At 43.5% G+C, this 72,089-nt stretch overlaps 2 protein-coding genes and 1 long non-coding RNA gene across 9 annotated transcripts; 1 reads left to right on the plus strand and 2 right to left on the minus strand.

The window, feature by feature from the left end:
* The first annotated feature begins 16,695 nt into the window (after positions 1-16,695).
* fancl (FA complementation group L) lies at positions 16,696-38,024 on the plus strand. Of its 3 annotated transcripts, none has more exons than XM_049008159.1 (15): positions 16,696-16,764; positions 17,217-17,314; positions 17,530-17,588; positions 17,960-18,020; positions 18,521-18,577; positions 19,738-19,835; positions 22,379-22,475; positions 26,630-26,698; positions 32,431-32,581; positions 32,983-33,066; positions 35,771-35,816; positions 36,151-36,232; positions 36,897-37,013; positions 37,395-37,466; positions 37,625-38,024. In XM_049008159.1, the coding sequence occupies exons 2-15, from the start codon at positions 17,222-17,224 to the stop codon at positions 37,658-37,660; spliced, it is 1,122 nt and encodes a 373-aa protein (XP_048864116.1). In that variant the 5' UTR covers positions 16,696-16,764; positions 17,217-17,221; the 3' UTR covers positions 37,661-38,024. The 3 variants fall into 3 exon arrangements, with proteins under 3 accessions (XP_048864116.1, XP_048864117.1, XP_048864118.1); XM_049008160.1 differs by having other exon boundaries at positions 16,745-16,792; XM_049008161.1 differs by having other exon boundaries at positions 16,760-16,792; positions 17,197-17,314.
* On the minus strand, positions 27,759-30,793 carry LOC125738802 (uncharacterized). Its single transcript, XR_007396904.1, has 3 exons — positions 30,552-30,793; positions 29,572-29,630; positions 27,759-27,784 (listed from the first exon to the last, which is right to left on the minus strand). It is a non-coding gene; the product is annotated as an uncharacterized LOC125738802 (long non-coding RNA).
* Positions 37,123-52,816, minus strand: vrk2 (VRK serine/threonine kinase 2). 5 transcript variants are annotated; one of them, XM_049008156.1, is made up of 13 exons: positions 52,722-52,816; positions 51,567-51,703; positions 50,433-50,485; positions 50,101-50,170; positions 49,102-49,189; positions 48,589-48,697; positions 48,318-48,410; positions 47,987-48,119; positions 43,297-43,417; positions 42,863-42,915; positions 42,086-42,231; positions 39,064-39,276; positions 37,123-37,908 (listed from the first exon to the last, which is right to left on the minus strand). In XM_049008156.1, the coding sequence occupies exons 2-13, from the start codon at positions 51,691-51,693 to the stop codon at positions 37,684-37,686; spliced, it is 1,431 nt and encodes a 476-aa protein (XP_048864113.1). In that variant the 5' UTR covers positions 51,694-51,703; positions 52,722-52,816; the 3' UTR covers positions 37,123-37,683. The 5 variants fall into 5 exon arrangements, with proteins under 5 accessions (XP_048864113.1, XP_048864110.1, XP_048864114.1 ...); XM_049008153.1 differs by lacking the exon at positions 52,722-52,816 and adding an exon at positions 52,486-52,715; XM_049008157.1 differs by lacking the exon at positions 52,722-52,816 and adding an exon at positions 52,457-52,715.
* Between the last annotated feature and the right edge of the window lie 19,273 nt (positions 52,817-72,089).

Consider the following 72,089-nt stretch of genomic DNA (forward strand, 5'->3'; position numbering starts at 1 on the left):
TGAACATTTATTCAAATACATATTAATATCTCTCAGCAGACTTATCCTCCATCTGTGGTGTAAATTTGGGCGTCAGGCCGAGTTCCTCGTTCGCAGGTGCCTTGTACCTCTAAGAAGCTTCAGTTTATCACTCTCTGCTGCCATTTCCCCTCGCCACAGACAATCAGTGGCGACAGGTCTGGCAGGAGGACCCTATTAGCGCCTCTACAAATGACACTTTTCCAAAACAGGGGTCAAGCACCTCTGTTGGTGGAATCTGAGGGCACATTATTCAGTTTGCACCATTAAAGGCAGCACGAAGGTCAAGTTCATCGCTAAAGACATTTAAATTTCTCCACAAGCCTCTTTAAGCTCCATGGAAGGAGACCAGTTAGTAAAGAGTTTAGGGAGAGAGTACAGTATGGTCCTGGATTTATAACTCACACTGCAACCAATTTGTTTAGAAGACATTTGTATTCAGCTTTTACTTTAGGCTCTGTGGTAAAGTGATTGGCAGCATCGGGCCCTGTCTCTAAAAACACCCTGCATGTTTAAACCCCACGACCACTCGTGACACCCCTGAGAATCTGCCTTTCCTGCAGCAACTGAAGCTGACCTTTAAGGATGCCCAATATCACTGACACTCAGCGACCGCCAATGCAAATGGCGTTTATTAATATTAACACGTGTTTGGTCAATGGAATGTGCCTTATCAACCAGAGGCATTTTCATAAACATATATGATCTATCCCTTTTATTAAAATGTGTGCTCTATGCTCCAGATTTAAGTTATTCCTTTTCAGTCCCTTTTTTATACCTTCAGCCTCCCACCAGTTTAGCTACATACAACACAGCAGTTCACCTACGTAACTGCTATTATCGCAGCACTATATAGCATTCTTTAAAACTGTGGTACTTTAAAACAATTCATCCATTTACGAGAGATTTACTCAATCACACCCCTCAGTGCCGGCACAATCGTCGGTCTATTAACGGTCCTGAAAATACATTGCTGATTGAAATCCAAACATAAGCATAGTGTTAGCAGAAACTGGTGAAAAGGATGAACAGCACACAAAGAAAGACCCCTTCGTAAATTTCCGACTGCCACATGCATTCTTCTGAAACTCTATAGGAAGGAGGTGGTGACTGATATTTAGCTTTCCAGTCTTTTTAACTTATGACATAATTCCGTGGGTCACCCCCTTTCTTACTATGCATTAGCGTAACCTTTGTCTCTCTGAAACCCCTAAATCTAGGCTGAAAAGGAATCACTCCCCTGCAGTTTGAAAAGCTCATTCATAACTTAGGGCAATCTCAGACTTCAGTGTGGCCACTCAGCAACTGTCCACATATCATGATCACTCTGTCTTCAGGGAACTGCACACAAGACAAGTGTCTTCGTACAGTTATATAGTCTTGGCTTATAGTCATGTCTAGTCATGTGCTCATCAATGAGCACAACTGCATCTACATATTGCCTAACTTCTAGGGAATGTCTCTGAACCTTGAGACAGGAACACATTCCTAGTGTACCATCAAATAAGGACAAGGATATTGTAATATATAAGCAATCACAGTGACATGTTAGCAAAGCCCATATATAGCCAAAACAATATTATATAGGCATGGACTGAAATATATGAACAAGAGAAGTAATATATTATCAAATAAAATAATTTCAAAGACAATGAAAAATTACCAAGTACAATAATGTATAAACCATGAATGATGATATAAGAAGCAAGGATAGTGATTTATTAGCAAAAGCTGTGATATATTTGCAAAGAATATAATATATTGCCAACCACAATGAAATATTATGAAGGACAATGACGTATTGACCATAACAGTGACCTTCCACTAAGTGTCTCAGAAACCTGATGAGTCTTTGACCGCTACACAGAAGAGAAACTGGACAGATACCTTAATCACCTAATGGTCCCTAATAGTAACAGGTGGTCCTGGTGCTTTTCAATGAGACAGTACGTGCTGGTCAGTGAGAGGTCACGCAGCGCTAGCCCCCGCGATGGCTTTCGTGGGCTGGTCTCTGCTCCCTCAGCCCTGCTACAGGAACAGCAGTCTCAGACACACATAATTGTTAGATCACCTCTGACCCATCCCTAAAAGCATGCATGACAACCGCCTCTGCGTAGACTCATACAGACCCTCTGTGTAAAGTACAGACTGGAATAACTTCCATGATCTTCTGACACTGTATTGTTTCTATCAGTTTTGACTATACCTTTTCAATTGACAATGTCGTATTTCTTAATGCATGCCTAATGTGGTTAATCGTTACTATGATGGGGATTCGTTTGCTTGCATAAACTTTACCAAAAAATACTAAAATACTGAACTGAAAATTCTGTCAATTTGACTAGACTGCTGAAAGAAATATGATCAGAACTCACCTTCACAAAAAAGAGGCAATTTGTTCTATTTACATGTCTATGAGCAAAACAATAACCAGGATTTAAACTCCCAGGGCCCTTGTTATTTGGTCAGACATTATAAACTACAATCAGATCAAACAACAATAAAAACAAAAATTTAAGCCCTGCTGGTCTGGAAATGCAAATGTTATTAAAAATATTTTCCTGATTCTGGAACGATAAAAGAAACACAGACAGAGAAAGTAAAGGTACCAAAAACAAAGGACTTTTAAAATCCTGTAATTCTGTCCCTTTTCCAAAAAAGGTATAAAAAAATCTCTCATTTTCTCGCTTAAATTTTTTTCCCCTTGAGTTATAACTGTGCATATTATACTCTGCCTTAAGCGTGTACGGTAAGTTGCTACTAGTTCTTTGCAGAAGAACTTGTTCAAATTCCCCCATGTAACCCTTCCCTACATATTCTTCCTTTTATTTTTAGAATTACAGACAAGAACCAGGACCCAAAGTGCCCCCTTTCCTATATTCTGATGTGTGTTTTGTACCTGCCCAACCTCCACCCTGAGACCTCGGTTTTACAGTTCCTCAGGACATGTAACTAATCACGCATTATTTCAGATTTTTTTTTTTTTTACTCAAAACTTTGTAGGTTCGATTAACTGGTCTCAAAAGAGCGAGAAAAGTAATGATCAGGCCCATTTGTTTCTCGTGAGGTCAGAGGTCGCGCCGATCAATGGCTATTTAGGAAACGCTGCTACTGCCTGCAAGATTTACGCAGAGATTCATAAAAAGATGAAGTTCATTAGAAAACCAAGCTCCCTGCCATCAAGAACTCATACTCTTGGAGCCTCAGGCAACATACTAAACTGGAAAGAAAGAAATCGTGCATTTTTGGGGAGTTGTTTTTTTTTTTTTTTTTTTTTTTTTTTTAAAAAAAAAGACTGCTTTGAAACAGAAGGCGCAGCACTGAACTCGGCCACACTGAATTCCCGCGCCAGGAGATACTGCTCAGGAGCGGTGGGGGGGGGGGGGGGGGGGGAACATGCGCATCACACTCTTGTCTAACCACAGCACAAGTGAGAGCTTAAGTGTGAATTTTACACCAAAGGCCAGCCACACTCCTCCAAGGTAAGGCCTTGATGGAGAAAATTAACTCTTACTTTTAAGTGGTTCTGAAACAGGTTTTGAAAATCTGCAACAGAATAGAATAGGGACTGATGTCAAACACAATATTTTTAGTATTTTGTTTTTAGATTTTAAAAATGTAGTCAATCACCAATATTGTGACCATTTCAGATCATTTTCCAGTATTAAGTCATTAATAGCAAAAACATCAGGTTTTTCTTTAACTGACTCAACTGCATCAATTGATGACTCGTGCTGTATCAAAGCAGTTTGTATTGATAAACAGACACCCCACTGTGCGGGAGAGATTTGTGGGTGAGAAAAAGTGCCTCTGAATAGCCACCTCCCTAACCAGGGCAGAAAATCAAACAAGCAAGGGGAAAAAGGGAGAAAAAGGGATTCCTTATAAATAGCAGGGCTTGCCAGAAGGCATTGGGAAGGAGAGCTGTAAGAATCTGGAGAGCAACTTGAGCTTGACACGGGTCTGAAAAATTGAGAGGGGGTGGAATCAGAGACCCACTTGGAGAATCGTCACAGACCAAAGCAGGGATTAGTGTTCCTGCTACCACAGCCAAGAAGCTTCTAAACATCGAACACTTCAAAGTTATTTTTTTTTGCTCTTTTGGGGAGCAAAGCAGCCTTCCCAGCACAGTGGTTTCGCTAGGCCACAGTCACCATGTCATGTTTCGGGGGGTCTCTCCAATTCAGATTTGTTAGTGTCTGCAGGTAAAATCAGCAGTTACTTAGGTATGTAGAATACTGTGTGTAGTCTCTGTGATGCAGGCATAGAGTGAACTTAAATACTTTATAAAAGACGCTTCCTTGAAATTTAATAAGAAACGCTTCCCTGAAAGTATGACGTATGATATTTTGTTTTTTAAACAGAACCGTCTTAAACCTCACCCGGGTATGCATTTCTGCCACGGACTGACAATCCATCCAAGATTTGTGCTAATTAGCTAAATACTGTAACTAACATTCTGCGGTCACATTTCAAAAAAAAAAAGGAAGAAAAAACATCAGAAGGACTACTTCAGCAGTGCTTCGCAACACAGGCATTCCGCACTGAGCCGGCGAGAGTATGGAGAGAGGGATTAAAGCAGAGACCAATGTGAAAACCCGACTTAATGGCTGAGCCGGGCTATATTTACACCAGCACTGTTTTACCAAACAGAAACAGCTTCCCTGCGTGAGCATGCTCCTCTTCTTACAGACATACATTTTTTTTTACCTTTCAGACGCATTAAAGGTGCTTGTGTTTCACATACTGAATAAACTTGTAATTAACGCCCCATTAATGTCTGATTTATGATTTATGTCATGTCACAGCAAACTAGTATAAAATACCAAAAATAGAATCTGGTGACATTAAATGGCATGACTCAAAATGCATTTTTTTGCTGTGTGTTTTTTGTTAATGCCATACAGTAATCAAAAACCAAAACAGCCTCTTCAAAACATAAGTATAGAAAAGACAGCCAAAGCCCAGCGGCACAACGCAGATGCAGTTTACTCCTGACAATGTTTGGTGTGAAATATTTAGTGATATGTTTTTAAAAATCAAACTGAACCATGCCATAATACCGCACATGCCTCAGAAGTACGCAGATAATTCACAGATAAAGTCAATAAGAAACTAAGCACAAGGAACAAGTTATACTTGCAGTATAACCGAGAAACACACTATACTCCTAACAGTAGCAATAACAATTGTTCATAATTGTTAAAAGTTGTCATATTAATGTTTTCCCACTAGTTGCCTTCTGTCTCATAAGCTACAAACTCCAAGTTAAAAATATTAATGTCATTCCACAGACAATATATCCAGTCAGTAGCAGATACTACTGCCACAAAAATGAAAACCACAAACTTTAAACTGGGAATGGTAAATTCTAAAAAGAAATTTTAGTTTTAAAACACTGAAAAAGAATGCTTTCCTAAATAATACTGAGTAAAAAAGTAAAACTAATTTCACTCTTTGGGCCTGAATATGGTATATAGTGTACAATATAAGCCAAATTTACAGTGGAAAATACCGTATTTTAAAAAATAGTTTTTTTCATATTGTGCATAATTTCTTAAACCAATGCTGAGAATTCTTCTGGTAACTCAATACAGCTTCCACAAAACACTCCTAGTTTATATTGAAAGTGCCCAGAGAAAGTGACCCCTCTGTACCTATCTGCCCCTGTCAAAGAGTCCCTCTGCTGGCAAGACAGTGAACTGCACTTGACCCTGTCGGCATTGCCATTCTGAAGGCCCAGCCAAGGAACAAAGGCCACACACTGTGCCAAATTGTGCCATTGTTTTGGAGAAGCAGGGGCTGGGCATGTGGGGGGGGGGTGCAAGGCCTGGGGGCTTGGCATGATACCAGAGGCTCACAGTTAGAGATGCTCGGCTGCTGTCATCTTCCCAGATCCAACCAATGTGTCTCTGTCCTTGCAACAGATAAACATACATTGTCCGCAAACAGGATTTAGTGTTCTGTAAAAGGGTAAACTTGTTCAAAGCCTCATTGGGACAGATGTCCATCACATACCCATCAGCAGGAAATACAGGGCATTGTAATCACAATGGCCGCCACCCACAGCAATGGCACATGACGACTCTTAGCCGTGATTTTTTTTTCCTGTTTTGATGCTGCTCCCTGACTGCAGCCACTTTAAACCTGGGCTCTCTGATTTATGCAGAGAAGGAAAGCAGTTCTAGCCAAATGAGAAGCTGCCAAAACGGAAGCTTCCTGCACAGGAAAAAAAAAGACTCAGGAGAAAGTGATATGTCATAAATATCCCAAATCCCACTGCTTTTCTTTGAGGGGGGGGGGGGGGGGGGGGGGGTTGCGGGAAGGAAAGCCTCATTTTATCCATAAATAAGTCAGATAATGCAAAATAACTTATTTTACTAAGCAGTTTATTATTGGCCAAAGGTCAACTACAGCAGTGATCATTTTATGCAACTCGTATTACTCCTATTTTCATTCTGGCTAGAACTTTGTGAGCTGACACTTTCACTTGAAGAACTTCATTCCTGTTTCAGATACTGCAGGAATGTGACAACGTGCACCTTTGTTGCTAAAACTGTGGAGCAGCTTTGAACTACAGACTGACAGTGCAGCAGAGCCGTTCTTGAAGTAAATGTAAATTATTGTTATTTACACATTTAACCCGACACCTGCATTTGAACGTATGAGCTGGGCCATTCTGAAATGATTTGTTGCCCTCTTTTGGTAAGAATGTGCTACTGCACTATTCTCATCCTTGCTTTGTTATATTTGTCCTGCTCCACTGCCAAAAAAAAAATGTATACAAATACAATACTCTAATTTAAATAGAAACTAAATTTAAATTAATATCGGGCAATGATATAGTTCCTCAAATAATTACTATAATTAGTAATTTGTTTAGGAGATTCTGCAAAGTTGCACAGCTAATAATTCACAGTTTTTGATTTTATGTTAGAATGCTTATTCAGGTTAATAAAGACCTTTCTGACAATAGGTGGAATTCTTTAACCACTACTCAGCACATTCCCCCCACCCCATGCAATCCAAATAGAAACCCATCTGGCCAATACAGATACAGGTACAGTTGCAAGTCATTTCCAAGTTCTCTTGTCATTTGGGAACTTGCTACTCAACTTACCCTTGACACCTCGCCTCGATCTTAGAGGAGCACATCCGGAATGTGCTCATGTGAAAACCAGTAATTATTCGGTGAAGCTATCACTGTGCCCAGAGCACACCTCCACACACAGGACACAGTGTGCCAGCGCCAGGCACGGCCCAGCCCCGGAGCAAGTGACAGGGCCGTCGCAGCAGCTGAGAAATTAGAAGAGGGTTACCACGGCGATCAAGGCACCCAAGGAGCCCTCATCTCGGCAACCTGGCTTGCTGACGTGTGTCAGTGCAAACGCCGCTGCCGGTCGCAGAATGCGACAGGTCCGATAGGCACTGGCGACTAAAGTGTACAAGATCACCATAGTACCTGCAATGCCCTTGGTCTGCTGTGGTTTGTCCGTACCTTAGATTCCCCCACCCGGCCCACAGACCCCATATCCCACGCTCACCTGCCGATTCGCTCTCTCTTTCTGGGATCCATCGACCGTCTTATTCTTTCCATCTTCTGCAAAGATAAGAAATAAACCCTGATTGTAAAGCCACAGAATATCCTTTCAGGCGCTACCCCTCTCTGTTTCGCTGCCTTTATTTCGCTCTCCCAGCACTGTGAAGTAAAGAGGTGGGCAGTTTATTTTTCATAATCTCAAGAATGGCAGATCTAAATAAAGATGCTCTTCAAATTCCATTATACTTATAATGGTCTTTTGCTGCAAGGGATTAGAGATCGTATTTAAGTACTGTACATCGCGGAGAGGAGCAAACGCAGCGTGCTTGCTGACAGCTTTTATTGTGCAGGACAGGTGGAATTCCAACACCTCAGCATCTCTAAACATCGAAATAGAACTCGCTGAACGCTCTTTACACCATACATAGTCAATATTCAACATCCAGGTACAAATGAAAAGGCTGAGATATCCAATTAGACATTCCCCTTTACACCCCCCCCCTCCTCCCAAATCAATCACAGTATAATCAATTTACTAGTTAAAGTACATCTTTACAATTATGAGCATTTTAGTCAATAGACCTATTAATCTCACCCTAATGTAAAAGTCATTATAATTATTTGGAACTCTTAAAAAAAAAAAGAAATCACAAAGCATCTTTTGTAAAATGTCTATATAAAGATTATAGCCCAGTAACGCAGGCACTGCTATGTGATTTATTTTGCATAAGTATTTCAATGTGCAGCTGGTATATACAAAAACGAAATTAGTAAAATTTGTCCCAGCGATTTCCTACTCAGAAACAACTTCATACTCCTCTTTCCCAAGAAAACAACATAGATTTTTATTTCACTGTAAACATTTTTAATAAAAAGCTATTGACCGTCTATCGATTGCTCAGCCCACAGGCACGGACCAGCGAACCCTCCTCGTCTCGATCATTATGTCTTGAACCGTTGGGTTCATTTTCACAAATTTGTTCAATACCGGTCTCATGTGCTCTCGGATCTGCCGCTGCGACACCTCGCTGCTTCGGCTGCTCGGCGCACGGCGCACCGTGGCGCGAGCTGGATTAAAACACTTCAGTAAACAAACAAGCGGACCCCCTCCCTCCTCCCCCTCACGTCCAATGAAACGCGCGGCGCCACAAACGCACACGAGAAAGTTCTGAAAAACCCAATTAAAATGCACAAACAATAAAGGTATTAAAGACATGCCTAACAGAATGCGCAGTTCCCTCATATGCCAGAGACGGCTTCTCTACTCAGTGTACAGTATAAAGGGAACGAAATAAAGCGCACTTTGGAGTAGATCTGAAGCACGTGGAGGAGTTTAAATTATGAGGTTCTATAATTGTATTATTTTTACAATTATGACGCTTGCAATAAAACTCAGGAAGCCCTTTGGCAACCCTTACCTTGCTTCTCTCAAAAATGTGAATATGGAGGTATTCTGTGTGTTTTTTTAATCCCTTCGTCACCATTTACAATCTTTATTCTCTTGTGAACGTGTCGTTTTAATGTGAAACTCGATGGAGAATGGCTATAAAGGGTTGGAAAAAGATCAATGCTGAATGAATTACTCTGCAGTGCAGACTCGGTTTGATAACAAAAGAATTGATCCACTAAGCGAGAAACAATTCTATGCCAAAATGGTAGAAACCCACGGATTCCCGAGTCTTTGTGGAAAGATGCAGTATTTTAAAGAATAAACCCAGTAATACCATTTGAAATTAAATAGCCAATTAAATTCATGCATTCATACTTTTGGATATTTACGGTCATTTTAGTTGTTTTCCACTGGTAGATGACTAGAAATTACCATGAAACTTCCATGTAAGCCAAGTTTAGGCCCTACTGTACACCTAACTGTCACACTAAGTGAAACTTGTTCTACCCAGAATTCCATACTCTACCAAAACACAGGGGCATGGTTTAAAAAAAATGGTGGTCTAATTACACTCTATTTTGAAGAACACGCTCCTGCATTTTCTTAAGTTGGCAGATCAGCCTTTTCACATGAAAACATCTACACTAGCACTCTACAGCATGTAAATATAAATATTGGTTGCGCTGGCAGCTGTGTTGGCATGTTATTGTACGAAAGTCGCATGAAAGGAAATGTAGGTCCTTTGCTAGGTTGCCAACTACAGTCCTGTAAAATATATAAGTATAGAAATAAACAACTTACCCATATATCACTTACAACATTTTATGAACCTTACTGCACCAGCATTTCCCCCTTGGCAGTTCATCTTATCTTATATATTGAGCTTGAGAATTTTACTTAACTATAATAACAGAATAGGCTTTTCCAAGAATTATCAATGAACATACCATCTGATATGGTTTCCATCCCCATAACTTGATTTTGAAACTAATCACTGGACACTAGCATCTCATTTTAAATTACTTGAAAGATCACTAAAATGAATTAAATATAATGTGAAAGAGTCTCCTTGCATAGGCCAATAATCCAATAATGTGTAAGAATCAATCATTTCTAAGGGGGTTCAAATTAATAATCAAATGTTTTGCTACACGTAAACTACACTGCACTGCATTCTGTATAAAAACTAATCGCTTAGTTGCTGATCAAACAGTAGATTACGCTGACAGTTAAATTCATGTAATCAATAACTGAAATTGTTTATTGTAACATATTTATCCACATAAGAAATGACACACAATGTAATTAAATTTGATTGGAAAATAATAATTTAATGTTACATAAAAACATGTAATACATTTCGAGAAAGTTGGTGCTTGACCAAAAGGGGAAAAAAATTCACATATTTATAGTATTTACAAGAACACCAGCCAAAAAGTTTGAGAATATTTTTATTTTTGTCTAAGGAAACCACTTGGATGCGTATGTAATTAGTATCGAGTATGGTAGTAATTTAAGTAGTCATCTCTCCTACCTATTAAATTTTTTATATATTAAAACACATATAATCCATCCATTTTCCATACCCACTTGTCAATATTACTACTTATTAATTTTTACTCTAGTATAAAGCTTTACACCACAGTTTATGTACAGAAAAAGTGTATTTTCAAAACTCAGCTCAACAAACGTACGTTATCCATTTGAAATGCTTAGATGTGAAATTTAACATAGGCTCTCTACACTACTCGTCAACATACCTGGGAATCCATGCATATTATCATAAAGAAGGTAAAGGTCTCCCTTTGTGGATACAAATGGTGCAATCCAACAACTACCCAGAAACAGAAAGAGCACTCTGAAGGAGGGCTGCTTTGGAAATGACTTGATGATATGATGATATGACTTGGTTTTTACACTCACTTGGACGAATGGGGCCAAACAGTACACGAAATGCAGCTGGAGTGTCTGCACCTTGATCCATATCAAACAGTGCTCAGCCGTGACAACAGTGATACAGTGTCTCCTTTCATTTGAAGCCCATTTCCAATACAGCAAACATGAATTGATCCAAGCTAAGTTCAATAAGTGACTCCAGCACTATGGGAATATTATACAGCCTTGCGTTGACTTGCGTTTGGGTGCATCTCGACAGTTATGGGGGAGAAGCAAGATATCAAATACAGTACTGTAACAGACAAACAGTATCCTACAGCAAATAATAACGTCAATATAAAATCACAACACTTTATAATAAAAAGCAATACACCCACAAACTTCCTACAATGTCCACTTGCATGCATCTCTCGATCAGTCCATATCATTTAAACTGGACCTCAGACATAAACGTAATTGAACATGACTTGATCAGGCTTAACTCGATGCAAGACTGTATATATTGTTACCTGATATACAATCACCAAAACAATAACCCACAAAAGACCTTTCCATCTAATAACAGTCCGTAACACAGGCCCTAGAGAAGCCCATGTCAGAGTTCCTAACAGAGAAACACTCAGCCTAGCCAGCCGAGCCTGGAAGTCCTTGCTAAACTCAGCACCACAGATATCGATTACAGCCTAAGCCCGCAACCCAATCAAACCCTGTCCTCTCTGATATTTACCCTCTACGGGATACCCCTTGCAGGAACGCCAGCCCACAAAGCATCAAGGGAGAAAAGAAAAAGTCAATTATATCCTACTTGCTTCAGCTTCCCCTTAGGGATGGGATCCACTCTGTCTAATACCACCCATTCAAGTCTGACAGCCAGCTGGATTCACCCCTACTTCTGAAGTCCGGTAATCCAGGCTAAGGCTTCCCACCTCTCGCTTCAGCCCAGGATTGGACTCGGCTGGTCCACGACGTGTTGCAATGAATATACATATACACAGACCACTTCCCCCATTCCCTGATAAAAAAAAATACAAACTATCATATTATATATATATTCTATATATATAGTAGCTCTTTCTCTCACAGTAAGGCTTAAAGAAATTAAAATAAACGAAAGGATAGAAACTAGACATTTTTTGACCATGCACACGTCAACTAAAATAGCCATTTTGTTTGGCAATTATATTCATGTGACCATTGTTTGGCCTCCTTTTCACAGTACTTTATCTTTGTCACTGCCTGGCTGAGGATAAAAAGCCTCAAGTCCTCTATGCTCCAGCTGCAGTACGCTGTACAGTAAATGGCCTAGAACTGATGACCTGCCTTTCATTGGCATGCTGTAGGTCAAGTACAGTCTGGTTTGCTGCATGGAAAACTGGCCCGGATCAAGGCCCAGGATGGGGTCCAAGTGGCCCCATTGCCACAGTTCCATTGATCTCCCAGCTGAAGTCATTTTAATGAAGTCCTGTAAACCAGTCTCCAGATACATAATTTACCAACACAGCACCACTCACTGCCACTGTGTGTGTTTTTTTTTTTCAAACACAAAGGTTAATATGTTACAGCAAAATGATCCAAAGGTGACAAAGCAGGATGGACCAACCTCCAATTGAGCCATATTACCCAAGTTATTCTTAAAAGAATCACAGAATAATCTTGTGAGAACTGCTCTGGGCAGAAATGCCCACAGAACCACATGACACCAACATGTGAGGAAGGAATAGGGAGCAGAGGTGGATTTTGAAAACAGCTTTTTCATAATCAGAAACGGGAAGTTTACACAAGAAAACCAAATCATGCTGGGTTGGGGGTTACAAAAGGGTATAGAATAAGGCAACAGAATCTGGCCCAGAGTGAAAAACAGAGTTTAGTCTTACAGGACCAGTTAAGTGAATGAATGTGTTCGTCACCTGACTTTACCCCACCCTGAGATATCTATACCTTCCCCACTCCATCTCTTACAAAAATATTGGACAAACATTGTCAAGACATAGAGATACTGTCCTAGCAGGACTTTCATTATACGCTTTGCATAGCCCAAATCTCAATTACCTCTCCTACAAAAGTGCATGTACATCACCTACTAATTTAACTACACTACCATATTTACTTTCTGCATATTAAACCCTGTCTCTGAAAAATGAAGACTTCCGAGAACCTTAACCTTGTTATATTTTCGGGCGTTAAGCTAGATGTGTTTATGAACCACCCTGCATCATAAAAAAAGCAAATGCTTAAACTCATAGCTTAATTCCATAATGGTCCCTCAGGCAAATATACCAAATAATCCTTAAATTATAAATTCAAACCAGTCCAAATCAATCTCATTATTATAAATGGAAGTTATAATTAAATTCTTTGCAAATACAGTCAGATTAATTTCAACACAGGATAAAATTTTGTTTCAATGCGTTACCTTCAATTCGATGCAGGTCCATAATGCATTTTAGATAACAAAAAGAGAACACACATGATCAAGCATTTTTTCCCTCCATAATGTTTTTTTTTCTTTCTAGTATAAAATATCCACATGCATTAGCAGCTGGATCTGACATTTTGTTATACTCCTCAAAAGCATAACACCGTTAAAAGTAAGATAAAAATGCAGAGTGAAATAAGGCATAAAGTGATTTCAGTCACAGAAGCACTGGAAAACCAGGCACTTATGAACCAGTTATGAGCATTTGAGAGGGAGCTAAGACAGATGCTACCTCATTCTAATAAAGATATCAGTAATAATTATCATTTATTATTACTGGTTTTGTTACTGAAGCTGTATTTATGTGGATGCTTAAGGAGAAAATATCCTGTTGCCGTACTATTCCACACATAACAAGAATGGTGATATTACAAAATGAGTTAAACCAGCCACCTCTGGTCTTGTCTTTATTCAAAAGCAACTTAGAGAGAGAGAGAGAGAGAGAGAGAGCAGGAGAGAGAGACGCAGGGTGCAAGACCCACACGATGTAGCTCCAGCCAATTGCATTCCAGAGAAGTGACCATGGTTCGTGACAAACAATGCACAATAGATCATTCTGCTCAAAGGTAAAAAAGCAGAGCTACGAGCTGAATGGAGAAAAGGAACGGGGAGGGAGAAATTAATGCCTGAGCACAGTCACACTACATAAGGATGCCAAATAATGTGAGGATTCATTTTTAAAATATGCTATATTATCAGTGTGTATTCTATTAATGGCACCAAATCTGCATATGACTGAGAAAGCACTTCATTTCGTACAGGTTGTCAAGCTCCTCCATAAAGCAAAGTCGGAGCGAAATCGTCTTAAATTGCTCCTCGGCAGCACACACACAAAAAAAGCATTTAACACTCACCCATCTGCAGGCTCTGAAACCTCTCAACCATTTCAGGCTCACATCGGCAAAAGCCCCGGTATCCCTCCACTGATATGTAAACAGCCCGCTAAGATTTCTTTGTTTGGGGGGGTTTTTGAAGCTGGCTAGGTTTTCTTTTGCAGTGGCTGGTTTTGCAGCTTTGAAGCAGGTGGATGACAAAACATCAATCTCTCCAGGCACAATGTGTAGCGTGCTCGGGTGGCACACTCCTCACGAGCAACATATTATCACAAACTCCAACGCGGACATCGGCGCTCTTTTGCTGCCTCTTTGCTTAAAAGGACTAATCCTAGTCCTTGGATATTTTTAAGTGGGAAAATATGGCCCTTTTCATAGCGGTGTAATAACTTTCAAAAGAAAATACTGTAATATGTGTTTTACTTTGCGTTCATGTCACAAATGTGACAGTGTATTTGTAGATTAATGCACAGTAGAATATTTCAACAGCTGGTGGGTTTCATCTTATGTTCAATATATTATGCAATGCAAATTTAGTGCGTAAGTATTATATTTTCAGTAATAAAATGTCAAGGTATTGTATAAAACAGAAATTGTGTTGTGCTTATACAATATTGAATATAAGCTTTGCATCATAAATACAAACTACCATTTCCTACAATTATTCACTAGATAAAAAAAAAACGTAAAATAATAATATATTTATGATTACGAATATCAGTTTTTCAAAGTCTCGGTTGCTTGAAGAATATTATTTGTCAGCGGTGTCTTGAATACCATGTAAGATGGTAAATTGGACTACAATAAATAGAAAACACCTGTACTAACAGAGGCTACCTACAAACAAGGATTATTTTCAATATTTCAACAAGTAGTGATTAAATTAAATTTTTAACAGTAAGTATAATTTGGTGTTGAGGCAAAGTCTTGGGCTCTGAGATAGGAAACTGATCATAATAAAACAGATTTTTTGAAAATCATACAGCCCAAGCACTGAAAGCTGTTTATATGAAGACCGTTAGATGACAATGGGAACATTACTTTCATTTTAATTGGATATATATCAGGCACTATGCTAGAAGTTATTATGTATGGTAGGGCAAATATTAACATCATTCATATATTTTACGTTGTATTTTCCCACTGTATGACAACACAGTACATATCCAAGAATATGGCATTTCTAAACAATGTACAGTCCATTTCTTAGTATGTTTCTCAGAAGCATTCTCAAAGTGGCGTAATTTCAGTAAAATAAAATACTAGCTCTTTAACAATTGTCGGATTTAAAAGGTAGAAGACCCAGGATTAATCTGCTATAATTTGACCATTTCTCTAATATATCTGTAGTCTGTTTTGCATTGGCTTGCAGAAATAACCTGTAACTTATCCCTGTAGAATATTTATTCTTTTGGTGGGGGATCGCGTTCTGTGAGTATTTACTATATCTAATACTCCAAATCTTTTCCTCTTCTGGGTCCAGAGTCATAGTACAAATTGCACATTATTAATGCGTATTTAAAATGTTTGGAGCCATTGACATAATTGATGACATTCAGCTAAGGCCCAGGGACACACTTAGCCATGTTTATTCTAAACCTTAAACATCGTGAGTTACTTCACAGAATCGAACACATGGCCCATTCATTCTCAGGGCTACTTTACTGCACTTTCAAATGAGTTAATGAGGGTTCTTTAAAAATTGGAACCCGTCTTCTAAAACTACACTCAAAATCTAATTATAATTATGGGAGATTTAAAATGCCCATTAAACATCTAAGGATATATGAGAAAGATTCATTTAAAAATAATAATAAAATACAGGTATAAAAGTATAATAATAAAAATACACGTATAATGAACTTCACCCATATTCTATACCCACCTGTTCTACGCAGGGTCACGGGGGTGCCGGAGCATATTCACACACTTATCTTTCACACCCTCGGACAATGGGGCGACTTTAATTTACCTTAGCATGTTTCTGGACTGCAGTGGCGAGGCAGCGGAGAACCCCACGACTACATGGTGAGAACCATCACATGAAGCTAGGGACTCAAAACCGGGTCAAACTCGATACCATGTAGTTGCCCATAGGAATTAGTAGTTATGTACTGTAATTATAAACTGAGAGTATATCTTTTAACATAATAATGAAAGCATACCAGGTTAAATAAAATTATAGACAATGACAGGCAGAAAAAACATGAAGAAAAAAAGTGACCATACCGTTCCGAAAATTGAAATCAATTTTTTTGTTCCCAAACTGGCCATAAAACATTTACTGTATTGGGGCGCTATGGTAATCACTTTTATTTCGCTATTTGCAGATGTTACGATGTCGTAAACCTTTTCTATAACTTACCTGAATGAAATGCAAGCCAACACTGTTAACAAGAATTAGGTGACATCGTTGACATCGATGGCACGCGCCGGTTCTCGCGCTCTCCGTAATGGTCCATCGGCTTGGCGCCAACCGGCGCACTGCGCTGTCTGTCAGGTGCGATCTGAGCGGAATAAAGTTTCATCATTCAAAGGGGAGCTGGAGACGCAGCGAGTGGGCGGGGCAAAACACGTTACGCGGCCACATAAACTTTTCGCGGGAGTCAAGGTACGTCAATAAAGCGAAAGTAAAGAAGGTATATGCGTTTCACTTGCTTTAATAACACAAGTATTTTTTTAGAAAGCTATGTATTTTAGTGTTGGCGTTTTGAGGTAGCCGATTTGTAATTCGATTGTATTGTTTGACACTGTTCCTTTCACTTTCTTCAACTTGTAAAATAAAGTTGAATACCACTAACCGCACTGCTAATTTAATCTCGCTAAGTTAGCCTTTTCTTCTATTTACATGCCGCCAGTTACCTACAAATGCATATTTCCTACAGATTCCAAAACATCTGGATTATTTACACATATGTGAAGTCAGGTTTTAGTTTTTCGCTTTTTGTGATGACTTGTTAGCAACTTTAATTTGTGGGTTAAATGAAAACACAACCCGACGTCTCGAAATCGCAAAATCATAAAACGTTTGAAATCGCTAAAGTGTCAATTGTGCATGCCCAGGGAAAATGAGTGACAGTTCCTCGCTGGTTAGAGAGAGCCCACTGTTGTTACCTCAGAATAAGGAGAAGACGGTTTATGACGGCTTCATCACACTGCAGGTGAAATTTACTTTCTGAATCCAATTTAATTGCAATGTTAGCGGCTTTATTAAGATGTAGTGATTTTCCAAGCCCAGAAATACTTGGTTTTTAAAGAGTCACTGCTTTATTAAATGCCCACCGTGACGTAGATTGTGTCACCTGTTCAAAAGGAATCTCGTATTGTGGGTGGTTCAAGGTGGACTAATTTGTCTGCGTTGCTTTGTGTTTTCTAGGGAGCAGATTTCAGACTGAGAGTGCTTCTGCCTCCTAATCGCCAGCTGAAGCATGCCAAGTAATATTTCATCATTCAGCATTCCATCGTTGTAAATGCACCTAACTGAGTAGCTCTTGTTTGAAGTCCTCGAAAGTTTTCAAATTAGTCATTTGCTTATTTCCAATAATAATAATAATACAAACACTAATAATAATGCTGCTATTAATAACTAATATAATTTCGCACCGTTTTCTGTAGCACATTGGAACGTGTAAAATTGTAGACTAATTTATTCACACCGAAAAGTTTTCTTGTTACGTGCTAAGTATTAACTAATAGTAACTCCTGGTTGTAGATGGCATTAATTGTGCTAGTACTTTTGACATCTCCGTAGCATTATTTTTTTCCCCGTTTATGGAATATGTTCTTACTGTTTTTTTCCATTTCAGATTGCAGTGCTGCTGGCGCCTAAAACAGCTCCTGCGTGGTTATCAAAATATAATAAAACAGGTAACGCATCACATAAAATGTAAATAGCCATTTACAACCACCATAATCACCATTTCTCTCCCTGTACACGTAGCATTATATAAATACAAAGCATGTGATGATTAATCTATCGCCCTATTAGAATTCATTTTTGGGAAAATATTTTTTCTTACTGAACTGGTGTGTTTTATTTTTTATTTACTGGCTTTATTCTTGTGTGTTTGGTTTCTTAATTAACAGCTTTGAAAATGCCCTCATTTGTTAGCCTTTGTCTGTGTATTAGGGCTAGGTTTATATTTTTCCCTAGGCGGTAAAGTTCATTACTTTGATAGACTTAAAATATTATTAATTATTAAAGCCGGTGGCTGCCTCTATATATCAAGCAGCCGACAGTGGTTTTAATTCGAGCCACTGCATACTGTGTATTGGTTAAAAATTAAAGAATGCAATAATGGACGTAATCGTTACCTTTCCCACGTGAGCTGTCATTTTCTTTTGATTGCAATTTTTTCTTTCTTCAGAGATTGCAGCATTCCTCTGATCTTTGCACTTTTATTTTGGAGCTGAAAACGGTCTTAGTAAGTATTGGTATTCATTATTATATTATTATTATTATGCTTTTAATGTTACTATTATTGTGATCGTGGTAACAGCAATATAAATATTGTGACATTCATCTGAAGGCAGCATTTTTAAGCATAATCTATTTACTTTGTAGCAATGCATTTGACTGTTCACATGCTTTTCTGCTTGGCAACTGGAAATAATGAAACATGTAGCGATTGGCTTAAACATTTGGCTCCTTTGATTTGAGATAAACATCATTTCTGGCATGACCCTCAGGGGGTGTTTGCACGTTTTAGCTGTGTTTTGGCTCTCAAGGGCACTTCTCATGGCAAATTTGTCTCTCTAATCACTTTTGTGATGTGGTTAATTGAAATTGTTTTCTCTGGGCTTTTTTTTTTGGCCTGTTCAGGGTTTCATGAACACATGCAGGCGTGTCAGTGACTCTTTATCTGTTCATATGCTCGACATCCTGTCAGAAACGAAGTCGACAGACTCCCAAGTTTTTTTTTTTTTTTTTTTTTTTTTTTTTTTTTAGAGCATTAATATTTATAGTTTGGCATATTTGATCATTCATATTTACCACTTCCGAGAAGGTCACACAACGATCCGCACTTAATTTCCGTGGAGTCTCCCGTTTCAATCTGTTGGCCGTGCCATCCTTTCAGCCCTTGCAGTGGCCTAATGAAAATAGAGTTTGATATTTTACATGTTGTTAGTTCTAGTGTTTAAGTGGCATTAATGGTGATGAAATTTCAGCGAATGCAGCACCCATGTCCTGGGGTACAGATCTATTAGGGTTTTTTTTTTGCTGTTAGCTATTTGGTTTGATATATATGACCCTATGTGAAATTGTGCAGTTCTGTATAGCATGTGAACATCACAGAGAGAAATGTAGTTAAATATATAGGTTTATAGCATCATGTACAAACTGTATTGTCTATGTGTTTTATTTTTAAGTTAAGCTCTGATATTGCAGGCCTAATTTCAGGAAAATTTACTGAGTGGCCCTGGGAAAAAGCATTAATATGCTCTTGGGTAAGGCACCTAGCCTCTGTTCTGGTAATTTTATCTGTCCATGTTCGCACGAGGGGTAAATGATGGGGAAAGCCCAGGACCTGTGGCTCGCTCTGCCAAAGGCTGCCTGAAAAACCGCTGTACTGTCATCCTGCAGGAGGTGGTTGTGAAGAAATCTCCAGACAGTCGGACCGTGCCCCCGCCCCAGTACTACACAGGCCTGATTGCAGAGCTAGAAAGCCTGGGATGGGATAAGTACGTCCACCCCCCCCCCACACCCCCCCCCGCCCCACCCCCACATGGACCTGTCAGCACCTACCGACACGCCAGGCTCGGTGTGTCCAGCTGGAAAAGCAATCTCTGGGACGTGTCATAAATTAGCAGGATTACAGTCTGTCATTTCACATTATCGTCTCGCGTCTTATGAAACGTTACTGTTTTCAGTCAACAAGGGGTATTTCTTGCACTTTGCAACATAATACTTTTATAACTTTGCCAAAGCAAATTTACTCATTGAAGAATCACCCTGATCTGCTATCTGGAAAAAAAGGGAAGTCAGATGTGGTGATTAATACATATTAAATGTTTTTCTTTTCCTTGCTATAATGACGTGCAATTTTTTTCTCTGCACATATATATATATATATATATATATATATATATATATATATATATATATATATATTATACACACACACACACACACACACACACACCCACCCACCCACCCATAGATACGCACTATATATCAAGTACAAATCCAAAGTTAATGAAAGACCTGCTTGAGAGTAGTCTCTAAAAGAAGCATTAGGTTTCTCTTGTTGAAGACAACACGTTCTTTTAAAGCGTCCCATGGGAATGTTTCATTTGAAGAGCGTCGGCGAGACATTTGAGCTTCGTGATTTTCCACCTTGTTTACTGCCAAATGAATTGACCCTCTGAGAAAGATCTCTGGACACAAGCTACCAAACCGAGCACTTATTGGACGGGGGATCCGATCCGACGGGAGCCCCCTGGGAAATGGTAATTATTTCAAATGCTGTCCACACAGAGACATGCACATTAATAAGGGTAATAACTGAAAGCTGCTGTTCTCCCGCATAGGACCACCAGGGCTGTAAGTGATGCCGGGTTGTGTCAGGGTTTTGGGGTGCGTAATCGAGTTGGCGGTGAGGAGGATGACAGGAGAGGATGGCATTGAGGGGGCGAGAGGCAAAACTGCGACTCTGGGACTGGCAGAGATTTCTGCAAGCACATGGCTTCCGGATAGGAGACGGAGGTTAATGGGATGTGCTTTGTTTTCATTAATTAATCATTCAGGTTTCCGTTAACCCTCTGGTTTGTGGCATGTGCACAACTTTCCTGTTATTCTTTTGACTATTAGCAGTGCTGTGGGTGGTTGTGTTTTTTTTCTGTTTATTCTTAATGCCCCAGAAGTAAAACTGTGGCATAAGTAAGTACAAATTGTTTTAATTGGGAAAACTGGTCCCTTGAGTTCAGTGAGGAGATTTTCTTTTTTTTTTTTTTGTCAAGGTGAATATTCACAGAGACAAAATTGTGGTCAGGAACTTCCCCGCTGGTATGTGCACTTAAGAATAATTTAGATTAATTGGCATCACTGTTAAAAGCCACGAGTCTGATAGATTTTAGTGGCTGATTAGCCGTGACAGGCGTACTTGTGACAAAACATGGTTATTTTAATCAATTTAAGTTCCCTTAAAATTTATGCGTTTTTTCTATTGCAGCACGTATGGGGTCAAGTCCCCCTGTTAACTAACCTTAACCAATCCCCGGATCGTTAGCTGTAATCAAATGTCGTTAAAATCTGGTTTGGAAAGCCTCTGTCGCTCCTGCTCATGTAGGTCCGGGTGTCATCAACTTAGTGCCGTAATGGGTGACCCCCCCCCCGCCGCCCCCTTGGTGGAGATCTGCAACTGCATTGCCTCTGGTGGTGACATGATGCCATCGCCCCTTACCCATCGTTGTTTACCTCGCCGCGTTTTAAACATTTCCTTAGAAACAGTCAGCCTAGCCAGCCAGCGAACGCGGAGATGAAAGCTAATGCTTGCCTTCAAGCGTTTTGGCTGTTCTCACTGGAGCAGCGCGGCCCTGGCCTTGTTCGTACGAACGCCGTGGCCGTTTGAAGCATCTCGCTCAGAGCGTTGAGCCGCAGTTCAGCTTTGAGTAAAGGATTGATTACCGCTCGCATGTTCATCCGCGGAAAGCGGGAGGATTAGATTCTGCCCTCGCAGCGCCGCGGCGTGGCGGCCCGTCGCTCGCGTTTACGGCGAGATCACTTTGTTTTTGTTTAGTTTTTTTAAAGGCTGCAGCCTTCGCAAACAAATACCCCGCAGGGCGTTCACACAGATGGTTTGATGATGCAGAAATAGAAGCACCTAAACGAAACACGGATGAAGCAGCCGGGGTCTGTCAGAGCACTTACAAAGCAGAGTGACCACTTACCGCGCACGTCAGGGGCCTCTGGGAGCCGGGCCCTTGGATAGCCATGGGTATGAGCATTTAGTGGACAGCTGATGAGAAGGAGTGGTTGGGATTAGTGCGATTCAAACTCCCCGTGGAGTGGAGAGGGACGATATTCCTGAGTGGCCCAGCACAGCGAGGTGTTTTTGGCTGTGACTGGAGCCCCAGTATGGGAGTGACCGCGTGCAGGGTGACTGGCGGGGTCATGCAGGGTCAAACTCCACCTGGCCTGCGTGCGGCGCGGTAGGGAAGCCGATGGCGTGTCCTGTCTGGGGTCATTTGGTAAGCAATTGCGGTTGTTGGTCCTGTTCCCACAGAGTGCTGTTCATCAACACGGAGCTGAGCGTGCTGAGGCTGGGGGCGGAGGATTCGTCCAGTCGACAACACGCCATCACGGTGCGGTTGGGGCCCAAGGTGAGGAGAGAACCTGCCCCACTGCTTCTGCTGCCAAAGCGAAGTCGTTAAGAAAGGGACGCCCATAGTCTCATTCTTTGGGCTGCCGCCGCTGGTAGAACACAAAACAGCTTATCCACTAAGATTGTCGGTCATTTACCATGAGCTGTTTTGTTATACTTTGTGGCAGAGATGCACCGATTGTATCAGCCAGCTATCGGTATTGGGCGCAACAGCAGCAATCGGCCATCCGCCGATGTTGGAAATATTTGCCTATATTTGTTACCGATAATTCCCTCCAAAATGCTGACCCATATTGCTTTGCGTGAGCTGCCTACTAAGCAGAAGAATGTCTGCCGCATGGAATCATTTTAACGTTAGCGAAAACAATGTTACGAATGAATTTTACAAACTTCACCCTGCTAACATTTTAGGAGAAGGATCTACTAATAAACATTAAAAAAAAAAAAAAAAAAAAAAAAAACAAATTTGACTGCTCACCTTAAAGTGAAGAGTGTGAAGTTTTCATAAAACAAATCGGTTCCAATATCGATGACTACAGTACTGCCGAATAACGGTACTCCGTCAGTAACGCAAGCATTTAATAGCAAAATAAAATTCTGTGCAGACACTGCAAATTCAAAAGGTATTACTCAGAAAATTGCGTTTATCACCCTTGATGATCAGCTGTTCTCTGTTATAAATATATGTATACAGCTATAAAATGCAGTGGGGCTGTTGTAATACGCCGGTGTTTTCTTACCGAAAAATATTTTCATATTTTTGGAATGTGATTAATTTTATTTGGATGAAGGGTCCCTTTAAACTTATTTAAGCAGAGCGTCCAAAACAACCGGTATGAATGTGGCTTTTTGAAATAATCTGCTATCATTATCGGCCAGAAATTTCCTTATCGGTGCATCAGTACTCCGTGGGCTTCCCAGCTCAGAGGTGCGGAAGCAATGTGAAACAAAATCATGAAACCGAGGACAGAAACGCTGGGGAGGAATGGCCTCTGCCGCATTAGTTAGGGTTATTCATATAGTGTGCTGCTTGTATAGGTGTAGCAGTGCATAATGTTATAATGTGGCGTTTCTCAGTAGCCAGGACGATCACAAATAAAACGACTACAAAAGTGCCTCAGTGGGTAGCAGTGTTGCCTCATGCATCTGGGGCTGGGGATTCGCATGCATCCTCTGCTGTGTGTGCGTTACATGCCCTCCCAATGTTGTGTGTGTCCTGCTGCAGTCCAAAGACAGAAAAACGGGTAGGGGGGTGTGTGCGTGTGTGTCATGGGGATGCAACAGTTCAGTTGGCCCAGGGTTTGGTATGTATCCTGTTTGTTGGGCTATGGTTTCGGTGTCTTTATAATTAAGAAACAAATAAAAACGCATGACCCTTTAATTAACCAATGAACTCTTTATTATTCCATATAACGAATGACTGTCAGTTCCGCAAAACTCCTTGGCAATGACATCTTATTGAGCTAAGAATACGATCACAGTAGATCAAATATATCACCGTCAAGCTGAATATATAACCTGAAAGCTGAATTCATTGATAATCTAATATCTGATAAACATGTTGATTAAACTATCAAGCTAAATGCGGACAGTTTTTTATAATTGATAAGAACACACCTTTTTAAAAACAATCGTAAACGCATTTTATTGTTGTGAATGCTTGCTGCAGCAGTAAGGGTGAACTTGAAACTGCATCGTCACAATTCCATCATCGGCCAAACAGCTGAGCGACATGTCGCAAGGGGACAGAATTTGGACGGGAAATGAGATTTGGCATGATAGGGCAGAATTTACAACATGCATGTAGTCTGCTGAGCTATAAGCAAGGTTTGGAAATTATAGTGAAATGACAGACATATCGTAATACCCCATTTCACGTCTGTATATTGAACTGTAGGGGGCGTACTGAACTGTTCGACAACATACCGTGTACTGTTGCATCCCTAGCATATGTGTTTGTCCTGTGATGGTCTCGCATCCCATTCGGGGTGTACCCCTGCTCTATGCTGCCTGGGACAGATTTCAGACCCCCTCCATCCTGTCCAGGATAGAAGGCTGGGAGATGGAAAGGCAAACTGGCTTATCTGTGTGTGTGTGTGTGTGTGTGTGTGTGTGTGTGTGTGTGTGTTCTAAGTATCTCACCAAACTAGCTAATTAAGTAAAACACAGCAAACTTTTCTTTTTTCTTTACTTGTAGAGGTTGATCTACAAATCAATTCACATTTTTTTGCTGAACTGCTGAAAGTGATGGACAAATTGTTTATATTTTTATTTTAGTGCTAAATAAGCAATAAGCTTTTAGCGATCATCGTGGGGGTGGTTATGAAATATGTGCAGAATGGGGCTGTATTTATGCTGCGGGAATGATCAGGCATGGGGAGGCTCGTACACGCCACAATTATAAACAATGGGGGGGAGGGGGGGGAGTCACTCGGCTTCGTTTTTCAGCCGTTAATTGGGCACACCTGAGTCTGTATGGGCAGATGAGCCCCCCCCCACTGCCCACGTGCGGCCGCCCGCCCGCAGAGAGCCCGTGGCTTTATGGAGATGGCTGCCCTTTGCACCCTGCGATTATGCACACATTTGGAGCAGTACTGTGGTGCAGATCGCAAGTCGGGTGGGTGGGTGGGTGGGGGGGGGGTGGTCACACTCAAGCTGGAGTGGCCAATCTTGCAGCATGGAATATTCTAGAAGCTTCTCCTTTAAGGACTAAACGGCGTCTCCTATACACGCCAATGCTGCCTTCCATAAGCTTATGGTAGTAATGTCAGTCTGCTAAATGTAAGGGCCTGTTGGCCAGTCATGATACCCTTGTACCCATTTCCTTCCTCTGAATATGCCTGACTGCTTGTGACGCTCAGATAAAGTTTGAAATAAATTAAAGGGGGCTTGTGGTGGGGGGGGGGACGCCATCTGTCTCGGGAGGGAGAGTCGGGTATCCTTGATTATCTCTATTGATTTGTTCCACCTGACCCTCGATCCTAGCATGTTGTGTGTACATTAGTGTGTGTGTCTGTGTGTGTGTCTGTGTGTGTGTCTGTGTGTGTGTGTCTGTCTGTCTGTCTCTCCCTCCCTCCCTCCAGTCCCCCATATTTGCTTCTTATTGACTTCTGTGCAGAGAATTTTCCTATTTCTTATCCCTTCTCCATCTATTCTTATCAAAATGGGCGATAATTTTTTCTGCTCCTTTTTTTTTATTAGGCATGAATACGTTAAAGTGGTTTGTATTAATTACAGACACTCGCCGGGTTACGATGGTCCACATTTGACTTTTTGATTCCTAAATGTTTTTCACTTTCAGTACATAATTAAATTGACACTTATGAACACTTAAATTGACATGAGACACTTTGTTTTTTTTTATATATATATATAAATTTGTGTTAATGATTTTGCCCAACTGTAGGCTAATGTAAGTGTTCTAAGCATGTGTAAGGTGGGCTAGGCTATGGTGTTTGTTATACTGTATTAAAATGCATTATCGCCTTACAATGTTTTCACCTTACGACAGGTTTGTCGGAATGTAACCCCATCATAACTGGGGGAGAGGCTGTGTATTATTCTGTATTAAAAAGCAGTAATATATAATTTGTATAGTACACAAGAGCATGAAAATTATTAAGCCATTAAAAGTACTTAAGCTGAAAAGTTGGATGAGTAGCTGAAATGAAACCAATTTAAATGTTACTTTTCAGTCTTGGCTTCACATGGAATTTGTTAATGGAAAATGACCTGCAGCCCCCAGAGGCTTGTCAGCTTGTACAGGTGTGGGCCTGCAGTCCAGTGCAATGCAGCCACTCCCCCCAGAAATGCATGCTGCGCCCTCGGGCTGCTCTGCACGGCAGTCGGTGCTGCGCCTCTCCCTCTAATTTTTTTTCTTCTAGTTGTAAGATGATATCAGACTTAGAAAGTGAGAGAATTAGCATCCACACTCTGGCCTTTTCGTGTTACCCTGGGTGCCTCTAGTCAACCACAGGGAGGTTTGCTTCGTTCTGCTTGAAGGCAAGGCTGAAAATCAAGCACCAGATTGTGCCCCTTGTCATGCATTGGAGACATTAATATTGTTGGGGAGGGGCTGAGGAGTGTTTTGGGTTTGGAGGAGTGTAAGACAGATGTTTAGTGATGTCAATCGTCTCTTCTTTTTCACTTTAGTACCCTGCTGAAGCTCCAGAATGCTCTGCAGACCTACCCCTTCCACTGGTCGTTGACTGGACACCACAGGTAGTTGCAAATGACTGTGCTGTTCTATATTCTGGCGTGATGAAGCATTCTGTCATATATTATGGGCTCTTAATCATTTTTAAAGTATGCTTTTAAGAAAAGGCTATTTTCTTTGCTTGGAGGTCAAAGGTTAAGTGTGATTACTGTACTGCTGAGGTACCTGGTGCTGATTATGAAGCAGTAAATCTCTCTCAGTCCAGTGCGCAGTGGGAGATGATGACATTTGGAAGCCCTGAAAATGCAAAGATATATGCACCATTGTTCCTCAGAACACTGATTAATCGAAGAAATGGATTAGCAGCATGATTATTTTCTATGCACAATGTTCAAAAGCTGATCTTGCTACTTTTTGTAGTGTGTGTGTGTGTGTGTGTGTGTGTGTGTGTGTGTGTGTGTGTGTGTGTGTGCATGCATGGGTCCTGCTCCTATGTGCTCCCCTACGTGTGTGTGTGTGGCTCCTCCTCCTCTGTGCTCCCCTACATGTGTGTGTGTGTGTGTGTGTGTGGCTCCTCCTCCTGTGTGCTCCCCTACGTGTGTGTGTGTGTGTGTGTGTGTGGCTCCTCCTCCTGTGTGCTCCCCTACGTGTGTGTGTGCGCGTGGCTTCTCCTCCTCTGTGCTCCCCTACATGTGTGCACGTGGCTTCTCCTCCTCTGTGCTCCCCTACATGTGTGCACGTGGCTCCTGCTCCTCTGCGGGCATGCAGCACTTGTACAGGGCCAATGCTGCCGTCTGGTAGCTGTCGTCCTGCTGGGCTGTTGCCACCTTGATGCTTTCCTCCTGCGCCGCGTCGTCTTGATATCCTGACACATTCATCTGAATGAGTAATTATCGCCCGGGTCGTAACTGGGCCAAGATGTGCCATAAGGAGTGCATGTCTCCACGGTGATTTATGTGTACATGCGAGTCAGTGTGCATTGATGGCTGTGCGTGTGGATGAATGGATGGACGGATGAATGGCACAGTCCCCACAAGCACAGGTGCCTCAGAGCGGGGGTGGGGGGGGGGGTGTGACACACTGGATTCCGCCTCCATTCCCCAGCCACGGAGGCAGGGTCACGATGACGGGTCTGAGAAAAACCTTGCAATCTGTGTCAGAAATAGAGAGAGATTTGCATCTTATGTCCAATACAAAATGTAAACCGGCATTGGTAAATAACAACACATTCAATCATAATAGCAATCATATTAACATATAGGGATAGATTAAGTGTGTGTGTCACATACATATGATATGATTCACCCCTGCAAGTGCCACTCGATGCTGTTCCATGCAATGCAAAAGAATATGATGCTGTAATTCGATATGGTACAAGGTACAGAAACAGTTTAGACCTTAGAGAGAGAATCAATCTAAGTATCAAATTACTGGTCAAAAATTTTTGGTCACATTCCTAATTAATAAAGGTCCTGTACTAGTAATTATTTATTAATTGGATTTTACAGACGCAGAGATCTTAAAAACGATTCATCCCAAATTGAATCCAGTGCATACTCTTTTTAAATCAGAATAATCCCGTCGTGAACTATTTTGCCAGTGCACTGATGCGAATCGATGAATCTTACAATCCCTAACGACATAAGAGGCGAATAATGTTCATTTGACAGTAAGAGTATAGATGTGACATTTAATGAATATTTAGGGCAGTGGGTGGTATCGCAGCGGAAGACTGGACTGCGATTCACATCCTAATAAGTGACTTCATCCTGAGGGAGGATGCTGGCGACTCACACAGCCGCATTAATGGATGCAGGCGTGGAGATGTTTTGCCTCCTGAATTGTTCTGCTCATTGGAGTGATTCTTGTTGATTACCGTAGACAAGCTTGCAGCCCCTTGAAACTCCGGTTCCCTCCAGTAATGAAGCTTGAGGATGCACTAGAAAGATGCCTATCAGGAACTGTCACTTCAGGCCACCGATCTGCTGGCTCCTTCCGGCAAGATTTCAATTACGGGGGTTTTATGTTTAAAAGAAGACTAAACGTAACCATGGGACCAGCATTAATTGGAACGTAATTGCACAGTCCTTGCACCTGTTTGATGCTAAATTGTGTGCACTGTGCTGTTGCATTGACCTGCAACTTTTGGTTCATTTACTTTGCCAGGATTTTAAAAATATATTCCGCCCCCCCCCTCCCTTATTTGGACACCTTTCTGATTATAGAATCTCTTTCACCTCAATGTGTGAAACACTTGCTAAGGATGGAGTGATTCAATCCCCATTCCTGGTTAGTACCCATTCTCATGGGGGGGCCACCGTCCCATTGCATTCCATCCCCTTGTGTCTACACACTTTGTAAGACAGGAATGAGTGTCCCTATGTAGCCTATCCCTAAGTGTGTACATCTACACTTTTACCACTGTTGCCTACCTCTAAAAGCGCGTTACACAAAAAAATATTCAGTTCCATTCTAGCCACTCAAAGCAACAAGCAGAAAATTCAGTTTCAGTAGCGCCGCAAGTTTGCGGGGTGTTTTTGCTCAGAGTTCGTTTAAATCGCTACACCAATCCGGTGTGACCTGGCTGAGGATGCACGCTCAGTTTCACAGAAGTGCAATGAAAAGGCATTTTTATTTTATGTGGTTCTACATTGTTAAGACCCAGTTTTTTATTGTTTAAAAAAACTGGGAGAAGTACGCATTTGTGCTCTTAAGTCAAGAAATTACCGGCACATTTGACTAATGTGTATTTCTGTGCCAGTTACATCAGTCCATCACTATCTAGCATGCTTTTCGCATATTTTGCCATGCAGTATTTTCAAAAACAATACTGTTCATTTGTTAAATGAAAATACCGCAGTATACCCTAAACTAATGCAGTATATTATTTTACCCGGTCACTGGATATTTTTTTCGTCCTGATGTGAGTGTATTTTACCTTGCCGCAAATACTTGGTCTTCACCCCTCTGTCTCTTTCACACCAGCTGTATCTTGATCTAAAGATACTTGCGTGTTAATTTTTTGTCTTGGAAATTCGTGGGGCCCGTCGTTCATTTATATGTAAAATGTAACATGGGTTTGTTTCGTCTAAACAAACAAATACCAAACGGAAATGACACGAGAGCACTGAAAATGTAACAAGAAAACTATACGTAAAAGTAATCGCACTGCTCTACATTTTAGGGCCAGATGCCACATTCCCGTGTTTGTCATTTGTAATTAGTGCCTTAGAGCACAGTGGGTAATATCTCGAATTATAAATACAAATAGACTTCCGGTCCAGATTCTTGCCTGCAACGATTTTAAAGTATGCAAGTTCAAATGGGGATTCTTTGGCAGCTGAATGGCAGCCAATCATTTAAGCCAATTAGTTCAATAAGTTATCAAAGGATCAAGAACATATTAAGTGTAATTAGAATATATAAGCCAATATCCTGGGAATCTAGAACAATATTCTATGGTTTAAGAAAAAAAAGCCATAAATGCTTGAAATTGCAGCCATCGTAATGGTAGTTGCTCTCATCAGAAGTCTTGCTAAATTGGCTGTATTATCAGGCTGGAGGCTCTACAAAGGGGGGGAAATTGCAGGCGACTGGAAAGATTAACATTTACACCTTTGCTCGATTTCACAATAGGGACCCAGCCACTACTTTAAGGATGAAAGGCATAGTTTAAAAATTTATGTTCACATGGAACCTGATAGGTGATTTAATCGTGCTATTATGATTTAAATGACATTAAGCATTTTAAGAGTTCATTTAATCTCCCCCTGCAAGACTTCTCTCTAGATGTAGCTGGTGTGAGTGCGCTGTTTGTGCACGCACCGGTGATTTAAATAATGAACCTAACAAACGACTTCCCGTTGTTTCATGCTCTCTCCGCTGTGGCCGTCCCCGCGTGCGCTGTGTTTGACTAACCGTAAACTGGAACGGTTTACCCAGCGATGGCCTCCGCGGTCCAGCTTGTTTACACTGTTTGTTTGGGGGGAATTTAGCGCCGTGATATCATTTGCGAGCGCGGTACGTGTAGAAGCCGAGCCCACCAAATTACAGGCGCCGCTGGAGAATAATAAACATAAGCGGAGTGGCTGTATCTCGCATTCGGTCGATTCCGCGATTCTCCAAGGAGAGCCGAGGGCACGCTCGGCAACACGCGTCGCTTCGCGGTAAAAATTAAATTTGGGATTTTTCTTCGGGGGGCGTGACGTGGTGTACGGTAAATGCTGATTGGCTCTCTAATAAAGCCAGTCTCATGGGGAGTCATCCGCTTCTTCCAGCCCGTCACTGCTGCTAGACAAAAGCGTGGTTTTGTATAATTGGGGGATTTGTTTCAAAATCCATTGGACACGCTCTTTAACCATCTGGCCTCTTTGAGGGCTTAAAGTTGGCCATTTCTAGAGTTAACTTTTAGTTTTGGTACAAACAGCGGGCACATGTTCGGTATAATTTTTGTGTGCACCTTCCGTTTCCATGACTCCCTGGCAGGGGATATTATCGTGTTTATATCAACCGTCTCTAATATGGAGCATGGTAACATGTCACGTGTGAAAGGCTGATCAGAATTTATCTTTTTTTATATATAACCATGATGGCAAACAACTTTGGACTGCAGCTTGCAAAATATCCTCAGAGATCCTGTAAGGAATTTTCATAGGACTATCAGGGGTGCAGCTAAAAATTTTGGGCCCCTTGACTGCATCTCATATCAGGCCCCCAAGAGATTTTGTACACTGTGGCTGTAAGATGGCTGCTGTACCCATTCTCATGTAATGTTTTCCTCATTGGTCTTATTGAGAGGCTCGTTGAGGGTTACAACGGGCTCGTACAATGGAAAGTGCCCGCTTAAGATGATTTGAGGACAGTAGATGACGTACCCCCTCCCGCCGTAAATCAGCATCCGTTTGTGTTTGGACAAGGCTTTCAAAAGTCTGAAATATGGCTGTAACTAAGTGGACCGTTTAACCATACAGCAGAGAAAATGGCTTCCCAAAGGTAAGCAGAGCCCTTGGCTCTGTGCGGCAGAGAGCCTCACTGTGTGCTGAGCAGAGGGGGCATTGAGTTGAGCAATCCTCCAGAGTCTGTTAGCAGTGGACTCGACTATTATGCAATGCTTTAAATTAATTTAAACTAGTCATGAGTTTTTGTGAGGCACATAGCTATAGTCTTAGGCCATTAGTTCAGGCAAGTAAACAATGGAGTGTTACTTCTCTGGCATAGGAAAGGAATAATAGAGGACTATCCAGGGAATTAGCCTTCACCTTCGGTAGGAAGACCAGTGTCACTGGGATGAAGTGAAGGGGGCTATATGCTGAAATAACATTGCCAGCCACCAGCACTTAATTGGTTACTAGCCTACTGGATTGCATAACTTAAGCCTAAATGGAGCAAGAAATTCAAACATCCTTTCAGCACAGAATGCATATATATGTCTTATGAAAAAATGTATAGAAATATGTGCGGGGGTGCAGTTCAGCATGCAGAAGGTTGTATCGGTTTTCTTTTCGCCTCTGAGGGCATTTGTTGCCATTGGACAGGGTATGAACGGCTCGCAGTCCGCATGAAACGATTATATTGGCTTATGGTTCATTTGCCATTTGGAAAAAGTCTCGGGTTACACGAGGAACATTCTCCTCTATAATGTAATGGTCAAATCATTTTCCCTCTCCACCACTTTCCTGGGTACTTCAGCTGTGGACACTCATGTTACAATAATATTAATAGGCTTTGGCAGGTAAATCACATATAATCGCTCAGTGGTGGTCATTAACCAGTTGTCCTCCATTTGGTCCCTCTGCAGAGCACCCTGGCCAGTGTTTACAGCCAATTTGTGGCCTTGCTGGAATCCCTGGAGAAATTCTGGGCCATGATGGATGAAATCGATGAGAAGACCTGGATCCTGGAACCAGAGAAGCCAACCCGGGGAGATACAATGAGGCGTATTGTCATCGGTAGCTGAAGACCCCTCTCTTTAGACCAGGGTCCCCCGATTCTGGTCCCAGAGGGCCAGTCTGCAACCACAGTTTGCAGATTTCCCTACTCAGACACTCCACACTACTATACCTGGTAATTAGCCGATTAAAATGTGTTGAGGGGAATCTGCAGGCTGTGGTCGCAGACTGGCTCTCCAGTGGCAGAACTGAGGAACCCCACTTTAGACCATTATCATGAGCACACATGGCTGGGGTGGGCAAACATCAGCAGTCACCTAGCTTTTCGTGGTAAAGTTCTAACACTTTTTTGGGTAGGAGGAGAAGCCAAGGTACAAACAGGCAAAGGGAGGCGTGTTTTACAGAAGAAGTCATTAGGGTGTTACATTCTTTACCACCAGCTTAGTGTCCTTTTTTTTTAGGGAACAATGTGTCCATAAAGTTGGAGGTAGACCCCCGGTATCCCAATATGCTGCCAGAATGCTGTCTGCTGGGAGCTGAACACGGTAAGCAGGCTGGACATTCCGATAACAGGCTCATTCCGTTATTTCTGGTCTTAACAGGCACTTATATACAAACCTGTTTAAATTACAGCTGCATGCTTCCACCAATTCACAGAAGATTAATTTTTTTTTTTAAATCTTTAAATATCACAGATGTGTAAGAGTAGTTACCTGATTAAGACTTCAGTCCGAACCACCCCATCATTTTCAGAACGTCGGTATAATTTCAACAGCCTTCAGCTGAAACTGAACGCGAGATAAAGCTGAATGGGAATGAACAGCATTCTTGCGACTCGGGCTCCGTAAGCTGGCGGCATCTCTGTCAGGAAAAGACACGCCTCTGCATTTCATTTATGCTCATTTATGTGGCAGATGCTTTAGTCCAAAGCAGTGTACAAGTCAGGGAGATGCTATATAACAAGGACAGAGCTGACAGGAGTCGTCTTGGGTACAAGTGGTTCTGTGCTGAGTGACCAGAGACAAGTGCAAGGCGGAATTCTTATTACAGAAGTATTCACACCACTCAGCCCAGCTATTCCTTTGTTTTAGGTTAACTTGGGGAGGGGGGCAACATCAGCTTGATTACCTTGCATATGAAACGAACGAAAAGAACCTTGGAATGATGTTTTTTTTTTCCTTTATGTGTGTGTGTGTGTGTGTGTGTGTGTGTGTGTGTGTGTGTGTGTGTGTGTGTGTGTGTGTGTGTGTGTGTGTGTGTGTGTGTGTGAGAGAGTATACATTGGTGCAGGTGCTTATTGACTTGTGACGAGGTTAAGTTACAAATGCCAGAATACCAATACAAAACGTCAAAGGCCTGTTATAAACAAGTAACTAAATTACAATCTCTGAATAAATAAACATCTTACGGCATATCGGTGGATCGGGGGGGCTGCTCCCACCTTATGGCATATTGGGTGGGGGGGGGGGGAGCTGCTGCCATCATATGGCATATTGGTGGATCGGGGGGGAGCTGCTACCCTCGTATGGCATATTGGTGGATCGGGAACAGATCAGAATACTAATGGATGACTAATGAATGTGCATCACTACCACACCATCATAAAACCGAAATACCATAAAGCGCGGAGCATCTATCTGTATGTCTGTCTGCCAGGTCAAAGTCTCAACTCTTTCAGAGGGCTTCACTTCTGAGGAGATTATTTTTCCCATGCAAAGTTCTGTTGTAGTGTGCATGTACATGTTACATAGGCAGTAATGGAAATAATAATAAAGGAAAAACCTGTTAAGATTCATGCGGGGCTTCCCAAGCAAGAAGGATAAGTGCTCAGTATTTAAGCTTCGCTGTTTGTTTCTCAGGATTCAAGGTCACGCTTGGCTAATAGTGCTACCCAGAATGTATTGCCGGTTGCCTGGCAATGTTATTCATTGATATTAAATACACACTTCAATATAGCCAGACTGGGGCGGAGACTGGACCTCGAAAAGTGGGGTCACTAAGAGATAGCGCTTTTCACATTTACAAGCGGTAAACAAGGGAATGCAGCCGTCACACATCACCAAGATGTCCGCCGACGGGGCCTTCCTTATATGAAGATTAGAGGGTTTGATTTATTCCCGTCCCTATTTGGGGGGTGCGGATGGGTGGGGCACGCACATGGAGGTATTTATTACCCATGTGGGGTTCCTCTTTGGGCTGGGATGTCGTGGAGTGCAGGGCACCCTCGCGGTTCCGCCTTCAGCCCCATGTGTTTGCCTGGATGGCGTCTGATGGTGCGCCTGGCGCGCCCGCGTCCCCGTGGCCGTCCGCGCGGCAGCAGAGGCAATTAGTGGAGCACACGGGGTTTAGCGGTATCATCGTCGTCTGGCGTGTGCCTGTGGCAGGAGCCTCGGAGAGCCAGAGAAACAACTGCTCGCACTGAGTAAGTGAGCTGTTCAGCTGTAGGCCACAGTACTGCCGGCATTTTTATGCCATTTTTTCCCCCTCGTGACACACTTTATCCCCTTCCAAACCTACTCCCAGGCCATACTTAGCTCAGTGATTATGGGTCCACTCCATCTTAAATAACTGGATGACTAATATTCATCTGCCTGCACCCTGCATATAGCTGGTTCCTACCATCTGCGAGACACACTCCTGGCCCCGTTCTGCAGCCCCGGCATAATCCCGCGTTCCTCATTGGTGGCTCACCCTTGTGTGCCGTCAATGAATGAATGGATGGATGGACTTATTTATGCGTAATTAACATTCGTCTCCCAGCGTCCTCTGTTCTGCTGCCGCGCGCCACCTGCGCGGGAAGCGCTCAAAGCCCTGGTGTCCATCCGGGTGCAAGATGGGTGCCAGCCTGCCCTTTTGTATATTTGTGCTTGTGTACAGGCCCCTCCCAAGCTCCATTCAGCAGTCCAACTTGATTGGTGGTCTAACACAGCTCTGCGCGCTTGGACTCTCATCGCTACAGTGTTGTCATTAACAGCATCGTCATGTTCTTCAATTACTAGATGTTTTTATCCCAAGGACTCTTAAATGTGCTGTATAGTTTTATGTGCAAAGCGAATTATAGCAGTATATTTCCTAAAGCAAGGAGTTTCCCATCTGAAGAGTGAACAGCAGGGCGGCGCCCTACCTTAAACCCCGAGCTACTTGCCTCCTGGTTGCTTGGGTCGTCTGTTCTTGTGAGCGGGCTGGCGTCGAGGTTGAGGAAGTTCCATTGGTCCTGATTTGTTGTCTTTGTTCTCGCCCCCCCCCCAGTGGTGACCCCCTTGAGAAGTAGACTGAACGCCAACATGCATTTGTGGTAAGGATACGATAATTGCTTTCCTCTTTCCCAACTGACCGTTTTATCTAGATGGGATGCCGGGAATGGTTTCAGGGACTTTTCTGGAAACCTCCGCTGTCATTAATGAATCGTCATGCGTGAGCACCGCAGGTAGGTTCGCCCCCCCGCCTCCCACGATGCATTGCGTGAAGGTACACAAGCACGCCACGAGCGCCGGTGGCTCAAACAGTTGTCGCTCAGCACCGAGCAGGAATCCGTGTCATGATTGTGCATTGGTACTCATTACTCATTACCGCCTCATTTGCATGTCTTTAATTAGTCCATGCGGCGACAGCGTCTCCTGTGCTTCCAGGAATCCGGAATGCAGCGTCCTGCAGAATGTGAAGGAGATTCTAGAGATAGAATTCCCATCGCCTGCCACCCACGAAAAATCTGTACGTTGCAAGTTTTTAAATGTATGTTTTATCATAGTTGTTTGTAGAACGCATTTGTTACTTGGCAAAAAAAGGTAAAACATTTGTTAGTTTAGTATGTGATGATATATTTGGTAACTGGTTTGTTTACAGAGATGATTATTATAACTTGGATACGAAAAAACCTTGGCAACTATAAGGAGCTTTTAATCATGAATTCTCAGCCTTCATACTCCCAGCTTATACAGCTGACTGGTGCTTGGCCACCATTAACATTCCAAGGAGAGCAAAGTTTCTGTGACCAGATGTTTACATTTAACCCATCGTCCTCTTAATGGATCGAAGGGGGGAAGGGAGGCAGAGGAGTGTTGAACGTGACAGTAACGTAGGGTAGATCATCGTGAAAATGGGTGAGATCAGAGGGGAGGTGAAGTTTTACTCTGTATCTGCCCTTGTATATTACTCTATATTCTGTTCCTCAGCTGTGACTCAATGTCAAAAAAATAGAAGATGGCTTCTTTCCCCTTGGTGTATTATTTCATGATGTATTTATACTGGATTTAGCACATGAAGCTCCTAAGCACAAATAGTTCTTCACTATTCTGCCCCCTGCAGGTCATACCTAAAATTGCAGACCTTGCATTTTCATAGGTTAGTAGCTGAACTGTGTTCTGTGGTTTTGCAGAGCTTTAGCATGGAGTGTGGCATCTGCTACTCGTATCGACTGGAGTCGGCCATCCCAGACCAGGTGTGTAACGACCCTCGCTGTGGCCAGCCCTTCCACCAGGAGTGCCTGTACGAGGTGAGGGAGCCCTCTGCCAAGCCGAGCCACTCCCACACCACCAGTAACATCTCACTCTTCGTACAGGGATCACCTGACCTCCCCACCTTAAAGGACGTAGATCTGCAAGGGTTGTAAAATCTCCTTTAATATACATTCATTTAAGAACAAGTAATGTATTAAGAGAGACACAAGTCATAACTTATTCTTAAAGTTTTGTCCCTGAAGTAAGTACCAATCCCAAAGAGTTGGAAAATTGGCAAATGATGTTAATATTTATCTCCATGCCAGCTCTATATCCCATCAGTAACAAAAAATCCAAACCCATACCCTACTTGTGTATTTGAACCAAAACACTAACCCCTACTCCAGTGGTAATGAGAGCCTCCTTCTGCCCCACAGTGGCTGAGAGGCCTGCCTACCAGCCGCCAAAGCTTCAGCATGGTATTTGGAGAATGCCCCTACTGCAGTAAGGTATGCTCTATGGCACCAGACTCCTACTGCCCCTGACTGGCAGGGAACAGTGTTTTACTAATGGTGTCAGTCAGTACATTTATACTGAAATCATTGTTTTTAGTTCTATGTGTTTTTTTGTATTTCGGTTCTGATAATCATATGTTTATCTGTTGTAGCCCATTACTGTGAAAATGGCTGTACCAAAGCCATGAAAACAGACCTATTACCATCAACATCAAAGGGTAAGCAGAGCAAGGAGGACAAGGAAGAGGACCGTAATGAGGGCACTATAGAGTTTCAGCGCCCAGCTCGGGCCCCGGTCTCTTGCGAGCTGCTGTAGGACCGGCTCCCCGTGCTCCTCCAAATCTTCAGGTTCTTCTGTCCACCTGAGCCTCTGGGTGTCTGCTTCTGGTTGCTGTGGCTGTTTACGAGCATGTCTGACCAGTGACATCTTAGGTTTCTGCATGACAGAAATGAATGCTTCTGATTTGAATTTCTCACTAATTCTTTTTCAGTTTTAAGCAGAAGTTTTGGTTTGTTCTTTCTTTGAAAACATATAAAAAGTGCGTAGCAACAGTGCAGTGTCGGCTTATTTAGGGAGACCTGTCTGTTAACACAATCACCCTAACCCTCGAAGCGGCACATCACGTGGCTGTAACTATATAAAGCACACAGACAGGGTCAAAAGGTTTCAGTTACTGTTTGACTTAAACCTCAGAATGGGCGAGGATTTGTGAACTAAGTGATTGTGAACATGATGTGATCGGTGCCTCCAGTATCTCGGCAATGGCCACCATCCTGGGACTTTCACACGTCGCAGTTAACAGGGAATGGTGCAATAAACAAGAAAAGCATCCAGTCAGCAGCAATTCAGCGGGTGAGAACGGGTCACGGGAAAAGGGCCAGGCTCGTTAAAGTGAGCACTAATGCCACAAGTGCAGAAATAACCATTAAGCAGAACATTGGTCTACAGAAAGGCTTCCGTGAACTTGTCAGACCGTGAAGTGGATGGACTATAGAAGCATATGTCTGTGCTGGGTTCCAGTCCTGTCAATGAAGAGCAAGAAGAGTACGCTGCAGTTGGCATGCGATCACCCAACTGCACGGAAAAAAATGAAACCTACTGTGACATGCTGATAGGGTTATTCGTACAAGAAACTTTCCTGTCCACCACATCCCTTTTGGGTTTGAGATCTGAGGACTGTGCAGGCCTCTGGAGTAAACTGATCCCGACTACATGTCTGGAAGCACCTGGAGAGCAACAAAAACTGAGATTCGTCAGACCTGGTGCCATTTTTTCATCTGCTTCAGGGTCTGACAAGTTGTAAGCATGTGACAGGCCCGCTGCTGTTTTTGACCTGACTGATGTGTAGTTGAACAGTAAATGAACCCCTTGGCATTATTGTGCTGTCTGGAGAAGCAGGTTGTTTGTATTAACTTTATCTATTAAGGCGATTATAGGATTTATGGTGGGGGGGGCATAAGAGGCCCCATAATTCATACAGGGGGCCAGCCTTGTTAGCCAATGACATGTTTTGAATCGCTGAGTGACAGGGGAAGGGGTACTCTGATCACAACCCTGAACACACCCCTGGTATCTATGAATGAATATCACCTGTTCAGTGGGTGTGGCATAGGCCTGTCCTCTCAAAGGACGGGGCCTGGGCTCTGTTTCCGGGGTCCTTGGCCGCGGTGCTGCCTTAGCTGTCCTGCCACGTGCCTGCACCGGGGAAGACGGCCGGGCTGCGGGACTTGCAGCTGTCGCTTTCCCATCAAAAGGCGCGATTTTGGATCTGGCATCTCCTGCACGTCTGGCTGGCGGAGGTCTCTGGGGGGGGGGGGGTGGATGGAAAAACTGAGGGGTTCGTCCCATTCCTTTCATTCCCATCCCACAACCTCAATCCTAACGTGTTCTGTGTGATTCTCGTCTGTCAGATTGAGAACCACCTCTAAGTGGCACAGATGGGGCCAGACCCTCAAACACCAGGCTGAAGTGCTGACACTGATGATCCCTTGTTGTCAATCAACTCTAGTGTCAGTGTTGCACTTCAGAACTCTGGGTAAACTGTGGGGGGTCCGGTTGGCATACAAACAGAGGAGATATCACACATTTCACATTTGGATCATAATTTCATCACAATAGTCACAAATGGTGCCGCAAAAGCTTCTCTAGCCCAGGAGCCAGTGAGGTAAAGGGAGGAGAGGCTGGCCACTGACCAACTCCAATCCGGAAAGGAGAAAAGCCCTGTGATGGATGGTCCCATTCCGCTCTCCCGACATGGCAACCCGCCAAGGCAAATCTGGCCATACATCGCTCCCTGGGTCATATACAGGCAAAGTAAACAGCGAGTGCGCTCACACTTTATGAATGCCAGTGTGCATGTGTTAGATGTGGTCCTGAGCTTTGGGATGAGGGGGTACCATTCGAAGTATCCGCCCTTTCATGTCAGTCCCACCCCGGCCATCTCAAAGCCACAGCTGGACCTAAAGAGCATTAACAGGACCACTGAAAAAAGAGAAGTGAATGAATTCATGCAGATGGCTGACATTGAAGTCCAGGCAACTTTTAAAACGATCAGCTTTTTCCCACACTACTGTCCTGAGTAACATAGGGGAGAAAACAGAAGTGTGTTGGAATAATTTTGACAGAAGCCTCCTCATTTCCAGCTTGCACATGTGGAGCCCCATAGGATTCTGAAGCTGCTGTGATCAGGGACACTGCACAGCAGTGTCGTCACAGCGACGCACCAGGGGCGTGTGCAGGGCCCCTGAATACACGGGCACTCACTTAACACTGCCAGGAATCAACTCCCAGAAGCATTCAAGTTGAAGATCTACATTTCTTGGAAGGGTGGAGGGGTGTTAACTGTTGACTTCTTTGGAAACGAGCGGCATCAGGCGTTAGGTGACAACAGACTGGAAAGCTACATGCTGGAATGAAAGTGTAATTGTTTCTGGAGACAGGGGCAAAAGAACCATAGGATCATGACAGAATTAGACATCCTCAGTGGCAGTTAATTACCCAAGCGTGGGGGGGCCCTTCAAAAAGCTCCGACGGAAGCGATCGCTGGCCCGGGTAGCCCGTGTCAACACTACAAGCTCCGTGATCCACACTTTCTGCCCCTAATTGAGGACGCCCAAGCCCGGCTGCCAAACCCTTGCTTCCCGGCGACTAATAAGGACATCATGGGGGACCGACACTGCAACGAGCCACAATATTATACATGACACTCGTCACGTAGTAAACACCCCCACACACACCCCACCCTTAGTTGCGGTCTCATTAACAGTGTGACATTCTTAGAAAATCGAGCTTTCGCGTCATGTTATTTTTATCTTGTGCCCAAAGAAATGCAAAACCCGAATTAGTCTGTTGTTGAAAGAGCCAGTGTCGCGATGGAGGGGGGGGCGGGGGGGGGTGGAGCATGGCTTATATATAGTGGCCCCTGTCCGTTTCCTAGCTAATGAACATTAACGGACTGGGCAACATTCATTTGTAAAGGCAGAGGTCACAAACATAAATAAATACCACCTTACTATGCGAATCTCGCACAGAAGATATCCTGAGAGTTGATGACGCTCCCAAAATCATTACCGTACTGTACTTTGCCGAATGGCATTTGTTTTTTTTTTCCTTCCCCTAGTCGTCTAAATTTACATCCCAGGAACAGTACACTGCTGCACTGAGGCATATTTACTTGATAGGAACCCAATTTTCATGCAAATATATTAAAATTCCTTCCTCCATATGCAAATATGCCCAAGCTCCTGACCCAGAAAAGAATTTAATCTGCGTGAGGTAACCGGGGGTTACGTGGGTAACAAAGTAACAAACATCCGGCTTCCCACGAAACTGCAGGGAGGGAGGGGCGGGTGGGCGCTGCAGCGGCGGCGAGCTGTGAAAGGTAGGCTAATTGTAGTGAAAGCTGCAGGCATTTCCTGACAGCTCTTAAACTTTGCGTCACCGAGATTTTATGGTAACAGCAGGTCAAAGCACTGGGCAGTTCCGCACGGGAATAAATGTATAATGGCAAGCGGGAGTCTTTCGTCTTGGCTGGAATGTGCTGAGGACATCACCGCAAATTGGGACGGCTCGGGCTCCGGTGCAGTTCATCAGTTCTAGTTAAGAGCGATAGCCCCCCCCCCCCCCATCATTAAGCGCTCAATGCTAATCAAAGCCGTCCACTCGGGGGCCCTTGACTTCCAACGAGCCCTGGCGTCGGGTCTGAGAAAGCAGACATCACACACGCCAGGCAAGAAAAGCCACCCCCCCCGCTTCACTTAAATGAGAAGAAAATGTCACCCCTGATCACAGGCAACCGGGCTGCTAACTGTAATTTCATAACTTCTGCCTGGGATGAGTATTTTCGGCTTGGTTATGTAGTCGCGAGGAGACTTTGGCACTGGAATTCTTATCGTGCTTGTCGTAAGTATGGGAGAGACAGGTGGCCGTAGGCAGCCCCGGGTAGTCGGCTTATCACCCCCCTCCCAGGAAGACCAGAGTTTTAGCAGGGTCATACAAGTGCCACATGAACCTCCCCAAGGGTCAGGAGGACACTTGCAGCCACCCCATCCCTAAATGCTTGAATATCCCCACAATCCAGTTCCCAGACCACCAAAAAAGTACTCTCTCTCACCACCGCCTGTACTCCTGGTCTGGAGAAGTCCAGCAGGCCCTCCACTCGGGCTTCTCCACCTGACAGGATGTCTAGGAGCATCTGGTAGTCCGGCTTTTCTTTGTACGCCAGGGAATTCACACACTTCAAGAACACTGCCACCTCCTCTGTTGGAAGGAGGAGCAACAGTTACCAACAATGAACATTAACCGACTGTCCCTCAACTAAGTTTATCCAAATCCTCATGGGAGGAATGTAAAGCATACGCTCATGTTCAATGTGTGCCAGTTAGCCTGCCACCTCGCCATGCTGTTTGGGTGCAGGTGTCTTCCTAGAAACGTGTCAGGTGTCCTGGAGCCATCAGGACAGGTCAAGGGACTCAGGTACTACCCTGAAGGTGTATAGATGGTGCCAGGATGAGTGGAGCGTATGTGAGTCCTGGGCGGTTGTGCCCATGGACGGGGTGGGGGGGTGGGGGGTGTGGTTCCCACATACATTAGCTTCGCATTACCGATACACGCTGTTGGTGTTATCTGAGAAGCCCAGTTGGAGAGAACCTTTCCAAAGATGTAAGGCCCCTGCCAATAATCGCATCAGCAAGCCCCCCCAGCTCCTCATTCTAAAGCAATGTGCCTCCAGTTCTATAACAGAACATTGTCCCTGAGAGCTCTATATGCTGGGAGAAACTCGGGAGATTATAGGGGCCGCTCACTGGCATCAAAGCTACGCTGTGATGCCTCCATACCCCCCCCCCCCCACACCTGTCATCCAAGAGCCCCCCAGCACCAACCTACTCACCCATACCACTGCCAGGTAGCTCCAGCACTGAATCAGGGAGGTTGGCCATCAGCCTGGGGTGGTGAACAGGAACTGAGCAAATGAGAAACTCCAGAATGGGATATTTGTCTTTTGGCATTGTTGGGTTAAGTTGACCCAAAAATGTCCTACATCAAATCAAGAAATTATACCGTATGCAGTACAAAAAGCAGATTTCTTCTTTTCCCAAAAGCATTACCCATGACATCACCATTGGATGCTCAGTAGGTTTGCAACTCTATGGACTATAAAACTCTTGGTTTGCATTTGTCGTTTTTATGCATTGTACTACATTAACATTCAGTTGGTGAATCCCATATACTGCTAAGGAATCACATCTACTAAAAGGGAGGGAGAAAAAAAATCCACTCAGACTCTTGGGCTCCGGACCAGCAGGTAAGGAGCCATGAGAGCACCTGGCTTTGGCCTCCTGGACGAGCACTGGGTTCTTCAGCACCGGGTCCCAGGGCAGTGTCCCACACAGCCAGTGGAGCAGGCAGTATCCCAGATTCTCCAGGTCACTGCGCCTAGAGGGAGCTGTGGAAATAGGGAGAAAACAGGCAAGAGGGTTAGTTACCCTCATACAGGAATGCGGTTTGGGAGACTTCCTCATCTCCTCCGCCAATCCCACGGAGGTACGGTGCTTTGGCCTGCTCTGTACTCAAACACAAATGGCTCTTCCTCACCCCAGAAACCTGCTCCAGCTAGAACTTGAGCAAACAGGTCAATTACCCCCAACCTCCCCCATGCCACTGGTCATACCGCTGTGTTCAACAGAACCCCAAGGCCTTCCCCATCTGGCTCATCACAAGAACCCGATCCCCGCGGCCTCTGACATGATCCAGACGGCCCTCGGCCTGTCCCGACGCTGTCTACGGGAGAGCCAAGCAGTAAAACAAAGAAATAAATGTCTGGGCCTAAATTGTTAACACATGTTGCTGGAGCCCTTGGGGTCCATCCTGGCCATAGAGGAGGAGTGTAGACCTGAGTGCAGACCTTGAGCCAGAGACCCTTGGAGTCTCTCACGTACCTCGAGTTGTGTATGTACTGCCATCTAGCGCAAAGGCTCGCTCCTGAGCCCACCCGGGTCCTTGTAGCCGATGAAGGCAATTCAAACGGACATCTTTTCTTATCCCTCATGCTGATTTTTTTTCCTCCCAAAACGGATAATATATAGTACACTCTAAATAGTATAATGTGGATTATGGATTGTAATGTTGAGGCTTACATTTTTTAATTGTTTTGTAGATTTTACCAAAAGCGACATTTTCATTTTTTTTTTCCTTTTTTCTAAAGCAAGACCAGCTAGTTCGTGGAGCAATTGGGGGTTAGGGGTCATGCTCAAAGACCCAACAGTGAAGTCCCTCTGCTAACCAAAGGATTTGCCCCCCCCCCCCATATGCACCATCTCATGAGTTTGCGCAAACACCATGCTAATCTTCTCTCTATCATGCTGCCATGGTAAACAATGTTGATCTAGTCCCTACTGAACGGTGACAACAATCGCAGTGACACGTGGTAAGCTCAGACCAAACTGAACACTCTTCTCCTTTTGGGTAAGGCCTGGCCATATGCAATGAAAAAAAAACAGTCCCCCAAACCATGCTATTCCCTCCTGTGGTTGCTCCCATCATAAATCTCCCATCGACCAAGAAGCGGCTTGAACCACCCGTCGGAGGGGAGTTAGTCGTTTTTCCATCCAGAGAAGGCGAGGGCCTTTCCAGAGACACAGCTGGGGAGAGCCCGGCTGCTGCACGCTGGGCAGGTCCTGCAAGCATGTCATGAAGATACATGGATCCACAGGAAATCATACAAATCACCCGTCAGACCTATGACCCAAATGAAAATCCAAGGATCAAAACGCACGTCCAGGAGAACTAGATCCCAGAGCTGTCTGTAGAATGCACTTTGGGTGGCTCTGAATTTCCTGGCTTGCTTGTGGCTCTAAGGAGAGCACACAGAACAAACAAGTCTACCATCGCAGCAGTCTGGCCTAAAGCATGCAGTGTGCCGTCGGAGAAACCCTATTCCAAGCGTCAGTACATGTGCCACACTCAACATTGTACCGCAATGCACACGTTAAGCCAAAACCTCTTGTATTCGGTCACATATCCAAAGACAATCATCCAAAGTCAAAAACCGCCAGCACTTTGGCATCTTGTCAGGAAAGAATTCAGTAAAGGAGTATAAAACCCGCATTCCTTCCCTTATTTCACATTAATTAATTAATGTGTTACTCTTCACTCTAACCACATCTCTCAAGATTTCTGTCCCCCCCAAGTCTGCTCCAAGACTGGATTCTTTTGTTCTGAGCAAAAGAAATGCCATTCCATGGACGGTGTCCATAGTTAATACTATTATTATCATCATTATTATCATATTTACATGAGGGGGGGAAAAAACATATAGCTCCAAGTTAATTGTTGACAGCAAGGTGAACCAAAGCATGTGCTCTGCTCAGCTTCTCCAGCTCTGCTCTATGGCCACAGCCCATCTCCAGAGAAATTAGCTATCGACTGCATTCATCAGAGATGGGAGAGTCCCCCTGGGGAACCTGTGCCCAACATTGATCCCTGCTCCCCCTCTCCCCCCCAGCATTGCAACAGCACTGCAAATACGATAACATCATTTGGGTGGTTTTGGGGCCTGCGGCTACCCAGGAAATTAATTGGGTAGCTTGATTAACTGAAGCTTCAGCTGGATATTTTCTATGACGTTATAGCCAGAAAACTAAGAAGTTACATGAGAGATATTGATATCAAGTCATTTGCAAATAATTTCAATTGTGTACTGCATTTTAAAAACAACTTCTACAAAGTGCTTTCAGGAAATAGTGATTAATGCAGCATAAATTGCTGTTGACACACACTCTGCATTATCTGGTGTTTAAATGCAGGAAACATGCCACATCAATGCTGCGTGTTGTCAAAAGGTTTCTTTGATAACCTTTCGTTACCTTTAACAAACAGGTAGTCAAATCATTCAGGAGGGAACAAAAGTGGGACTAAGGGAACTTAGTAACCGAAGTTAGCTGTCAAGCACCCTTTCACACACTAAAACGTACCCAGTTCAGACCTAAAAATAACAGTGGATATTAAGCACAACACTAGTCTGAATTTTCCCTCTCTATAAACATCCGGCAAACAAGTCAATTTCCAATCGCAGGAGCATGCATTCCTTCAGAGGCAGATAGCTAGGGAAGGTGGAGAGCTGAAGACGGGAAAAACAGCAGAAACAAGGCAGAGGCCCACCATGGACTCGCAGACATCCGCCTGATATCTGGTGACCCTCCAAAAGAGGAGTGCTAAGTTCATCATATCGTTACCTATTTGTTTAACAGACATTCTCAGGCAGTGGGATCCCCTCAGTTGAGAATTTTGGTTCGTTCACTTCAGAACAACATGGCAATGAAGGACTTATGAATGATTTTAGCTTAATCCCTGCACATGAGATCCAGCCAGTTGCCTCCTCTAGGCCACATGGAGTCTCCCCTCCCACCTCAGAAGGAAACATGGCCATGGTGACATGCAGGACTAGAGGGTCCAGAAGGACACTGTCCTCTGGCAGACATGCACATGCATCCAAGACTCAAAGCTATCAATCAAGTGCCTCTATGTACACTGACAAGAAATGCAGCTACTAAGGACTGTAATCTCTGGTTAAAAAGCCAATACATAAATCTTCTCTACTCAGACTATTCAAGGCAAGTCTACACAGATAACTTCAGTCTCTACATAAGCATGCCACAGAAGTTCTTTCAGTTATACCTGTGATGGTTTTCCTCTGGAGAGCTAAAAGAACCATGAAAACATCCAACACTAACCACATTTAAAAAGACAGATGGGTGCATGATGACACCAACTTTAGTGCAGTGTTGTCCATGGCGACACTGCTACCTCTAGAACTACAGATCAAGAGGCACTGGGCAATCCTGGAATTCCAATCGCGCATCGTGGAGACACACCCAGATTATTCCAGTGTCCTGTGCCTGTTGCTATACACCTACAAACAAAACTCTGGGAAAGTGGTGCCACTAAATAATAATATGTTATGTACAAATAAAGAAGAAACAAAGTTCATCCACCATGGCGGTAACAGCAATAATATGTTCCTGGAACATTAAGATTGGCTTTTCTTTGCCCATACCCTTCAGTGCTGACAAAGCACCTTGTTCCCCCGTATTGACAAGGGTGACTGACAACACCACAGCCATTAGCTGCCCCGCCCACTACTAAAACCCGAGTACCGCTACGGGCATGGCCATCGTCCGGCTCCTGTCTAAAGCAACACTGAAGGTTTAATTAATAGTAAATGAATACACAATGCAGGTTATGACTTTAACTAATTAGGGAATTGTTGAATTAAGCCTACTAGGGAAAGTGCAGCTCAGAAGATCAATATCCAATGAAAAGTACTGTGTACGTCATTTGCTAGCAAATGGGTTTCCGATATTTTCTGAGGGAGTTAAAAAAAAAAAGAAGAGAGAACTATATATATAGCTACAGAGACAATAAATTTACTTAAACAGCGTAACAAACATTAAAATAGACTGGGTCATGACCCTATAGTTTACTTTTCCACTGTACCAAGTATGGTACTTTCAGTACATTCACTTTTCCAAAGACTTCTGGTCGAGTTCCAGTACCAAAAGTTCCAGTACCGAAAGTGCCAAACCAGCTGGGGTACTTTGGTACTTAGGGGTAGGGCTTTCTTTGTGGATTGGTTATCCAAATAGCCTGCCACTAAAACACAATAAAAACCCTGCCTTGAAAACAATTGCAAACTCAGAAAATGATGATGAACGAAGTAAAAAAATTTGCAATTTGGTTGTAAGAACATATACAGCAAAGAAATTCGGACGGCATGACAAGAAAGCAAAAAAGTATTTTGTTGAATATACTAACTAAACTACTTCACCAATCAAAGTTGCACTGAAAAGTAAGGTTAGTTTTCATTAAAGCTCATAGGTTATTTGAATTTTACATTCAATTACAATTGCAAAGGGTTCCTACATACATTACACTATCAGTGCTGTTTGGATACAAACGTCACCATGTTTAATATTATGTCTCACTTCCAAGTGAAAAAATAAGGTGTTGACCTTACCTACTCCATTGTGAGCATCCATACTTGTGTATTCAGTCGTACCATTGTGTCTCTTCTTAGGATCTTCTTTGTACTCCTTGTGAACACCATGAGGACAATACCTATAGGAGAGCCCATAGTCAGCCAGGTACACCTGCAAGGTGAGAAAGCAGCCGTTAAATGTCAACATCCAATAAAAGATATTAAATGATGCATTATATCATCTGAAGTATATTATATGAAGCATGGGATTATATGAAGCAGTGACCTTAACACTGGCTGTTTTGGGTATTTTTGGGTATGCTGCACTGATATTCTAGAGTGGGATCTTCTTAACGCTTTCCACACCTACCTTGTTGGGGTCGTCGTAGTCAAGCAACAGGTTGGCAGCCTTGATGTCACCATGGACATATTCATGTTCATGGATGTACTCCAACACGTGCAACTGGAGAGCCGTGCAGAGGAGAAGGGGTTACTTGGCGTGATACCGTCACGTTACTGCGGCACGTGCCGAGAGGGAGCCACGCCCAGGAGCAAAAGCGTGAGAGGATGTCCTCTGAAAGCCACACTGGACGAACTTGTCTGCCAGGGCTCAGAAAGTACATGGTGTGGTGACGTCTCACCATGCGACAGCCCAGCTGCAGGACCGTCTGCCTCTTCAGCTTGCTGCCATTCCGTTGACACACCTTCTGCAGGTCAGCGCCTAAACGGTCCACCACCATGAACCTGTAGCTGAGAGGGGGGAACGAGACAACAGGCGATTCAGAATGCTAACCCTGTGCAAGAGATGAAACGTCATTCACATTGGTCACTCAAGGGCGTAGGTTCGGTTTCTGCTTTGGTAGAGAGTAAATCAGTCCCAAAGGTCCCCCACCCCCCTAACCCCAATAATACTGGTGAAGACGTGTCTCTGCCCTCTATACCCAAATCTACACCCTTGTGCTCACTTCACACAGCTGTCGGCATTGTGGGGAAAAAAAGCACTGATCTTCTGCAGTGGACTGGCATCCCATTCAGGATGCACACCTGCCATATGCTCGATGCTGTCTGGGACAGGCTCCAGTCCACTCCCACAATCCTTTTCTGGATCAGCAGATAAAAGATGGATAGACGGCAGTTTTTATCTTATTCTTTACCGTATCCCTTGATGTTCAGACAGTCCAGAGCCCCAGTAGTTTGGAATCCCAAGAAAGTTTAATCTTCGCTCCCTCTTCCACTTTCGTACTGGTGGGATGGCAGCAGAGAGAAGTTTGATATGTTACAAACTATAAGCGTCTAACAATGGTGTCATAGAAATACAACCACGCACTTCCTTGGTACATCAAATAATCCACAGAAGAAAACTGGAAAACCTCCAGTGGACCCGAAGTCTGAGGTCACAGTCCTACAACCGCAGAAGCACAGCCTACCAGCTCATCAGCCTTCCAGGTGCCCTGTCCACCTGCATCCACCCCCACGCCCCCACCACAGTAAATGTGGACAGCCATCCTGCTACAGCAGGCCAGGCTGGCTCAACACCAGCTAGACAGGTGGTCAGAGGCTCCCCTGGAAGAATCAGCATCATTATTTGCAATTTGGTCATCCTCTAAAAATTAGAGTCAAAACAAGCTGGGATTGCGCTAACGAGCACAGGGGTACATGTTTGCCTTGGCTTATTAATTTGACTAGCAGAGATCATTTTCATCCGCTGCCACTTAATCAGCGCGGTGCTGTCCGCCCGCAGCACCGCTAAAAGCAGAGCTACCGCCCTCCTCTGTTTTCCCAATAAGCTGTCCAAGTTAGTGTACATTGGGCCCACCATCTTTCAGACCAGGAGGCCAAAAGAAAACCATGTTATAATGGCTAAGCCTTACTCACCTATGTGGTTAAAAATACCCTTTTAGTGGACACTAATGTGTTTTAATACTACACTGGCTATTTTACTTTGTATTAGCGCAAAAGAAGGTTCTGCTCCCTGATAAGAATAAACCCAGAAAACTCAAACTTCTGCAGCAGTCCATGCCAACTGAACTGGCATTATTTAGGGCCTACTAAAACAAACAGATTTATATTACAGAGAACTGCAGATTAGTACCTGGGGGGCTTGGTGTAGCATGTAGCAGGGGTATATGGTACAGTAAGGTAATAAAACTTACAGCTTTCTTGTTTTGCAGCCCTTTGATAAAATTTCAGTTCTGTGAACAAAGGCCCATTTTCATGAAACTCCTGAAATGAAAATATTTGAACATTGAAATGTCAGATTATGACTAAAAAGGTTTAAATGAAAAATATCTAAAAATAACAAGACAGCCTGCACATACGCCAATTCCTTTGTTCAAATTATGAGTTTCCTGTTCGAATTATGTATTGAGGAAGATTATAAGATACAGGAGGTGAACACAGTATTAAAGACAAACACACAAAGGTCTCAGATCAGTAGGGAAGGAGCTGGAATCTTCATAATGAATGACCTCATTCCTCCACTCACCACTTTAATTACGAAATTGGTGTCTTCTCGAACGGGAGCATCCTGCGGTGAGGCTGAAAGAAGAAAATCGTAGCATAGGCAAATCAAATAAATGCAGGAAGCTCAGTGTTATGTTTCTGATATGATACAGACAAGTGGTAGTGTGGTGGTTAAGGGCACAGACCAACAATATGATGGCTGCCTTTTTAAAGGCTCACACGGGACTCTGTGGTTGTAGCAGAAACTTAGACCCTTCTGGTAATGTGTCTAAGTCATATAACCCAACGTCATAGCACTGGCGTGCCCCAGAATCAAACTGAATGCTGACTTCATCACAGAGCACCTGGAGGTAAGGTCATCATGTGGGGATGACATATGTTAGGAGAAAGGCAGATGGAGCGGCCCATAGCTCCACCCCCCTTCCCTCCTCCCTTAATTACCGCCATGTCTGGCAAGTACCGAGCCACCAGCGCCACTCTGGCACCTTGACAAGTGCCACCTGCCGGACAGAACGACACCCAACTGAGGAAAAAGGACAAGCAGATCGCACGCAACCAGATCCAAGTAGTGATGCACTGAACTGAACCGCAGACCTAGACAAAACTGGTTCCCAAAGTTGGTTAGTCCAAGCTCAAAGGAATATTCCGGAAATCTGTAGGGGACATCTGTAATACATCCTTTTCGAAAAGCATCCTGAAGCGTTTCAGTCCCATTCCAGCTTCCCCAGCACCAGCACATCCTGTCAACTGATCCCAGTGTTTAATAGACCACAGACAATTATGGATGAAGAAATGCTAACAGAATCAGTGCATGGGGAAAAACGAACAACAGCTTTGGATTCTGCAATATAGGTTTATTAAGATGAAAACGGCTCAGCAGCAAGTGGTAACAAAGTTACTGCCTGCGTTTGGGACTGATATCTATTAGTCCTGTTAAAACAGAGAGAATTTCTTATTTGCTAAGGTCTAAAATGCTATCCTTAAATTCTGACCCAGTGGACTGTGATAAAAACCCACAAGAACAATAGGATTACACAAAAAAAAAAATCAATATATACTGGTTGCTGGACGCAGCAAAACCACAAACACTACAGTAATGCTGTGTGATTGGCTGATAGAAACACAAGGACTGATTAACACATTGTTATATAATTACCTAAATAAATCAGACCGAAGCCTCCTTCGCCGATTATCGGGCCCAGTCTCCACTCTTTCTTCTCTGTGTCGGTTAAAATCCAGCCATCTGGCAGTGGTGTCGGCAAGGCCTTCCTTCTTGGTGGCATTTTAAAGCACCTTCGTTGACATGAAAATAATATTACAATGTTGTCACAGTAATATCCAAACAGGTGAACAGATGAAGATACCTGACATGTTACTTCAAAGAGGCAAAGAGGATAACATGCAGTGAATATTTTACAGTGTCCATCGTAATAAACTCCCATTCTTGTGTGGTCAAATAAAAAATAGACCGGTATGTTTAATACATTTATATACACCTGGAGTACCTTCGCTTAATAAAGCGGGTTATACATTTCTCCCTGAATCGAGAACCTGTAGTATTCAACGTGATGCTGATCACGTGACTACGCAGATGCTGGCTGATATGTCAAAAAATGTTTTATCTGTCAAATTTTGAAGCTGCCAGTGTTGTTGAGTCCATCAAATGCAGCGGGGTAATATAGCAAGTGGACAAGATCTGGACTTAGATTTTCGATTCTTCGACTTTTCATTTTACTGAAACTGAAAGTATCCGAATCGTCTTGCCCAAGAAACTGAAAGAGAACTTTTCTGGTTCTGGCAAACAGACATCAAATCTATGATAAATATTTGCAATAATCAGTGTTCAATCGTCACAACGCTATTAAATTAGAAAGAGACATGAATACATTGAGATCTAAACTAAGTTCGCTTACTTATCAAAGAGAAGCGTGCAATGAGAAGTTATTTTAACATTAATGCTAGATTCCGAATGTGCCGAACAGTAAATGTAGAATACATACAACTCCAGCTAAACTGGTTAGCTGAAATCTTAAAAGTCTGTGTTACTTGTTACTTCTTCGGCGTTCACAGGTTACCTTCCCTTTTCTGAGCCAGTCGCGCCTTTTACAGTGTATGACTCAGAGACTTTCTTAAAGCTGATTCTTAATGCCAATTTAATGGCGGGAATGAGGAAATGTTAAAGATGCAGTTCATATTAATCCCGTGCATGACTGTATGTGAAACCACAGACAAATGTCCGTAGAGCCACATTCAGACGCATAGAGTAAAGATTAACAATAACAGCGTAGGTTTCGTTCGTTGGCAGACTTACGGTGTCCGTTATAGGACATCCTTCATTCACGCGACTTTTAAAAAGTTCATGATCCTTCTTTCTTTTTCAGTATTTTAAGAAAGGTGCGTTCGCGCATGCGTATTAATACATTCTAATTAGAAAGGTGACCCAGTTACTACATGCTGACATTGTGCAACGAAAGATGTTTGCTCCTGTACATCCATTGGTAGTATTAACATTTCAAATAAGTTAAGTTTTATATTCATATATTAATGTTATTAAAGATTTACCGTATATCAATAATCAAAAAAGTACCCTACATTTCCCAACCTTGCCACAGGGGAAAATGAAGAATTTGACAGATAAAGTATTTCTACAATAAATAAATGACAGATTTCTGAGCAAGCATACATCACAAACCCTCTGTTTCACTGAACAAATTATGTATAAATTCTTTGACTACGTGTTAGCTGAACAACATGATTGACTAAAAGTAATAATTTATATTCCAAAGCCACGTTGTATACAAACTGATCACAGTAGGCTTGTGGTTTGAGACAGATTTACAGATCAATCTGGTTTCTGTTTTACTCCACGTTTTCATCAATAATGGACTCTCATCCTCCTTAATATGTCATATGAGGTACTGACCCCATACTGGTGCAATCCATCCACACTTCGTTACTCATTGTGCGTATTGATCATATCGCACCCGCTGATCCAGTTTAGTCAAGCACTTTAATTTTCCTTCATACTTTGTGTTACAGATTAATATAACTAGCTATCTTGTTTCACAGAAAATTATGACTGTAAGGAAATTATGTCTATAAATAAAATCAATTGATTAAAATATATTTCATGTAAAATAAAATGATTTTTTAAATTCTGAACAGGACTTTAAAATAAATTAACTCTTGTGACGACCCAGTGTGTATATTGGTCCACAGTATAGGTAAACTTTTAATCAATTGAGCTTCATCGAAATATTAATTAAATCCATTGCATGAATAAAATCTTATGATGTCATACTTATAATCCATCTTTACTTATCCGAGGATTTGTCACTAATTTAATCGCGTTAACCAAACTAAAACAATTTTACGCATGTATTTGTGCTCATACAAACATATTTTATCATACGTGAAAATGTAATACGTGTAAAGTGATAGTGAAATCTATAAGGGGTAAAACTAAAAATATTTTGAAATATATGGGATTATGGGTATTTTTACTATCACAACTATTCTTAACAATTTGTTCTTATACAATTGTAAAATTAGAGCGACTCATCGGCTAACATATCCGGTTTAAGATGTAATTAAAATCTTTCATGTGAAATTTAAGCGATTCATATAATCAACAGCTCAATCAAGATTGCCTAATTAAGACACCGCTTGTACAAGCCTGTATAGCACGGGTAAATGACTTAGGTTCTAGATAGATGGATGGATGGATGGGATTTGGTTTTGTATGATCTTTGTTGTGACGCGAGCTGGACGCGTACTGGACAAATCATCTACTTGGTTATATGTAAAGCACTTGGTCGTATGCAGCTTTAGAGCCGTTCTGTTACATGAACAAAGTGACACCGAAATCAACTGATTTCAATGGATGGTTCAGTAGCAGTCAGCTTAACATGCTTTCATCACCTACACAGAATCCAACATAAATCTCAGCTTGCCCAAAGAACAGTGATGATTAATACCGCCACATACATGACAATTGAAGTGGATGCGATGGTTTTATGGCTTCATCTGGACTATGATTCTCATGACTATAGGTCGTCAGTAGGTCAGCTGACACGTGTAGAGACACGTCCTCCCGCAATGTCAGTCTGGTCTTTGATTCTATAAAATAGCTTTTAAAGCTTGTGCATCCCAATAAGGAAACCATATTTCAACATGTTAGCATGACAGTCCTGGTCTTGCGACCATAAGGTTGCAGGCTGATGTGCTAGAAGGAATACTGATGTCCTGCTCCAGAGTCAAGAACTGAATTTATTCATTAATAATTCTCTGACCCTGCTGTGGAAAATGGATAGGTGGCTAGATGTTAGCAAATGGACGGATGGATGGAATACAACATTAAATAATTACCAAAAATGCATACATATAATACTGTAAGACACTTGTTTGTTTTGTTGTTGTTGTTCTGATTGGGATGATAAACAGCAAGGTTGTGCAGACACTCTTTAAGCAGCAGGTGCCTGACTGGGGGGGGGGGGGGGTGGGGGGGTGGCATGATCATCGGTGATCAGAAAGAAGCTTGAAAACTGAGGCGCGTTCAGTTGTTTGGGCAAAAGGGGCCAGGTGTTCCGGCACCACTAGTCCTCCCTCCTTGCACATCCTCAATAAACAGAGCTGTACGATATGAGAATCAGGGAAAGGAACAGAAACCTTGTTAAGGAAATGTGTTGTGATGGGGCATGATTGATGAAGATCTACTTTGCGACTTACGAACAAGGGGAGTTTTATTATTAAAGTCAACTCAGAACTAAAAACCAAAGAGACCACAAGGGGTATAAACAAAGGCAGGTAAGCAGTACCAGAACTTTAAAAACGTTAAACTAAACACAAGAAGACACTAAGGTAACACACAGACTCAGTGCAGAGTACTTAACAGGGACCATCTAGCAGCAAGCACATTCAAGTAACACATGTAATAACCAACAGAGAAACTGGGCAATGGCAGGCACAAATATGCAACAATAAAGAGGTATTAACAAGGGACAGGTGTGGGCCATTACTGATTCCTCAAACACTAGAGACCAGGAGCTATAAGGAACACAGGAGACAGAAGAAATACAGGACAAAACTGGGCACAGGCAGGGTAAATCAGGAAGGCAAGGACTAATACTGGCAAACATAAACACATGAAGCATCATTAACATGGAGTTGACATACAGAAACTTGGGGCAATTAATAACCAAAATTGTACGAAGTTGTGGAGGTTGGCAGGAACTCACTACAGTTAGGGATGCATGATTCTCAATTACACACTCAGTCCGTTCAAAGAACATATGGAGCAGAACGGGATGAGTAGTGACACCCACTGGCCAAATAGGGAACTACAGACACAGAGACTGGTAGAATAAGCTGCCACGATTAGTCTATGTAGTCGATGACACTGAGGCTGAAAATGCGTCGTTGTCAATATTTTAAATTGACGTTTCGTTTTCTTTATTTTTAATGAAATTGCCATTATGATTTCTAAATAGCTTCAGTTCATTATAACAAATGTTGTCCTTGTCACTACGTAATTATGGGAGTAGATCAAATTATCAGTAAATTGGTGGTTTGTACAATGTGCAAAGTTCGATGGCATACTACAGATGTACTAGCGCTATGCAGTGCCTGGAGAGAAAACACACAGGCCCTATTCTGCTAAATACCCTCATTAAAGTCGTGAAGTTTTCTGCCTTCTACCTTAGAATCTCCATTGAATACGAGTTTACGAAAACGTTCGTGTTAAAATCTGGGCTCATTCTACGTGAATTGACGGAGCTAGTGTGTGTTCGTGCGCGTTGGGAATTTTGGTTAATAGGATCAGTGTTATCGTAAACTAAAACGGAACTGAAAACGAAAACTAAATAATACCAAATAATTCGTGAACTGAAATAAAAATGAAAACTATGTTTACAAAAAAAACGTGTTGCACTTTAATCAGCAAAAAGTAGCGCCACAGCACCATCTTTTTACCTTGTTTATCCACAATATCTCCTCTTTTAAAAGATTTCGTGGTTGCTGTAAGTCTAGGTTCAAAGCTACTTCGGTGCTTATCGTTTCTACAATTTACCAAAACAGTAGCATGGGGCGCTCCGCTAATCGAGTTTAATAAGCGTGACGATACGCCGAATTAATACAGATTACTAACTTCTGGGCGTCACAATACGCATCTCAATGATATTTTAATAACACTACTAACTTGCTTATCGAATTGTAGGCGAAAATAACGTCCGTATAGTGCCGAAAAACCGGTGTCCATTATCTAAAGTCCTGCAATAACATGGTTTGTTGTTCTCAAAAAAAGTAAAATGAAACGGTCAATTTGATTTTCTGGAGGAAAATTAACCGTTTATATTAACCGAGCAATCAGTAAAATAGTAGATAGATGAATCCATGGGAAAATAGTCGTTACTGGCAGCCCTAATACAAAGACATGTACTGGACTAAGCACACTAGGAAAGACCAGCAACACATGCTGGTCAACAGGGACAGAAGGTAACTTAGGGAAACAAATGACAAGACAGGACAAAGCTGGGGCCAATTCTGACAGAAATGTACTTAAACAGATCATATCTTATATTTCGCCAAATACAAAAGGAGGATAACATATAAGGGATAATTTTACAATGCCAGTCTTAATAAACTCCCATCCTTCTGTGGTCCTTAAATTAAAATTAGACCAATTTTTGGAATAAATGTATGTAGTTCTGACTCCTAAATCTGGTTAATAAAGCTAGTCTGCTTTAATAAAAGCAGGCAAAGGAAAATATGCGAAAAAGGAGGTTGCTGGGTTGCCAAGGGCGACAACAGTGTGCTGTGTTAGGTACCATGGTCTGAGTGCAGTTTACTGAGGGCAAGAGAAACTGCAACTGGATTATGGGAATAATGCATATGCAAACGAAAAGAATATATTTGTCACCTCAGCCTGGAATGTCAGGCCCCATTCTCACCTTGACATATGCTGTTGTTTATTGTAATGGAGTCTGGTTGGGGTGACAGGGTGATTTGGTGTGTTACCCTGATCTATCTCACTTCCATGGGGGGGGGGAGTTGAATCCTACCTTTGCCCTTGTGTGTGGAGTTTGCATATTTCTCCTAAGTACTCTGGTTTTTTCCAGAGGCTAACTGGGATCTCTGAATTGCCTATAGGACGGTTCTGTGTGTGTATGGCCTGTGATGGACTTGCATCCCGTCCAGGGTGTACCTCTGCTTTACACCCTACACTGCCAGGGATAGGCTCTGCAACCTCAAATCATCAACCAATACTTTCAGCAACTGTTCCTTTGTGCTCAAGATTGTCCACGCATCTCAAGGTGGGATAATTGCAATAATTAGACCAGGTTTACCTATTGCCTGGTCATAAAATAGCCTCCTCCTACTAAGATCCATATCGTCTGGCAAAGACAGTGGGTCATGCCATGTTCCCCATCCAGCTTTTTCCGATGCTCCTCCTCGGCCAGGTGTAGAATACCCATCTCCCCCTTACGAATGATGGACATCTTAAGGGGTCATGATAGCTCTAGGAGGGAGAAGGGGGACTAGAAGGGAAGGTCAAATGCAAGAAGCAGCGTATCACAGCTGCCACCATAGGCCCTGTTGTTAACTTTTACCCGCAGAAAGTTAAATGAGTTTAAAAGCCCTCATTTAGAGTAAAAAAAAACAGAGCACTAAGCAAGGAGATGTCAGCAATGTCTGCTTCAGAATAATACCGCATCAATTTAGCGCAATTATATTTCAAGATTGTGAAAATGAGATGAGCTTTTTATCGGAGGGCCGAGCTGCCGCCCTATAAAACAGCATTATCAACACATTGAAAATATTTACTGCACAAAAATTAAGTGCTCCTATATATTGGTCTTGACATCATTTATGTGTCTAAGCAAAATGTTTGCAGTAAAGCTGTGCCTTTTTTAAGGGAAGGGGCTGGGTCGGGGAAAGGGGGGGGGTGCCAGTCAGGGTGGGGCGAGTTAAGATGGGGCACAGAGACTCGTTGATAGTACATCATTTCTTTAAGTACTTTCACACTGTCGGAATCGGGTAATCCTTCACGTGGGAGATTGTCAGCGCACTCTTATTGTGCTGACGTGCCTCATCCTTCAGTGTTAATGCATTACCCATTAATAAGGTTAGCGTGCCTCTCTCTCAGCAGTCGAGGGGGTGAAATTGTTTACCGTTCCCATGATAAAGGCCCGCACCGTCGTAAAAAAACAGCAAGTCGCCGTGGAGACAGCTCAGGACACGGTGATGACTGCCTTGCCTTTTTTTCCCGCTCCTTTTGTTAAGCCCAAACTCAGTCATACTACATTAAACGCCGTCATCAAATGCATAATAAAAGTATTACTTCATCATCAATAACATAAGTTTATTGCCGCAAGCAATATGTCTGTTCATTTAATGGTTTCTAACTATGCGGGATTCATCAGATTAAAAATGACGCTGACATGTTTGGATGTGTTGTCTTCAGGTACTGGCTTTTAATGGTATTATTTATTTATCTGGCTGACACAGAAAGTATTACCGAGCATTTAGTGGAGATATTTTTCAACTGGAACGCATAGCAGAAGAACCAAGCAAAGGGACAAGTGCAGGTCTAGGGAGATCAAAGCCAATTTGTAATCACTGAAAAATTATTATGATAATTCAGAAGGCAAGTTCATTTTTGCAAATGCACTGTTGCCGTTTATCCACACACTATTTTTAAGGAGCAGTGAATCATTTCTAATATGCAGTTTATTTATTACTCATGATCCTGCACAGCCAGACAAACAGATCATGAGAGTAAAATTGTGGGGTACAGTGTGATCTCACCAAGAGGTCCCGTAATTCTGAAGTCTCAAATTTGAAATGTTCCCAGTGGTAAGCTGATAGAGTGAGATGTCAGGGGGGTGAGGATTGTGACACGGTGCAGCCCTCTATCCGCTATCTGCATGACGGACCATGAGGTCATCCTTGGCCAACCTCCCTACACCTGGAGGAGAAAACAGAGGTTGTCTTCTATCCACATGTCCAGAAAGACTCTCTAGATTCATCACTCCGGACCCGCCATGGAAGCGGCACTCGGAAAAGCACCAAGAACAGTTTGGTGCAGTGTTTTTTTTTCCCCAAAAAATAATTCTAGTGTTCCCCTGAACAATTTATTGTCATTATTCTCTGTTTTTATATTCTATATTTAGATGCTCTATACTGAAGCACTGCATGTTGTCTCTGTTCCAATTATCAACCATTTTGCTTCTTGTTTTTTTTTCCCTTTGCCTTTCGCCTTTTTCATGCAATACTGCAGGTGTCACTGTACTGCATTACGGCCTTTTTTCCCATTTATGAATATAAGATGTATTGCTATTGCAAATAAATGTAATATGAATCTAATGACCAGTAATGAGCAACTGTTTTGCCATTACGGAGAGGGGCTGCTGCGATGCTAATACACTGTTGTTTATGCTCTGGGGAGTACCCACTGACCAGGATTTAGATTAGGGCCTTAATGTCTCTGAAGCCTGGGGCTAAATTGAAATGTAAAACCCCAAACTAAACATAATTTAGTCCTATCGGTTTCCTTGATGTGGTCCTGTGTGCTGAAATGGGGGGCGAGAAGTTACTGAACTGTAATTTGCTTTGTTCCAGAGCAGCACGAGGCTAACGCCGCCCTGTGCGCGTGCTCGGAATGAAAGGCACGCCGGCCGAACCAAGGCGTTCTCTAATTTTTTCTCTCTCTCTCTCTCGTTCTCCAGGTTTTCCTCCCTTCCACGTTTACAGGTGATGGACGAAAGCTTTCCCCGATCGCTGTGGCGTTTAAAGGGGAGCGCGGCGAACATTAGCGCCTTTGTCTCAGCCATGAAGGAAGTGCTTGTTTTTTTTTATGCACCTGAACCCCTTTGCTGATCAGTTGCTTTAAAAATAAAGCTTTGGGGGCTATATGACTTCACTTTACAGGGCCCAAACAATACCGGAGAAGCAGGTTATGTCGAGGATTGCCCATCTTTTATCTTGTGTGGTGAATCCAGAGGCGGTGAGGCTCAAGATATGGAATATGAGATTAATGTGATTATTTTAATTTCTTTTTTGCCCACTGTCCTGGTTTTATTTCTGGCTTTCATTTGATGCTTCCAAATTGTTATTTGGCAAATTGTTTCCTAATGTTCTGGCCTAAAGGTATGGAAGACTTATTGTATAGCTGCAGCAGTTCTGCTAGCCTTTGTCCAGCAGACCCAGGGTCTTACAGGGTTAAAGAAGAATTTCCACCAAAATTCGGTCGTTTTACAAAAGCAGTTTTGTGTTTAGTTTCCTGGCATGTGGGGTGCCTCATACTTCCAGGGTTGAGGGTTTGAATCCCACCCACTTTAGGTGTATGTGGGGTTTGCGGTTCTCCCAATGTCACGGTTTTTTTTTTACAGAACAGCACATTGGTCTAAACCGCCCATAGTGTGTTTGTGTGTCCTGCAATGGACTAGCATCCCATTGCCTTGTGCCCTATGCTTCCTGTGATAGATTCCAGGTGACCCTTCTTGGAATAAATGATGGAAGGATGGAGAGATGGAATCCTTTTTGAATTCCCTTTAGATTCAGCCATTTCCACTTCATGGTCTTTTGATGCGTTTCTTTTTCCAGCGCTGGGGAATCTCGCAGGCGGCTGCACTCGTATCACTGAGCCCTGGCTTCCCCGCCGAGGTGGGCGTCACGTGCGGGAAGAGTTGCTTTGCTTTGCTTGGATGGACAGAACGAGCCCCCCAGATGCCCCCGGCGACTTCAGCGGAAGTTGTTCGCGAACCGTGGCCCGCAGCATCACTCTCGCACCCGTGACACCAGCCAACAGGTGCCTGCCAGGTCCTCCCTGTCGCTCGGGGATTGACGTTTTCATTCTCCCGCACACAGCGAGCGAGAAGACAGCCTGCCCCCCTGCCTCTGAACGGCTGTCACCGCGTGCGGCTGGACATTTACATGCTCCGAAGACCAGCCGCGGTTTCATCGCACCGTGGAATTTACACAGAATTTCACTAGTGTTTTTATACTGATATCAGCCAAATAACCCTGTCCCCACACTGAATTTTGCACTGACAAGCAACAGCTGCCAGACACACATTCTCAGTCACGCCGCATGCTTCGTACGCCATGTGACCTTGGTTCTGAAAGACTAGCTGTTATAGTTAAATTTTTTTTTTTTTTTTTACTTTTTTTATTTCTTTTACTAAACTCGAGCAACCTATTTCATTTTAATCCTGTAATAAACCTGGAATATGCCACAAGGGACCAAAAAAAAAAAAAAAAAAACAGAAGGCTGAATTGCATATTCCGAAACAGCATCGTAGAAAAAAAGAATCGAATGAACAGAGAGAGAAGACAAAGAAAATCAATTTAGCACTGAAAAGTATCAAGAAGGCAGTGGGTTAACACTAGTTCAGCTCTCTCCTCTCTTCCTTGTTAAAGCCAAGATGAAATAAAGCAATTGTCCTGTGCAAATGTGCTGTTCTGTGAGTCTTTCATTATACTACTATGGTGACCTTGGCTGGTTCATCTTACGGAGCTGAAAGACAGGAGGACAGGGGAAAAAATAGTTTTCGCTTCGGTATGTCACGCTAACTTTCACCATGCTCTCGTCCCTCTGCGTGTTTGTTTTTCAGAAACGCACGTCGCACGCTAAATGGAACTAACCGCGTTGTACGGCGCCATAATTGGCTTGATGTGGGAGAAAACTCGAACGGACGGCTGCCGAGCGCAGAACGAACCATAGGAAGACACTGCATGTGGTCGACAGCATTAGCACCCGGTCGTGTGCGCCTGATTTAACGTTAAGTCACTATCCCTCCAATTTGGTATTAGCTGAGCGGGGGGCAGGGTGGATAAAACCCCTTTTATCCAGGTCAGTCCCCAGAGAGATGTCCGTGGCATGGATGCCGGCTGTTTGTGGGCCTGTACCTCATGGATTCAAGCGGGACCACTCAGTGTGAATCTAATCATGGAAAAATTTAGGCCGCCGGACTGGATCTGCACCTCGGCTACACCGTACGACAAATCGTTTACAAGTAACGGTGCAAATCAGAGCTCTGTGTGTTTGCCCCAGAATGAGTAAACAAGTGTGATCAATGAAGATGATATTAGCCACCTGGGCACTAGTCAAGCAGTTTACGATAGCTACAGGAGTATTTTCAGCCAGCGGAATGGGAATTTTTAACACTGATCAGTTTGTTCTTATGTTGTTGTTGTATCAGAGTTCTTCTTGGCTCTGCATAAAAAGAAAAAGTAATAATAAATCAGGACAGAAGCTGGCAGGCAGCTCCTGTATTATGCAGGATCGTCGATTTTACTATAGAAGCCAATTGTGACTTTCTCACAATCAGGGTGTAGGGTACACAGTCGTGTCTTTCTTCAGGTGTTTACTGTGGGTGCTGACATTAATTATTCAACCTATAACATTTCATTGCAGTTTGGTGCCCTGTGGAACATTGTTTCTTCTTATGTCTGTAATATTACACGTGTAATATTAATTTAGATTGTTGTTATTAACAGTTTCATCTGCCAGTTATCTGGTATCTTCCACAGTCACTTGTACGGACCCTGGAGCCCAATTTAGGAAGCACAGGGTCACAAAGCAGGGGACACCCTGAACGGGGCGCCAATCTGTAAGAGGACACACACACACACACACACACATCTGTATTCATATCTCTGTGGGGACTCCGCATTCATTTGTATGGTGAAGAACCACAGTCCCATCAATGACAACCTTAACCATAATTAACCAAATAAAATACTTTTTTTAAAAAAATTACAGTCACAGAATTTTATAAAATTGAATTTCCCCCCTGTGGGGAATGAAAAAAATGGTCTCCTTAACATCAAAAAAACAGGTTTTTATCACAATGTGAGGGCATTTGGTGACACACACACACACAGTCATGCGCAGACACACAGCCAAGAGCAGGAATCTAACTCCCGTCTCTGGAAGGGGAGGCGACCATGCTAACCACTTTAGCCACCATGTCACCCATATGCTAAAATATTCCTTTCTAAATTACTACACAGCAGCCCTTCTCATTTCAAATACCCTATCATTAACAATAGAAATACTGTTATAAAGCTATTCGGCTGCCCTGTGTAAGTCTCTGGAGCCTTGCCGTGACTCGGTAGCTGAGAATGCTAGTTGGCTAAGCCTGACCCACAGCTCCCTTCACAAAGCACAGCTGTCTACCATTTGTGAATAGCCCTGTGTCACGGCACATGACCGGCAGTGCCCAGTTACTCTGACCTGCTTTGTTAAGGGACAATAAAAAAGAGATAGAATTTTAGGGCGGTGATATACCTCCATTTTTAATGCATCCATCTTTTTCTCTCTGCCCTACAGGTCGGGGCCCATGTGCAAGTATGTCAGTTAAACTTTTCGTCTGTGACAGCAAACCTGTCTTACCCTAAGTTCTGATATAAAAAGCAGAATGGGGGGGGGGAGGCACAGACAGCTACATATATGTAGAGGCCATACAGAAAGATGGGAATTTATGCCTGCCAGTTCACGGCAGCCCCCACCCCCTGCACCACCGCTGGACGGAGCCCCAGGCCTCCATGGATGGGGAGACTGGATGCTCCCAGGGGTTAATGAAGCTGTCTGGGATGGATGCTGGAGCTACTGGTGAGAATTGGACTGGTGTATATTGCTCTGTCATCAACGGCAGGCGCATCGATCACGTCTCACCTAGCGCATCTCACCTAGCGAGAGAAAGGCACGGTCGCAGAAACACAGAGGCTGCAGCTAGGGCTCAGTGCAGGCTTTGTGGGGGGAGCCAGGACGGAGTCCCCCCCAGCTGGTGCAATTACAGCACGGGGCCCTGCAGGAGATCCAATTAGACCACCGCCGGAGAGACCAGCAGCAGCGCTGGCAGGGTCAAGCCGGCCCCTCGCTCGGCCTTATTCGGCCCATTACTCTGACGGTGTTTTTGTTTGAGGACACAGACTGAGAGAGAAGTTCCTGCTTTCTGTGAGCCGAGATTAACGAAAGCAGAGGCTGAGGGGAGTGAGTCATATCAGTGTCAGAATTAAAAGAAAACTGACAGAAAACATGAACTGTCAGGACGTGCGGGCCCTGTTTAAGCCTGAAACAGCCGCTCCATCATGTAAAGTTACAGAGAGGATTCATCAGATATTTGTTGTTTTTGTACGCCTCTAAACATTACCTTCTGCTATTATTCCTTGTGACAAGTTACAGAATCAGGAACATTAAAGTGACCAATTTGACCCAGAGAACCGATAGGCCTGGGATGGTTGTTCGGCGTTAGTTTTCAGCCATAAACAAACAGTCGTATCCTCAATGTTGGTAGCCCAGGTGCCAAACTCCCCTCCTTTCAGGTCTCCTATCAGTCGTGTGAACTCCACAGTTGCGGACAACAGGTTTTTGGCCTGTCCCAGGTTTTTGGCCTGTCCCAGGTTTTTGGCCCCGTTTCTGGTGTTGTGAAGGCCGGTCCTTCTTCCCCAACCAGACATTAAATGCAGCCTATATACAAGGGGTCGATCGATCACAGGAGATGATTGGATAATTCTGGTTAATTTCATCGCTGGCCAATCACTGGTCGACGGTATATACTGGGGCCACCTTTTGTTGCCAGTCCGCCCATGACCTTTAATCAGGGCTCTAACTTGCCTTTTAATCCCTCCTTTATTCTGTACTATAACCAGTGTTATAAACCACTGTATAACCTGTGCTCTAATCGGTGCTTTTTAATTAGTCCTTTAACTTACCCTGTATCCCATGCTGTAACCAGCGATTTATCCCATCCTGTATTCTAACCTGTGTTTTTACCGGCCCTTTAACTTGCAATTTATCCTGCGCTTTAACCAGCACTCTAACCAGCGCTTTAAGCCCTGCACCCGCCCGCGCTGGCGTCTCAAACTGTGCGTTTTAACCTGCGCCACAGCACCTGTGCCTCCGCCATCCCTCTAATGGCCCTAATGCGGGCTCCGCCCCGTGCTAAAAAGCTCGATCGATACCCGAGGCGGCGAGGCCCACCTCTGAATCCCCAACGACGGCGGCTCTGCCTTCTGCTTATCTTCCTTCTCCCCTCATCCTCGTGTAGAACAACATGGGGGGGGCATTAAGAAGCAGGCAGCTTATGGTTCTACGGCCAGTCAAATCCCACAAAGCCCCCCCCTCCCTCCCCTGGGGTCAGCTCCTTCCATGTCAGGAAGTGTGGGAACATATGCTGGGGGTTGTAGGGCAGCCAGGGCAGGGGGGTGGTGTTGGGACAGGACAGGCTCCCTCGCAGATCGGCACAGCGGGGGAGCACCAGGAGTCGGTAGGATGGATCACGGCGCCGTCAGGCCGCCGCAGAGTGATGCGGGCGAACATCTGCTGCAACACTTCCTGGGCCGGGTCCAACGCAGCGGGGCCACCCCCCTGCCGGTCAGACAGAAGTCAGGTGAAGGGACGGACCACGGAGCCCTAGGGGGAGCAAAGATGTCTTCTCTCCACTTATGGCTCAGCTCAAGACACATAGCCGAGACTGTTTTGCAGTTTGTTTTCAAGAGGGGAGCAGATTAACGTGCGGTTAACTAGCTAGACCTGAGATCAGAAGGTCGTTGGTTCACGTCCCCTGCTGCCATTCCTCTAAGCCAGGGTATCTTGAGTGGTAAGACCATCCTGTTACACTAATGACTCATGTGCATGAATTTATGAGTCACTCTGGGTAAAGATTTCTGGTAAAACCCATAAACCTGTTGATTACCTTATTAGTATATATCAGTGTTTCCCAATCTGCTCCTCGGGGACCCACAGACAGTCCACGTTTAGCAAAAAACCTAGACTGTCTGGTAGGCAGCTTGGAGGGAGCAAAAACAAGGACTGCCTGTGGGTCCCCGAGGAACAGACTGGGAAACACTGGTTTATATCTAACAAACATTAAGAGCACATTTGCTCAGCCTATGCTTTTATCCGAAGAGCCTTGTTCAATGTCCTAATGGTGAAATCATCCTGCTGATCATGGGATTTGAACATGCAACCTTCCAATCACAGGACAAGCATCCGAACCAGCCATCAGAGGCCCTTTTTATTTATATACATATATATATATACACGTTTTACATATATTATTTATTATATATATATATAAACGTGTATAACATTTTAATAATAATAATAATAATTTTTATTTGTAATGCACTTTACATTTCAGACAAGTTCTGCAAAATAAAAATGTCACAGTAAAAACACCATAAAAAAAACATTTCAACAAACAAATAAAATGTAGAATAATGGACCAAGCCTACCAAATAATTCACTTTTGACAAAAAAAAATAGCCGTTTAAACATGGTCTGATTGCAAGATCTGGTGATCTTTTCTCACACTTCGATCTCCACAAAGGTCAACACGCGGCCCGCCGTTGCTGGAGTCTGAAAACACTGACTGCTGTCACTGCTCAGTAACTGCTGGGTCGATTTTGGAGTCTCTTCGCAGAGTGAAATGGAGCACAAAAGGCCAGGCATCTTATCGCATTTCAACTGATCCCAGATCAGCAGAACTGAAAGAGAGTTACTGGAAGCATCTCACACCCCTTTTCTAGGTCTTCATTTGCAGTGGGTAACCAGTGGCAAAACCCACAGGAAACTACAATGACAGTAATGTTATTTCTTCCATTCTGTGTTCGTTCTGCAAACAGACATACAAATCTGTCGTGGGTATGTTTACCCCTACAAGCTGCCATTGCTAACAGAAATAGGGCAGTGGAGGCTTCCGGATTCATCTCGGGGGAGGGATGACCTGTCAATAACTTTGCGGTTCAGCAATTTAGGAGAAAAATAAGTTTACAAATGGGTGTTTTGCCTCATACCCATGCACAGAGTCCCACAGTGATGGGTGACCTCTCCAAACCAAAAGAAGCTATACCCACTCATTTACCGACGACTAAGCCCAAGACATCAAGGGATCTGAGACAGAGAGTGTAAAAGCCACTGGGACCCTGTGATATTAGGCCCCCCTGGCTGAGAACGGCACCCCAATGTGCCATTTAATATGTGCTGTGCCACCTAATTTTACACCTGTTAGATCAAACACAGCATCAGGGACAATTAGAAAAGCCAGTCAAGTAGCCATTCAGTGCAACTGGCCTCCTATCTGACGTCAGAGTCTGTACCACGTACTGTAGACAAGGTTGTAGCCACTGAATTCCAGAAACTTCCGTTTCGTCAGGGACGTCGCAGTGTGTATCAGTCACTTATTGATTCAGTTTGTCACTCAAATCTTTGCTACAGAGCTGAAGGGTAATGCATTATATAAAACGCCGATTTGACAATAAGAAACTACCTTGCTGAAGTGATTAAGAAAACAGTTAAAATTAATTAATTCAAATTAATTGTACTGTAATTCACTACACAGATATGTCTTTCTGCGGTGTATGTTTGTCACATGTAGGGATTCACGCACACCTTCACGCAAAGCTACTTCTTTGGTATCAGCAAAAGATTACAGCACAATTATTCAGGCAATAATAAGTTTTTAATTTTTTTTTTCAGGTGCAGTTTTGTATTCATGACAGCTTCTCAGCACCAAAAATCAATCTCAATCAAAGCGACTACGGAGTTTATCATAAATTATCATGAAAAGGGTTTCTACTGAGTAGATGCTTAATTACAATCTAATTTGAATAATTTTGCATATTAATGAGCCCAGAATGAAAATCATTTTGTGAGTTTTAACTTCGGCTCAGAGACCTAGGGAGATAATGGCGGGCTTTTAAAATGTGATCTTATTACCAAAGGAAACACAGTGGCTCATCTCCCCAAGCCATTGTGTTAGGGCCTGATGAATGGATCCGTGTCTGTGACGTTAATAAACTATAACCGAATTAAAGACTTCATTAGCCCCAACTCGGACCACATGTCTCGCGGCGTCGGGAATGCAAATCCCCATGAAACCGACTCTTTGGTCGCATCTCGACCGAACCCCCGCGGGAAGTTCGCCAGCGAAAGTTGGTCTCCGACACCGACATGGCATTGATTTAATTGAACAGCATGAGGCTGTGTAATATAAATGTTTTTTTTTAAAATTGATGTTAAAAAATCATGCCCTTCGTACCCATGAGTTCTGGGTGAAGAAGGAAATGGATTTTTCAGGGAGTCATAGGTTTTCTGGGGCACAAAGAAAATGCCAGTTTCACATTCCTGTCCCTTTCTGATATGCCTCTTGTGTTTGTCCTGTAGTGCAACAAGTAAAGTAGTGTGTTAACAATGCAAAGGGGGTGGGTTCAAATCCCAGTACACATATGTGAATTGTGAGTTGCTTTGAATAAAAGTAGCAGATAAGTGTGCCCAGCCTTGTATAAAGTTTTTAGAAAGGTGAACTCTGAAGATGTAGCTCTAGAGACATATCAAGAATTAATGTAATACTGACCCCAGTGTGTTCATCACACGGATCCTGAAATGAGTCCTTCTTCATGGGGGGGAGGGGGGCAGTTAACAAACACCAGATGTATCCAGATGCAGAGATCTCTTCTGAGGCTATCTGTGGATGATATCGGAGACACCAGGCATGCGGGCAGCATGATGTCAACCTGACTGACATGGGGAGGCAGTCGCTCGGCAACACCAAGGGACTTAGAATCATGATGCAACAGCAGGGACTAGTGGTGGAAGGAGGGGACTGTAACCCACGAGCCTCTACCCCTTCATCCTGCATTTCTTCACATATTTCCAATTAAGCCCTGACCTTTTGCGGTGTTTGACAGATTATTAAAGCTACAATTACAACAGATTAAGCTGTGGCGGGCTACTCTTGAGGGAACGCATTTCACGATGTACTGATAGAGGTGATTCTCCATACGAATGTCGGCACTTTGGCTCATTGGGACCCAGGCAAAATGTCTGACCGTGGCCTTCCATTTAACGACATTAGGAATATTTTATAAAGTAGACACTTTGGGGGGAGGTAGCGTGTTTTACGTAAAGATAGCGTGTGTCTTCGTAGGAAAGTCGAAGGCGTACTGGGCACCTGCGTTGCAGTGTCCTGCTTCTCCACTAACCTGCTGACTGCAATGGTGCAGCTGCATTGAGCGAGATTATTGCTTATTACTGCATGGGGCCAGCTGTGGCTCTGAGCTTTACTCCTGCACTTTCCGGCGCAACGGAAAATCAAACCTCGTGACTCTGCGCCACGTGCAATAATAGCCAAATCCTGGAGGAAAAAAGGTAGCCTACGTAAGTGGCGAAGATTAGCACTCTGTAATGCTGCGTGCCTCAGACACTTATCTGCGGCCCCCACTCTGAGAATCCCCGGTTTATGAAGTCATGTGACCCACAAATAGCCAGTCATCTCCAGAAGAGGAGAACTACCAGAGAGATAGTGAATGTCAAAGTCAGTAACAAATGTGATATATTCAGCCAGGGCGCCTATAGTCAGGGTACAAAGATATGAAATTAAGGACATACAGGAGTTCACAAGTGGGGGGTTGATTTAAGCGACAGTTAGGTATTAATTTAATCACCGATGAAAGGGGCGGTTTGGATGATGTGTGTAAATAAATCCGGCCCCGTCCGATTTAAGTCTTGACGCAGCCGTATTTAAGTTCAGTTATGTAAATGTCTCCAGCGTGTTCAGAAATATGTTACATGGACTTGCATCACCTGGTCTGAAATTGTCTGCCAAATGAGCGTTTTGTGTAATTTTATCTGTGCCACCGTCTGGAAGAATGGAAGTTCGCTAATATCAGCCCTTCACGTGTGGGATGCACTGCTTTCTGACAATAGATGATGTAAAACGACCCCCCCCAACTGTTTACCTGGAGGCCCCGAGCGCGCTGATTGGCCAAAGGCTGGTTCAAAGCGCGTGTCGCCTACACGTGTCACCCTCCACATGCCATCCCTACCCCCCGGGGCGCTCTGTTTATGTTCCCGGCTGTCCGCGCCTTTGGCCATGACGTCTGTCCGTCGCCGGGCTCCGCCCCCCCTCCCTCGGCTCACCTCCGCACCCCCCCGGTCATAACCAGACCTGCCTGTCTCTCCCTGTTTCTCGGGCGACTCGCGTAGATGAAACAGGGCTTTAATTAGTGTTGTGTCATTAAAATATCCTCTCGTTTTTTTTTTTTCGACAGAGGGAGGGGGTCGGTATTAACAACTTCACAGATCCCATTATTTCCCCCCCCCCATCTCAGCCTGTCAGCTCCCAGGGATGTGATATCCGATGGCGGAGAGCACATTTACAACAAGTTCATTACGGAGATACGTCGGCATTAGTGCCGAGAGCTCAGCTGGCTGGAGGGGTCTGTTTTTTAATTAGTGCTAAGGGTGTGCATATTAATTACTACATGAGTGATATTTACTGTACCTAAGGAACCCGCGGCTGGGTAAAGACACCGGCAGCCGCAGCTAATAACGCCTGCATGCTAATGAGCCGGACGAGCCATAAAAATAGAAATAATTCATAAAGTATATTGATCCCAAAGTAAAGACGTTAAGCTGCGATTAAGGGCAACAAAAGGAAGGAACCGCACTTTATCAAGTAAATAAGCCGAGCGGAGCGTGCCGGGCTCGCCGAGACAGATTGTCATTACAGGGGTCATGTGACCGCACCCCCGGAGAACGAGCCCGCTCGGCGAGAAAACCAAGGGAGATCTGGGGGGGGGCGGCAGGGGCTCGGATCAAATAATAAAGGGTGTTTCTGAAAAATTAAATTAGAAAAAAAGGCCTTATCTGGCTGATGGGAATGAGATGAGGCGTCGTGGCACGCGATGTGCTGGGTCAGGCGCGGAGCAGAGCGCGAGCTCGGTTTCGCGGACGGGTTCCCCTCTCGCGGCGTCTTCTCGGCGCCCCAGAACTCCGAGCCCTGCGGGTTCCCGCGTCTCTGCTGCACCGCCGTGAGCCACACCTCCGGATCCTAAATGTTATTCCGTCCCACTGCGGATCCCAAGGTGCAACCGGTGGCCTCGGCTTTTTATAGCGCAGATTGGTAACGGCTAAATAAAACAGCATCTTCCCACACAGAAACACACTGAGAAAACAAACACAGAAAGTGGAGAGAAGCTGAGGCTTGTGGCTGGTGCTGGGAGTGGAGATAGAACTGGGATATGAGGCTGGAGTTTGGGGTGACAGTTGGGGTTCAGGCTGGGATTGGCATTAAAGTAATAAGCATCAAAGTATCTTTCATTGTCATCTTAAGATACATGGTACGTGGTGAAATATCAATAGTTCGTGACGTGTTTGCACGTTTGCCCTTCTGAGAAGCTAGAGAGGACCGACAGGCGGCCAAGGCAGGAAGTCAGAGATCAGTCCTAAAGAGGCAGGACAGGTCCGAGGGAAGAATATCTCTCAGTCGGGTTATAAAGTCAGGCAGAGATGCTTAATGGCAGCCAAATCCGCCTTGTGGCTGCGTTCAGAAAAGGCAGGCCGGTGACCTGGGGCCGTGGTCGTTAGCGGGCAGGCATGTGTGGGGGCAAGTTTCTGCATGCTGGGGCCACGCGGGACAGGGGGACTGGCACGGCTCCAAAGGAGTCCTGCTGATCCCAGGCACGGAGGGCCGCCGGGTGCTTTATCTTGACTCATGTCGGCTATCAAGGCAGTGCACTTAAAACAGCAATTTGTTTCCCTTTGCATCCAATAAACAGCTCATTCCTTTCCCAATCAATCACCTCAAGCAGAAAGATTAAAGCTGGGGAAGCTGAGATTGGAGACCAGAGGATGCTCTGCACGGGAGCAGGCTGATGTGAGGGAAATCTC

Source organism: Brienomyrus brachyistius, chromosome 3 (assembly GCF_023856365.1).
Source record: "Brienomyrus brachyistius isolate T26 chromosome 3, BBRACH_0.4, whole genome shotgun sequence".
NCBI lineage: Eukaryota > Metazoa > Chordata > Actinopteri > Osteoglossiformes > Mormyridae > Brienomyrus > Brienomyrus brachyistius.

What these genes read in the sequence shown, in the direction of transcription:
- fancl (XM_049008159.1), top strand. Translation starts at nt 17,222, where the DNA reads ATGAGTGACAGTTCCTCGCTGGTTAGAGAGAGCCCACTGTTGTTACCT. An exon ending in TCGTTGACTGGACACCACAG is followed by an intron (nt 26,699 to 32,430) that starts GTAGTTGCAAAT and finishes GTCCCTCTGCAG; the next exon opens with AGCACCCTGGCCAGTGTTTA. An exon ending in AACGCCAACATGCATTTGTG is followed by an intron (nt 35,817 to 36,150) that starts GTAAGGATACGA and finishes CTGTGCTTCCAG; the next exon opens with GAATCCGGAATGCAGCGTCC.
- vrk2 (XM_049008156.1), bottom strand. Translation starts at nt 51,693, where the DNA reads ATGCCACCAAGAAGGAAGGCCTTGCCGACACCACTGCCAGATGGCTGG. An exon ending in CTTCGGTCTGATTTATTTAG is followed by an intron (nt 50,486 to 51,566) that starts GTAATTATATAA and finishes TTCTTCTTTCAG; the next exon opens with CCTCACCGCAGGATGCTCCC. An exon ending in ATGCCACACCCACTGAACAG is followed by an intron (nt 37,909 to 39,063) that starts GTGATATTCATT and finishes TCTGTCATGCAG; the next exon opens with AAACCTAAGATGTCACTGGT.